At 35.6% G+C, this 60,948-nt stretch overlaps 1 protein-coding gene across 1 annotated transcript; it reads left to right on the forward strand.

Moving 5' to 3' along the window:
* Nucleotides 1-3,365: 3,365 nt before the first annotated feature.
* LOC149563061 (brefeldin A-inhibited guanine nucleotide-exchange protein 2-like) lies at nt 3,366-60,487 on the forward strand. Its single transcript, XM_089826476.1, has 11 exons — nt 3,366-4,700; nt 15,047-15,364; nt 15,597-15,942; nt 16,075-16,497; nt 16,618-16,910; nt 16,993-17,266; nt 56,041-56,555; nt 56,651-56,972; nt 57,225-57,603; nt 57,762-58,456; nt 59,303-60,487. Exons 1-11 carry the CDS (start codon nt 3,508-3,510, stop codon nt 59,912-59,914), a joined length of 5,370 nt encoding a protein of 1,789 aa, XP_089682602.1. The 5' UTR covers nt 3,366-3,507; the 3' UTR covers nt 59,915-60,487.
* Nucleotides 60,488-60,948: the final 461 nt, after the last annotated feature.

A 60,948-nucleotide genomic window follows, 5' to 3' on the forward strand; every position in this document is an offset into this window, starting at 1 on the left:
CTACTAAGGTAACCCATTGTAAGTAGTTAATAAGTGAAAATACTGCACTAAATGAGAGTAAAATGAACCTAATAAGAGTCTTTGTCTTTCCTTGCCCATGTCTCAAGTGCTAGTCCAAACTAGGATGAGAGTAAAAAGGATGCTTGGTTGCGACCATGCATTGTTAGTATGCCTTGTCAATACGAAAGGATACTAGTGTCACAGAGAGTCACTAGGGGGTCAGAGGATTAAAAGACTAGTTGGGTAACCCTAGCATTGGTTTGTGCAATGACACTTGCCCACTAACAATATAGATTTCTGTGTCTGTGTTTGCCTTTGAGTCTAGATGTCAATTTATCTTGGAACCTTTGAGTTAGATTACTTTTAGGGATTTCCTTGACATAGATATTACTTTTGATAGTAAAATTAAACCTTTGTGTTTTCAAAACGTAATGTATTGAGAAAGCTACATTGTGTGTTTTGTATGCGATGTATATCTTATGATTTGGATTTTAGGGTTTGACTTAGCTTTCACCAGTCTAGGATGTTACTAGAGGCTCGTGAGTTCTGTGTTTGTGTTATCATGATGATGATTTGATCTTTGATCTTTTTAACTCAACCATGGTAATGTGTCTGGTATGCTTTATGGTGAGATTGGATTTATTGTTCATTATTGCTTTTCAGTGTTCTTGTGTGAAACTGAGATGAATGTTATGACCTTTTTGACTTGACCTTTGAGTCTTCGATCAGTTTTTTGGGGATGTTTTCCAGTTGCTTGTAAAGAACTGAAGTGTTATCATGGATTATCTTTTGATGCTTTCCAGTCACTTGTATAGGGCTGAGGTGAAAATTGTGATTCTTTGATTTGTACTTTTATGAGCCTAGGGTAGGTAATTTGTATGTTAAGTTGGGAAGTGGCTTGCAATGGAGGCCAAGGCCCAAAGTGGCTGCCAAGGTAACCCATTGTAAGTAGTTAATAAGTGAAAATACTACACTAAATGAGAGTAAAATGAACCTAATAAGAGTCTTTGTCTTTCCTTGCCCATGCCTCGAGTGCTAGTCCAAACTAGGATGAGAGTAGAAAGGATGCTTGGTTGTGACCATGCATTGTTAGTATGCCTTGTCAATACGAAAGGATACTAGTGCCACAGAGAGTCACTAGGGGGTCAGAGGATTAAAAGACTAGTTGGGTAACCCTAGCATTGGTTTGTGCAATGACACTTGCCCACTAACAGTATAGATTTCTGTGTTTGTGTTTGCCTTTGAGTCTAGATGTCGATTTATCTTGGAACCTTTGAGTTAGATTACTTTTAGGGATTTCCTTGACATAGATATTACTTTTGATTTTGGGATTGATATCCTGTTTGGGACTTGAGACTATCTCCTCAGCACGATGGGAGTGGACCTTTTTGGGTAACCACGAGGTCGGGTGGTAGGACTTTTTACATTCACCATTGAGATTCGTCCGTTGATGTCGTGGTTGGAGTTCCTTGTCTGCATTTCCTTTCATTCTATCTTTGTGTATTATGATGGATGGTTATATCTATTTGATGGATGATTTTACTTATTGTATTGTATTTTGTTTCATGGATCTAAAAGGGATGATGCAACTTATTTTATAAATGTATATTCTTTCAGCCTTTCATACCCTGTGACATGTACAATGGATGATTGTGCATTTCAAATTTATTGCCAAGCGACATTTAGAACAAATGTATATTATTTAAATGGACTGGACTTGTAGTTATTCTTTCATGTGGATGTGTTATTTATTTAACTTAGTATTATTTAAATTTAAATGTAAATCAACGTCTTGGGGTCCTTATGGAATGTAATCTATTATGTTTGCTTATGTATGATTATATATGTTATTGCTTACACTACTTTATGATTGTTGTTTTATGTTATCTTAAAAAAAATGTTTGGCAAACTTAGTAAAACTTTAGGCTAGTTCTTTTGGATCTCTTTGGTGGGGCGTTACAATGAAATATTAAAAATCTATGAAATTCTTTCATAAAAGTATATTCTAGCAAGATATAACTTTCTTCTTGATAGATTGTGGAAAGTACTTATATAGAAATAAATGAAACTAAAAAAATATGTCAATTATATATCAACATATAAATTTGGTTTCATTAATATGATCTTCTAAAGACTAACAATGGATCTTAGCTAAAAGCATAATGTGCAGGATTTAATTAATAAGCTCATATTTATGCATTAGGGATTTAGAAAGACAGAAAGATGATTTCAATGTACTAAAACTATTAGACATAGAGTAGTAATTAGTAAATCACTTTTATAAGAGAGATGTATTAAACTAATGGTATAAGAGAAGGAATGCCCTCTCAAAGTCCCTTATTGACAAAGGGGCAATTGTATTTAGTGGACAAGACATTTATGTCTCAAAGAGACGCTGCCATTTTCTTGATGGTTTGAAAAGGAAAATAAGCATGATGTAAAAAAATTAGAAATTAATAAAATACAAACATTTATAGGTAAAATAAAAATAAAAATAATAATAATTTTTTTATCGGTAAACGACTGAAGCCTATATTAATTATCGTTATTTATTTTTATGTGTTAAGTGGATTTGAACCCAAGACCTCCTACATGAAAGGCTCACAAATTACCGTTGTGTTGTAGGCTCTTGCATATCAATAAATTATTTCTCAGATTTAACAGGAAGTGCTTTTAAAAAAGATTACAAATCTAATTTATATATTTTTTCCTTGTGCTTATTTTTCATTGGTCTATGTGATAAATTTTGAATTTTAAAATTAACAAAAAATAATTGATATTTAATAAACTACTAATTAAAATAAAGGAAAAAATCACCACAATAGATTTGTTGCTACACATCCGAAGACTAATAAAATAATAATAAAAAATAGGACAGTTTTGTATCATCATTTATAACATGAGTTCGAAGTGACACATCAACAGCCTCTGGTTGGTGCCCAACTTGAAAACTAAGATACCGGCAGAATGCCTAACGCTAAAATCTAAATCTTCAATGAAAAATAAACTATAAATTGCCAATTGTTTTCTCATTTTTCAAATGTAGAAAAATAATAATAAGTGGAGTCAGGCATTGCTGGTAAGCCTGCCAATAAAAAAACATACAACTCTTGCACCCCCGATTACTTCGGAAAAAATTAGAAATCTTTTGGATCTGCATGTGATTTTCGAAGATAGAAATTTTTTCGCTTATAATTTCTAAACAAAAAACGGAGGAGCTCTTCAAATCAACGTGCTTCAGCTAACTGAAAGTTAATTTTCAGGGAGAAAATATAGAGAATTGTCATAGATATTTAGTCTGAATTGCTGTAGACTGACGCAGACATAGTTTTCCCGAAATATGGGGAATTGGCATAGGTGTTTTAGTCTAAATTGCCGAAGAAGAATGCAATTAAGAGTTTCCAGCCAGAAGGAACTGAGGACTTGCGAGGTGTAGTGCAAATAAGGGTTTGCCGCGAGGAAAAAAGTGAGAGATTCATGAAGTTGAGATCTTGCGCGTAGGGAACAATGGCGTCTTCCCAAGCCCTTGGAGGCAGTACCCGGCTGGGTCGTCTTCTGGGAACTTCGCTTGACAAAATAATTAAGAATGCTGCATGGCGAAAGCACAACAAGCTGGTTACCCACTGCAAAGCCGTGCTGGATAAGCTTCCAGAAATAATATCAGATTCTTCTGAAATTTCGGAAAAGGATCCGCTCAGTTGTTGTCTGTTCAATAATAATTTGGCCTGTTTTAGCGTTTCCGATGAAGAATTCATACTGGATCCTTTGCTTATGGCCTGTGACACCGGATCTGTCAAGGTCATTGAGCCTGCCGTGAATTGTATTCAGAAATTAATCATTTATTCACATCTATGTGGTGAGGTTGACAGTAGGGAGAGGGGAAACCCTAACCTGTATCAGATTTTTGAGTCGGTATGTAAATGCCATGATTTGGGAGATGAGAATATGGAGCTTCTAGTGCTCAAGACTTTACTTTCTGCGGTGACATCAGTATCACTGCATATTCATGGGGATACCCTGCTTCAGATTGTGAGGACTTGCTATAATATTTACTTGGGGAGTAAGAATGTTGTCAATCAAGTCACAGCTAAGGCTTCGCTGGTACAGATGCTTGTTATTGTATTTCGTAGAATGGAGGCTGATTCTTCCACTGTTCCAGTGCAGCCCATTGTTGTTGCAGATCTCTTCGAAACGAGTGAAAAATCATCTCCAGCTGACTATAGCAATGTGCTTCATTTTGTGCAGAACTTTATTAGCAAAGTAATTGAGGATATTGAAGGGGTGTTGAATCCCAGTACATCTTTGAAGTCAATGGGGCATGATGACGACGACGCATTTAAGGCCAATGCTTCTGCTGATGGTGGCAGTGCAGATCCAGCATATTTGTCTGATCAACTATCTGACAAGGATATGCTAGATGCTAAATATTGGGAGATTGGCATATTTGAGAGTGCAAGGAATGGTGAATTAGTAGATGGAGACGCCGAGAAAGATGGCGGAGATCTTGAAGTTCAGATTAGTAATAAACTACGACGCGATGCATTTTTAGTATTCAGGGCTTTGTGTAAGCTTTCAATGAAGACAGCCTCAGAAGAAGGCGGTTCTGTGGAACAGGTGCTGATGAGAGGGAAAGTTCTTTCACTGGAGTTGCTGAAGATATTGCTTGAGAATGCTGGATCAGTTTTCCAAACAAGCAAGAGGTAAATTAGAGTACTGGTGATTGTATTGATATTATATGATAGATTTTAATGACACCCACGAGGCTAATTTCAACTTAATTTTTCCCGTTTTACAAGCTTTTCTTATTATAGATGCTATTCTTTGGTTATACTTTGTTCTTTTTCTGTGAAATTTATTTTTTTGGTGGACTTCACGATTCTTTTCTTTAATTTCCCCAAATTACAAGTTCCTAAATTTTGCTCTAGGTTACAAGTTTTAAATCAAAACAAGTAGGGTAGAGAGATACCTTTCACTTTGATTGAGACCTTGCAACACAGCTAGACATTATAATCATAATTCATAGCTAGGTTTTTTTTAAACATAGAAGTAAACACATATGAGGAATGTAGAACAAATAAATAAATTGCCATAATTAATTTTAAGATGACTTAACCATGGAAGTGTTAAGGTAGGAGTGCTTGATTAGGTACCCTATAGTTTAGACTCCCTATCCTAGGCTCAAGAGCGGATATGCCTTCCCTCTTAGCCTCATGTGGCCCATGCCACACATATGAGGTCGCATACCTAGTGGGGTGTCCTATCATCTTTTTCGTCAATCTTGCCACTTCTATCCTACTGCCCATGACTGAACATCCTTAATGCACTTTGCTTGTCATGGTAGAGAGTATGAGGGGTATTCACAATAGGTTGCCCACAAAGTCCATCCTCCCTAAAGCCCATAGGCAGCCCCCTTGCCCCCCTTTGATCTCATGGGACTCCCTGGTCATATACCATGAGGTTGCATGCGTAGAAGGTGGACCTCATCACAATTCCCCTACTTGTAATTCTTCCAATCTCTTTACCACAGCTGAACACATCAGACAGACAGTATAAATATGCATAACATCTCTAATATGTTTGCTACATCAAATTATTTCTGTATCCATTTATGTACTAGCCTATGTCTATTATGTTTTAAACAAATAAATAATCAGATCATTATATACAATGATCTGGAAAGTATACAGATGCAGATCAAATTATCTCTCAGCAATTCAGAAACAAGCAGATGTATGCAGATCAGATAATTTCTTCCTAAGAGATGCTATGCTCTCTGTGCACTTCAGTGCGCACCTGGGAGCATGCACGGGCACTCGTGCACAGGGCCAGCCAAAAAAAACGAAACTTTATAGAGTAACACCAATTTCAGTTAAAACATGTGTGAAATTAAATACCATAGTTTGTTATTATTTTTACATTTAATCCCCAAAACAGCCCTAATAGAGGCCATCCGTTGTTTTTGCCTCTCATTTTGTTTGTTGATTTTCTCTCATCTTTTAGTCTCCATTTTTTTTTTGATCGGTAAACGACCGAAGCCTTATATATTATATTAATAAAGATAAGTTACAAATGTCTCCATTCAAACGGGCACTGGTAGGAAAGAACGGAGAAGAAAACCTCCAGTCTTGCCCAGGACCTTAGTCCTTTACAATGTACATATATAAAAGGGGCATTCCCCAGTTTTAGATTTTGATTATCAAATTATATCGTTCTCTGCTAATTTGCTCCTTAGTCTATTTTATTATGACTGATTTCTAATATATGATGATTTGGAGGCAACATCTTCCTTTTCATTTTTATGAAGCACTTCTAAGAAGTTTGTCGGAATCTCTGATCTCATCTAAGATCATCCTCTTTGATCCTATTTATTATTTGAGCTATGCTGATGGTGTATTTATACTGCTGCTCTGCAATCACAATGCCACTTCAAACTTGTTTTTTATGTTAGTGCTATCTGTCAATGAAAATTAATATAAAATTCTTTTAGAAATTTGTTTAAATATCTTTAGACTCTGATCTGTTTCTTAAATTCCTAAAACAACAGGAGGTTGAGTTGACAAGCCTTAATAATTTATCCTTTACTTAGTTCTTCACTTGTGGCTAAATTATAAAATATGCTAACTGGCTTAATTCTTACTACTAAATTCAAAGTGTAAGTTTTTAAAAGTTTCCATGCTGAAATTAGTGACTTAATTTTCAGATCTACCTACTGATTTTTATTGATTTTATCGTGATTCATGTTTGTTTAATTTTCGAGAAATGTATTATGATTCATGTTCCTTTAATTTCAGTTTTCCTTAATAGTATAATTTTATAGTCTCCCACTCTGCTTATCTATAAATTGCTAGCGATCTTGATAACATGTTTTCCACTGATGATAGATAATAGGGTATCCTAATAAATTAAGATTTCATATGTAATCGTCCTCATACTGTCATAATGACGAATACCCTTGTTTTTGAATCGGTAATCTGTCTGCCCTAATTTCGATGGCACATTTTTCAGATTCTTGAAGATACTGCTGCCTACAATTGAACTATACTGATTATCATTTATCATTAATTATTAAATTTGCTACGTGCAAAAACTTAAAATTCAGATTTACTCAAGCCTTGTGCGAGTGTATATTATGTCGATAACTGTCTACTGTATTTATCGGTTAATAATGCCTGATCTGAAGAGGGTAAAAGAACAGAGACCCTTGATTAAATTCTAAGAAGATAACATGTCCAAAAATGGAAAAATGATAAAAAGATTGCATAATAGCAGATAGCCGCCCATTTAAAGTAATAATGGAAATATACCTTTAAGATTGATCAGGTGTTTACTTACAGAAATAGATTTGTTTTCTGCAACTTTATGATTAATCCATATATTGGACGATAGCAGATACAACCTTTGATGAATGCTAGAAGAGCAGGGGCCCAGATGAAGAATTAGAAACATATATAGGGGACAGATATTTCAACTGCGGAACTTTAATATATATTAATTAATTGAGATCAAAATTACTCCAATGCTAGATTATAATGGCCGATCCCTTGGGCAGCAAAACCAAAACCAGCACCATGGTACTTACAACAGGAAATACTACCAAAGTACAAAACCTACAAACTGAAAAATCCACCAATCTAAACAGGGAACAAAGAATACGACTGACCAACTACATCGATATTGGGCCATATTTTCTTCCGATAGGAGCTAACCTAGGAAATAACAAGCCTAGATAAACCTACAGAGAACTTTGAGAGGAGACCAGAGAAGCAAAAAACCATGAAACCAGAGAAGAACAGACGACCAACGCACAAAACCATAAGAAGACGACGAAAATCTCCAAGTTAGTAGCCTTGGCGCGCAGAACCAAAAGCCCTTACTAGTAACCCAAAAACCGCCATTTCAAGAGAGCTCCAGAATTAGTTTCCTTCTTCCCTCTTCCAATATACCATTATAATTTCCACAGTTTCCTTCAAGTCTTTAGCCTTGGAGCCTGGAGGGAACTCATAAGTATTCCTTTTCGTGCTGGATTTGTCTAAATTTGGGAGACAAAACTCCAAGGCTTTAAGGTCTTCGAATTCAAACCCTAGTTGAATGTATGCGTTGAAGATTTGAAGGTAATGTAGGAGCTAGTCCTTGTTGAGGTCGACCACGATTCCTCTCTATTGAAGCAAGAAGTGTATACTGGCCTCCATTTTCAGCCATTCTTGGAAAAAAGGGATGTTTTCCCGAATGGCAATGTCTATACAGCCACGAAAATGCACTTCCATACGAAGGAGAGGACTTAGTTAATTTTTTAAAAAGTTAGAAAAAGCAATGTAAAGGAAGTGCATTTTCGTGGCTGTATAGCCACGGGCTTCCCGAATGACCAAAGATGGACACCTAGGCACAACTGCAAGATCAAAGCTCCTGGGAGGATGGGACATATAAAATTCTGGCAGGGGGATCTTAAGCTTATCCTCTATGCTGAAGAACACCTGCTCTAAGCTCATCAACTAGACTAGGTCAAATAAATTGTAGTAGAGCCGAATGATCTCCTATTTTCCAATTTTAGCCCTAGCTAAACACCCAACAAATGCTCCTACAGTATTGCTATTAGTTCTCCAAGTGTAGTCGTAGTTGAAAACTCCTTCACCTAGCACCCTGCTAATGGCTACCCTGGTCATATCGTCTACTGGATGGAGTAACCTATTCCATCTTTCCGGCTTAACATTTCCTCGAAAAGCTATAGTGCGGAGCTCTCAGGCATGAAATAGACAAATGTTTGTATCCATCCTCACACCCATGCTAGACTATACCTAAACTGTTTGAAGCAAAAGCAATAGTGGGAGATGTAGAGCCAAGTAATAAATACTCTTTTCAGGGCTCTGGAAAGATCTAAAAAAGTACAAGAGTTATTGTCATCTGATAATCATTATAGGTAGTGAGCAAAACAATACCTATGTTATATGATTACAAGGTATTGCCTAAATACTTGATACTATAAGTATTGTTTGAGATGTGTGTAAAAAAGTTATTAATCTTTTCATGAAATCATGATATCGCTACAATAAAAGGGGGAGGATATGATGGAGGGTTGAATCGATTTAGGATACTTTGAAATTAACTATTTTAGATGCAAATTGAATAATATTTTCTCCATTTGTTCCTTTGTTAGCCAATTGATCTACTTTTGAGTTGCCTTCCCTGTAAATGTGGTTAATTCTTACTTCTTCAAACTTATCCACGAGGTTGAGGATTTTCTCAAGTTTAGAGTTCAAGATCCAAGTAGGGGTTTTAATTTTTCTAATTGCATTTATTATGATTTGAGAATCTCCTTCTATTATGATTTTATTGATTTTTAATCTGAGACTTAGTTTTAATCCTTCATGGAGGGCTTCTAAATCTGCGATGTTGTTAGAGGCTATCCCCAGAGGTTTAGCTCTTTTCATAATCCAATATTCGGAATCTTCCTTGATTATAGAATCGATTCTTGCTTTCGCTGGGTTTCCTCTTGAGGCTCCATCGAAATTAAGTTTCAGCCATCCTATAGGTGGGGGTTCCCACCGACATTTGCTTCTAGCTTTACTGTTCTTATTTTTATATGTGGGGGGGGGGGGGTGGGGTTAATTAAGTGTTGCCAATTCTTTTTAATTTCTGCATCCCATTCTGAGAAAGAGCCTTCTTCTTTTGTTGTCTTACTTAGATCACTATTCATTACTTCTATGATACTTGCTTCTATTTTGTTGGAGAGAGAAGAAGCACTAAGTTCTAAATTGTTGAAGATTTGTTTATTTCTTTTTTTCTAGATCTCCCATACTAGAATAGCGGGGGTGATCTTCCAAGTTTTCCATACACTTTGTGGTTGGGTTCTTTGGGCCACCCAGCTAAGTGCTCTTGCTCTTGCTAATCCCAACACTCCTTGGCATACTTGCATTGGTAAAATAGATGCTCCATTGATTTAGAGTTTTCTTTACATAGTATAGATCTTGAGGGGCCTTCTAATCCCATTTTCCTAAATCTATCTGTTGTTAGGATATGATTTTGTAAGACCGTCCATAGGAATAAGCCTGCCTTTGGAAGTCCCATTGGATCCCAATAGAGATTCAGGGGCATATTTATAGATTTCCATCTTTGTGAATTGATTATTAGATTGTATCCTTCCTTTACCTTGTATATTCCATCATTAGAGGTTGCCCAGATAAGTTTATCTTCCCTATCATAGTGATGGATTGGGTGATTTCTTAGAATAGCCTCAAGTTTCTCCTGTTCTTCTGATTGAAGTCCTAGATTGTCTAGGGGTTTCCATCTTCTTGTTGTTTCTTCACTAGATTACTTTGGATATAATCAGCTACCTTAGTCCCCCATACTGAAGTTCGTATATTTTTAGTATTGATTGATAAATTCGATTTATCTAGGAGGGATGTCCATCCCAAGAGTCTTCCCAAAATAAGGCTTTATCACCTCTTTGTATATCCCAAGTTACATAATTAGAGGTCATTGGGCGAAATTTTAGCATAAAATTCTAGGCCATTGATCCTTTGGGAGGGTTCCTAGTCTCTCAGTAGAGATGAGCTATCTGCTACATTTAGGTATTTGTTATACAGTATTTTGGCCCATTTGCTATCTCTTTCTTGATACATCCGCCAGACTTGTTTGGCTCCTAGTGCTTCATTTTGCCAATCAAGGTTTTTGATACCTAATTCCCCCTACTTCTTTTGGTATGCAAATCTTTTCCCATCGGATTAAGGCTGCTTTCTTTTTATCTTCTGCTCCTTTCCTAAAGAAGTCCCTCAAATTTAGTCTCCATTTTGTTATTTTGAAGAGCAGGTGATTATTTTTGAAGATGATCTTTCATGGTGTGCCAAATAGCTTCCACAAAGGAGATCTATGCATTTAAGGTAAGCATTTGATCCTACTCTTGAGTCTTTTAATAAGTTGTTTCGAGATTTTGATGTTATTTCCCAAGTTTGGGAAGAAAATTTTCAAGTTTTTTTCCCCAATTTTTGTTTTTAAGAAATAAAGAAACAAGTTGAGCTCTTCGGTTTAAAGTTTTTGTATATTTTTTTACACTTGTATGGTTGACTCTTATTTCTTTTTAATTTCTTATAATAGCAAGAAATCAGATTTTTCATCATGCAAGAATGATTGGTATTGAAAGTTCAATGGGAGGGAAAGAAGCCAATAAATTCAAAATTGATGTAGGATTTCCTTTATGGAAACATGCCACAAGAATATTATAGTTTGTAGGAGGTGGACCATATATTTGGAAGTGTAATTATTGTGATAGTAAACCATTTAATAGCTTGTATTCTTAAGTTAAACTTCACTATATGTGTCATTTTGGTAAAGGGGTGGGAATGTGCAAAGGCAAAGAGAGGAAGCAGATGTTTGCTGCATAAATATAAGGATTTGTAAAAGAACAAGAAGAGGTTGATAGATTGGTTAAAAGACCAAAACAATCTTCATATGTTGGTCCATCTGGAAAGGAAAAAGGCAATTACCCACTTAAACAGTTTTATCCTCCAAACTCCCATTCTTGCGTGTATTGGAAGTGGAAGAGGAAGAAGTAGAAATTACCGCCTGCAAAAGAGGTCTAGTGGACTCAACATTTAAAATGGAGGTAAGAGAGCTTGCTAATCAAGCCATTGGGCACTGCCTCTATGCTAATGGTCATTCTTTCAACTTGATGAGATCACCATATTGAAAGGAGATGGTGGCAGCCATCAATAGTGCATTGGCTGGTTACACAAGTCCTGGGTATGAAATGGTGTGTACCACCATATTGAGAAAAGAGAGGACTTCTATAGAGATATCTCTTTAACCGATTAGAGTTTCTTGGAAAACTTTGGTTGTTTCTATTGTTTTCGATGGATGGAGAGATACCAAAAACTATCCATTGATTATTGTGATTATAGTGTACCCCAAAGGGGCAATGTTTTTGAAGGTAGTTGATTGTGAAGAGAAAGTTTAAGATGCACAATTCATTCCTAGAATCCTCATTGAGGCCATATGGATGGTGGGTAGTGAGAATGTGGTCTAGGTAATCATGGACAATGCAAAAAATTGTTAGGGTGTAGGTGCTTTTGTGAGGGTCGATATGATCACATTTTTTAGACATTATACACCATACACTCCCTCAACTTGGTGATGCAACAAATCAACACTCAAATTGATTGGGTGAAACAAATATATCAAGATAGGGAGGGGATCCAGATGTTTGTGATGAACCACCAAATTTCTCAATTGATAGTCAGATCTTTCTCCTAATTATAATTGTTGAAGGTAAATTGTAATTACTAAATTTAATTAATTTATTTGATTTTAATAAATTATATGTCATGCTCAATTATCAAATTGTATATAAATTTGTTTAATATTTATTGACATATTGTTATTAGCTTAGGTTGCTAAGACCCGATTTGCATCTCATACTATTGTTATGAGACAACTTGTCAAGGTGCAAGAGGCATTGAGCCAAATGGTTATTTCCAACTAGTGTGTTGTTTGGAAGGCTTTATATTGAGAGAGGGCCAAAAGGTCAAGACATTGGTCTTGGATGATTGTGGGCCTGCATGCAATATGTTTTGGATTTCACCAAGCCTCTCATGACTATGCTCTGATTTGCTGATACAAATACACCTTGTTTGGGGGATTTCCATGATGGCATGTACACAGTGGTGGAGAATGTAAAAATCGTAATACGAACAAATGAGAATGGCCCCATAGAATGCGAAACCTTATGCAATAAGGTGGAAACAACCATGTATCATCGTTGGGAAAAGATGATCATCCCATTGCACCTCTTTGCATATGCCGTATCCTTAAGGTAATATAGTGCTGAAGTTACTGCTATGCTAGATAGAGTAGCACCGTATGCAGATGAAGAAGTTGCAAATGGGTGCACGAAAGATTTTGAAAGACTCTTCCAAAAAGTTAGGACATAATTTGGTGTTTTTGTCTCAAGAATAAAACATAGTTCAGTTGCAATAAGGGACCAAAATGATATGGAAGCTATCACATGGTGGTACCTCTATGGTCAACCATTTAAGTATCTACAACCTCTGGAAATCAAGATCCTCTCACAAGTAAGTTCTTTTGTTTTTTTTACCAGTCGTATTCTACAATTTGGTAAATAACATTCTTTAATTTTATGTTTATTTTTGTGAATACTCTCCAGGTTGCAACTTCTTTTGCGGTTGAACGAAATTGGAGAACATACTCCTTTATGCACTCAATGAAGTGTAATCGTTTGGATTCAAAAAAAGCTTAAGACTTGGTTTACATTTTACGCCTTTTGTCATGTAAGGAGGAACAATACAAGGATGGGGCAACAAAGGTTTGATATGTAGCCCTTGAGAGTGCAACATGGCCATAATCGTTAAGGATCTTACTAGACTTTCTACAAATTATGATGATGATGATTTCATTCCGGCATATGGTGCATCTGGGACAAGCGGAACTGCTTTGGGTTCAAATGGTCTTGAACTTGCAGCAACTGGGGTTGAAGAGAATATTTTTTAGAATCCCTATGATTCTGATTTGTGTATCTTGATTGATGAACATTGACCCATGAACTACATTTTTATTTTGCAATTGTAATGATTCTCTGTTTTGCGTTGGAATTGTGAACATAGACATATATGAAATGACTTATTTGAATATTTGTGAACTATCAATTGACATACAATATTTTTCTTGATGAAGTATCATACTATCAAATGATTTAGTTCCTTAATATTTCTTTCTTTTCTTTGCACACACACTCACACATATGTATATACACCCAAACACATCCAAAATACCCATTTTTTTTCCTGAGCACCTGATTATTGTACCTGCATGTACACTGGCTCCCGAATCAACAACATAGCTTTGAAACACATAGACCAACTACAATCCTTCTCAAGTAGCCACAAAGTGGTTCAACAAAACAATTAATTTGTTGAAAAATAAAATATTTAGAACTTACATATTGCAATATACTTTGATGTTAGATCAGCTTGTAATGGATAATACTAAATATCTTCTTATGGAGATATTTCCAAGATCACTTGGCTTAGTTGAATACTTGTGAACTATCAATTGACATATGATATATCTTGATCAAGTGTCATACTATCAAATGGATTAATTCTGTGTATTTCTTGCATTTCTGTGCACACACACAGATATGTATATACCCCCAAACGCATCCCAAATACCCAGTTATTTTTCATGCATCCGATTCTAGTACTTGCATCCACATCCACACCCGAATTGACAACTTAGCTTTGAAACACAGACCAATTATAATATTTCTCAAGTAGCCACAAAGTGGCTCAACAAAACAATTGATTTGTTGTTAAAATATTTAGAAAGTACATGTTGCAATATTCTTTGATGTTAGATCAGCTTGTAATGGATAATACTAAATATTTCCTTATGGAGATATTACCAAGATCATTTGGTTTATTTGAATATTTGTGAACTATCAATTGACATATAATATTTATCTTGATGAAGTATCATACTGTAAAATGATTTCATTCTGTATATTTCTTGCATTTCTTTGTGTGTGCCCACACACACACACATACACCCAAATGCATCCAAAATACCCAAGCTTTTAATTTTTTCACACACCTGCATCCACATCTGCACCTGAATTGATAATTTAGCTTTGAAACACATAGACCGATTAGAATCCCTCTCAAGTAGCACAAAGTGGCTCAACAAAACAATTGATTTCTTGAAAATTAAAACATTTAGAAAGTACATGTTGCAATGTACTTTGATGTTAGATCAGCTTGTAAAGGATAATACTAAATATTTTCTTATGGAAATATTGCCAATTACAGAGGAAAACATTGAAACAACAATTAGCTGTTTATGCCTGTATGTGAATCAGAGGAAGTGGTAGCCTAATATTTTTATGTCCTTTTCTATAACTTCATGTTGAATTCATGAATGATTTTTCTTTGACCTCCCTGATCAATAATATGCTAATGAGAAAATTGTTCAAACTGGTCACTCAAATATCATGATCATTACTTTTTTGTTTGCTGATGCATGTTTGTTGGCATTTGAACAGGTTTCTTGGTGCAATCAAACAGTATCTCTGTCTGTCACTTCTGAAGAACAGTACATTGTCACTGACAAACATTTTTCAACTTAACTGTTCCATCTTTATGAGTTTGGTATCAAGATTCAGGGCTGGATTGAAAGCTGAGATTGGAGTCTTTTTTCCAATGCTGATTCTCCGTGTCTTAGAAAATGTTGCTCAGCCAAACTTTCACCATAAGATGATAGCTCTTCGTTTCTTGGATAAACTTTGCACAGATTCACAAATTCTGGTTGACATTTTTGTTAACTATGACTGTGATGTTGAATCTCCAAATATTTTTGAAAGGTGCATTTCTTTTCACTTTATTTATGCCTTTTCGGTATTTCTCATACAGATAAGTAAGAATCTTTAATGCAAATTCTTGAATTTAATGGTTAAAATGTCTTGTTTCAATGTGTTTATTTGTGGGGTTGTTTATCTATATTCATATTTCTTACTAGCATTTGGATTTTTCTCTGTGTACTCTGGAATAAATTGCAACATATTTCATATAGTCTAAATGCCACTAGAAATGCAGGATGGTCAATGGACTCTTGAAAACTGCTCAAGGCGTGCATCCAGGAGCTGCTACTATACTGTCTCCTGTGCAGGATGCTACATTTAAACTGGAAGCCATTAAATGCTTGGTTGGAATCTGTAGATCTATGGGAGTTTGGATGAATAGGCAGTTGCATGTGCCAGATTCTCAGTTGCCAAGAACTTCTGTAGCAGATGATCAGAATCTGGATATGGCAAGTACAAGTCCAGCAAATGGAACTGTTGAGGATGCAGCGAATGGAATAAACTTGCATGGGGAAATCAACAGAGATATATCAGAAGCTGCTACATTTGAGCAGCGTCGTGCTTACAAATTGGAACTTCAGGTAAGTGATTTTATCTTTTTGCTTTATCCATTCACCTTATGGCTTTGTTATTTTGCTGTGTTAAATATCTCCTAATTACACAGAAATCTCATCAAATGGTACAGTAACATGCACTACTATATGACTAAGCAGGAAGGGATTTCACTGTTCAACAGAAAGCCAGGTAAGGGTATTGAATTCCTTGTCAATGCAAAAAAGATTGGCGACACACCTGAGGAGATAGCAACATTCTTGAAAAAAGCTTCTGGCTTGAATCAGACTATGATTGGGGATTATTTAGGAGAAAGGGAAGGTCTTCCTCTGAGAGTCATGCATGCATATTCTGACTCTTTTGATTTTGAAGGAATGAAATTTGATCAAGCAATTAGGTCCTTTTTACAAGGTTTCAGATTGCCTGGAGAAGCACAGAAAATTGATCGTATCATGGAGAAATTTTCAGAGCGCTATTGCAAATGCAATCCAAAGGCATTTTCTAGTGCAGATACTGCTTACGTGCTTGCTTATTCTGTGATCTTGCTCAACACAGATGCACACAATCCAATGGTCAAACACAAGGTTTGTATTTTAACTTCTTCTCTTTATATATGTTCTGGCAGAGAAATTCGATTTGCACACTCAGACTCATGCGGAGGACAGTTTTAGAGACTACTTGTTTTACAATATCTTGCATTGCAGATGTCAAAAGCGGATTTTTTAAGAAACAATCGAGGAATAGATGATGGAAAGGATTTACCGGAAGTTTATCTTGGTTCTTTGTATGATCGTATAGTAAAGTCAGAGATCAAAATGAAAGCAGATACCTTAACTCTTCCAAGTAAACAGCCTACCAATGAAAACAAGATTTTGGGTTTAGACAGTATCCTCAATCTAGTAATTCGTAAACGTGGGGATGAGAAAGTACTGCAGAAGAATGACGAGCTTATCAGACACATGCAAGAACAATTTAAAGCGAAGACTGGCAAATTTGAGTAAGTTGTATAATGATTTTTCTCAAACAGGTAGTTCTTGGTGGTGGTTTAGTAAATAAACTGATAAACGTGAAATCTGCAGATCAGTCTATTATGCTGCCACAGATATAGAAATCTTGAGGTTCATGTTGGAGGTTTGCTGGGCTCCAATGCTAGCAGCGTTTAGCGTGACTCTGGGCCAAACTGATGATGAAGTGTTAACATTTGAGTGTCTTCAAGGCTTCCGTTATGCAATTCAGACTACAGCTGTAATGGGTATGCAAACTCAGCGTGATGCTTTTGTTACTTCACTTGCAAAGTTCACCTCTCTCCACTCGGCGGCTGACATTAAGCAGAAGAATATTGGTGCCCTCAAGGTCAGTAAAGATTATTGGTATCTGAAAATTTCATCATTGCTAATCACTATTTGTTTTGTTTTTTGTTTGCTTGCTGTAAGAATATTGTGGAAAGAAACAGAATGCCAATGTCATAATGGTTGATTTGTTTGAAACAATATTCAGATCAAGGTTGCATTTATTATGGTGTATATTTTGCAGTTACAATGGTTTGGATGCCACCTTTTGATGGGTCTAGAGGAAAGAAAGTCAAAGGAATTAACAAATGGAACGCTGTTCCTCCTGGGGTGATTAGGTAGAATTTTGATGGTACATCCAAGGGGAACCCAGGTCTGTCATTGAGGGGTGTGCCTTCTTGGAGATGAGAGTAAAGTTTTCCAAGGATTGATATGATTTTATTCTTACTGGAACTAATAATAAAGTTGAGGCAATTGATTTGTCCAATTGATTTGTCTAGGGTTTCACTTATAAATCACTAGTTGTGTAACAAATGAATTTTCTTAACAAAAGAAAGAAAGAACTAATAACTGATTTCAAATAGAAATGAAATTAATAACTCAACTAACTTCCAAACATAAGATCCATTTCATGAGACATTAACAGAAATAACAATTAATTGAAATAACGATTTACTGAATAACGATTAATTGAAATAACCATTTCCTAATCATTCTTTGTAAACAAGTGAGTAGATTACTGTCATTTTACTATAATGTAAGAGGAAACAAATGCATAGCAGGGATATAGAAAGAACATACTAAAAGTAACTGGTGAGTCTATAACTGGTTGTGCAAGCCTCGGCTTTCGGGTAAGCGGAGAAGCATTGACTTAGGCTTAACCTCCCAACCGTGGACCATATCCATCCCCACACAATCTATTGAAAAGAAAGGCCCTCCCTACCCCGGGATCAACCTTGGGGTACTACTAGTCCAGCCACTCGAGCAATGCCGGTGTTTAGAATGTCTGCATAGTTTGGACGGACATGTCTAAATAACTGGCACTACTGACATCATGTGATCTTAAGAAGGCAAGCATGCCTTTAATGACCTTGACCAAGGTTTTTGGATGGGTTTCTATTACCCAATCACCACCGCTCGACTTGACAACAGGAAACAATATAAATGGACATGCATGAGCTATCATATGATTCCTTTTTAAAAATTATATAAAATTGTTATGTCATAGCTGATTCTGTTTTAATGTTATTGCAGATTTCTCTCTCATCTCTTCACCCTCTTCCTTGGCCATATAGCCAGGTGAGTCCCAGGTGTTTAAAATCTTAGAGTATCCAACTCTTTTGCTGAGCCCTAGCTGGGGTAAGAATTTTTGCAAATTTCAATATATCGAATATAAGAGAAATGATCTTAATGAGCTTGCAAGGAAATACATTTTGATATACTGCAGTAAAACAAAGATGTATGAACTTATCATGCACAAATGGTCTTGACTCAATACGAAAAGATTAGACTCATTGAGAATCTATTTGATAATGCAGTACAAAATTTCATGGACGTATTTTCTTTTGCTGTAATTTCGAATGCAGGATTAAAAAGGAAGAACATGTATCAATCGAAAAGGAAAAGATGACCTCATAACCTAGTTTGATTCGAAGAACGTGAGCCTTAGCTTGACGCTAAACGACTGGTTCCTTAATGGGAGTAATCTGAATGCAAATTCCAGAATAAATATGAATTACGACTTTTATCAAGGGGTAGAACATAAAAGAAATAATGTAGAAAAATGTAGAGGTAAATCGTGTGGAGGAAAATAATCATGTCTCTGGCTTCTCTTAGCTTCTAAAATATAAAGAGGCATTCAAAAATAGCAAAGACTTTTAAGAAGCCATAACTCATGAATGTTTAAAAGATTTGTCTTTTTGAATCATTGATATCATATGCCAAGTGTACATTTCGGCCTCTTATAAGGAAATAAATACATATGAAAAAGAACTTGAGGTTATAAATCAAAAGGATAATTTATAAGCATATTTATTTACTTGCATGTAAATATATTTTATCAAGATGACACCATATTAAATGTTTATCCAAGGTCATACCTTTTAAATATGTATATCTAAATACATGTTTCATTTGAAAGATTATTTTATCTTCTTGTACATGTATTAAATAGATATAATCTTGTATAAAAATAATATTATGGTGTCACCTTTATTTTTATATTTATGTGCATGTACATAAATATGTATAATAATGAAGTGATGGAAAGGTCAACTATAATCTAATAAAAGTATGCATTTTAATTAAGTTAAGATCATTAATGTTTTTAATATTTATCTAATAGCTCATGTGTGTCCAATGATTGTATCTTGCTAACCAAGTCGCTAGGTCCTTACCAAGATATTTAGAGGTCATACCTGTCGATCAGATAAATGGACCAAGGTAGTACCCCATTCCGTAGATCCCGTTAAGCAATGCTTCTCCCCTTCGTTTGCTCCTGCAATCACTCGTGCAACAATTTTCTACAATATTACCAAGTCCCATGATAAATCCATAATAACATTTAACATTGATATTTAACAAGGAATTTAGTTAATAACCATAATTTCGAAATCAAGCAATTGCTAACTACTATCATCATCATATGACAAATAACCAATAACGACCATCATCATTAAAAGTTAAACAATTTCATGGGATACAATGGTTCTATTTAACTACCCTTTTCACATGAATAGGAAAGAAAAACCCATTCAACTCAATGGCTATAAAAATTTAAATTAGGTCAAAATTTGGGATGTAACAAGTTGTAGAAGTAAATTCACAAATAAGCATCAATGTGATGCTATAGGAGACAACCCTCATCTGGATGTTGAACAGGATCCTTCAACGAGATTGAAACCTTTCTTTTAAATATACCACTGCCACTATTAGATTCGAGCCTTACAGAGGCAAATAAACCTGTGGACTTGTTGGCAAATGTTAAGGTTTCTCAATCACCTATTTCTTTAATTACCAGCACAAGACCATAGAAGTTGGAGAGGGTTGTACTCATCCAGGGAAGGAAACCCTTGCCTTTTATTAAGGAGAATCCATTAAGAATGGCCTTTGATTTTATTATGCATTAAAAAAGAAATTACTATCAGAACATATCAAGGGTTTATCCTACCTATATTTAAATTATTTTTGAAAGTATAAGTCAGAAGCTATCACGAGTTTAAGGTGGTTGTTTGGCCGTATACCCGATGTTTACTTGGGGTATATCCTCACTAATTTGGGGTTTCACCATTGTAAAGATTTATAAATGAATAGAAAGCACATGACTTCCTTGACAATGTGACTAATCAAATTGATAAAATTTAAATCCAATTTTTTTTTGTTGACCCAAGTATCAAGGGCAGCACTCATTCTTTCATTTCTTGGTAAATTTCATGGTTGTTTATCCACTTCTACACCAGAGTGCCATTGCAATCGGCCTAAACAAATGAAGAGAAATTAAATCTAACTCCTTTACGTTATTCCAAGTATCAGTTGTAATACTTCGTCCATTTTGTCATAAATTTAATGGTGGGTTGGCCGCTATTACACTATAGTGCCAAGAAATTAAATCAAACTCCCTTATATTATTCCAAGTATCAGTTGTAATACTTACCTCTTCCATTTCTTTATATTTTTGATGGTTGTTTGGCCACTATTACACTATAGTGCCATTGTGTTTATATTTGGATTCCAATAAACACATTAATGAAAGCATAATTTCAATGGGGGTACTAACAATAACTTTACTATTGGTGTCAAAAATCTTCTCTTTAACAATGGAGTAGGGTTTTGGCACCTCTTGACCTAGGTTTGATCATGGAATGTTGGCCTTACCACTCGCCTTGTGGAGCTATAACTTGTGAATCTCCTTCACATGATGAATTTCCCCAGTTTGGTCTTGGTCTTTTAAGTCTTCATTTGTGTAATATTTCTAAATAATGTGAAAGAACTTAAAAAACAAGTCTTTTAAGTTCCCTTTGTCAAATTACCATGCCCCTATGCTATGTTGGATGAGATTTCTTTTAGCAGCCATCTCTTTTTATTAGAACTTTCCAATGTGTAATGTACTCTTTTGTAAATGTCCTTGTTTTTGCCCTAAATTACAAATTTTAAGCTAGGAAAGAAGTAGATAAGATAAGATAAGATAAATTTATTACCACTGAAGGGTCTACGGAACTAAAAGCTTACAACCAAGAAGATAGCCAAGAACAAGACACCGAACGATGTCCAGGAAAGAGGAAGCAAGAAAGCAAAAGAAAGAAGAAGAGAGGACCGCACAGGCAAGGACTAGGCATCCTTCCTCAGCGAGAGAAGTCCAACATTGATAGATTTTGTACTTGGTTGAGAACTTGAGATCTTGCAACATGTTAGGGAATCATTGAAACATAATCCACAAAATAGATCTTCCTTATAAGAGACATTGAAAGCAAATAGATTGGGAACATTAAATTAATGATATGATTATTTAATTTATTGGTGGAGTTCAATGGTAGGAGAGCTAGGATAAGTGGTGTTTTAGGGTCCTTTAATAAATCGTCTACCTTAGGCCCAAGAGTGGGTGCCATGACACTTGGCCCCATGTGGCCCTTTCCATCCATATGAGTGGGTGTGTCTAGTGAGGAATCCATAGTCCTTTGATTATCTACCCTAGGGCCAAGAGTGGATACGATCTGTGGCCTCATGTGGCTCTTGCTATCCATATGAGGGGTGTAACTATTGAGGAGTCTGTCCATAATCCATCAATCCTCTTCCTTGGGCCCAAGAGTGGATACCATCCGTCTTGGCCTCGTGTGGCCCTTGATATCCATATGAGGGGGTGTACCTAGTAAGGACTCCATGGCCAATCAATCCTATACCCTAGCCCTAAGAGTAGTTATTGTCTTTTTTGGTCTCGTGGGGTCCTTGCCATCCATACGAGGAGTTGTATTTGCCGAGGAACCCATTGATGTGAGTTTTGTTACACTATTACATGCAGAATCAAATACCTAATGTTTCAAGGAGAAACATCAAACATTTAATCCTTTCTTGATATAAGGCCATCTCTCATGCTAAGCTTGCAAATCCTTTCTTGATATAAGGCTATCTCTCATGCTAAGCTTGTAAAGTAAGATTGTGAAATGACTTCAAGGTTCCTTTTTAATCGCAGATCATTTTTATGATATGATATGCTAGTTATCATAAATGGACTTACGCTATTCATTCAACGAATATCAACTCTTGCACTTCTAAAGTTTTGGCTCTATAATGTGCAATGAGAATATAAGTTCTAACTTCTCAATTCTTCACTTCAACTCCAACTCCAACTTACTACTACTTCTACCTCTAACTAGGAACGAAAGGAATCATGAATGACTTGGACTCTACTAGATGTAATCTCACTAGCGGCTCCATCCACCTAGTGCAAGCTGCTAAGGAATACACAAATGGTTTTCACATCAATATCCTCTCTCCAATCCCATCATTTGGATGCAAACCAAACATCGAATATCAATTGAAGTTAAGTGCTTTCATTGGCTTAACACACAAGGCACCTTGACCATTGGCGATAGGCTAGTGACCTAGATTTTTTTGAGTCAAACAAGTAAACATCCACAACAACTTACATTCAACTAAACTACTTCAACATGAAAAAAAATCTAGTCCAAGTGAAAGAGTGAGGGAACCATGCAACACTCCAAAGCAATAACAAGTAATCCACCATGAAGAACCAACAATGAATTATCCATTACTTTGGAAGCATCATAGCAACAATTTGATCAAGTCTCTCCCTCGACTATCCTACTCTAATGTCCTAGCTCTGTACTATCTCCAATCTCTAAGCTAATCCAAAAGTTCCTCCCCTAAAACTAATGATTTACAAATGAGAAGGCCTTGGTCTTTTATAGTTGATCAATTACGATGAACAACCGAGATTTCTTCCCACAAAACCTAATTAGGGTTGCCAAATTTGCAACCAATTACATGAAGGCACCAATTCATGGGCCAGTAAGAAAATCACAATAATTCTAATAGCCAATGAGAAAATAAGATAGTTGGCATGATTTGATTGATTGTGCTTGAAAGTGAAACTTTCTAATTGGAGGAGGCGAACGATTGCCACCTCATCATCCTTATCATGTGCTTAGAGTCTTCATGAACCCATGAACTTGATCTCTCTTGATTTTCCTTGAACGTGTCCTCATGTAGCTGGATCCTCTGTGCTTTCTTGAATTTCCTCTTGATTTTGATTTGAGTTTGTGGGTCAATAGCTTGACCATGATTCCTTCCTTCTCACTTGAATCCTTGTGCTTGAGTCATATTCTTGTAGTATCCACTTGAAGTTTTGAGGCGTTGATCATCACCTTGCCCTCTAGCTTCTCCTTCTTGAATTCACCTTGCAAAAAAAGGAGAAAAGCATTATGTTTGTGAAAAAAATTGGAAATAAAATCAAATCATAATAAAGAAACTTCATCCCAATCTATGACTAACCATTTTGCTAAGTTGAGATAAATTTTAATCTCATCGCATTCCAAAACCACTTGTTTTTTATTTTTTATTTTTCATTTCTAATTTTCATCACTTTCTTTCTCCTCAATATATATATGTTTTAAGAAGAGGCAGGATGGTTTTGGCGATTAACAAAGGATGATAGTTGGCTAGGGAAATTTCAGAAGATGTGAAATTTCCACTGAGTGGAGTTGCAAAATTTCCACCAAACATGGTGTTCTTAAAATTTCCTTGCTCCAACGTTCTTTGGCAACTTCTTGCTCTACTCTTGATTATGATGTTGCCTTCATGCCATAAATTGATCTTACTAATGCCTTAAGAGGATGACAAAACTTGGGAGACCCAATGTGGGAAAATTTTAGAAGATGCGAAATTTCCACTGGTGGAAAATTGCAAGGTTGCGAAATTTCCATTGGAGTGTAAAATCCTTTGGAAAATTGTCAATTTCCTCCTTTTATCGATAAAAAATTGTAATGCTTTAGTTGCCACCAAATAAAAGGCCCAAGTTCTGAGATCTTTTTGAGAAATGAGGGGGGAGATTTCAGAAGATCCGAAATTTCCATCAAAGGGGAGATTTCAGAAGATCCGAAATTTCCACAAAAGGGGAGATTTTTGAAGACCCAAAATTTCCACTAAAGGGGAGATTTCGGAAGATCCAAAATTTCCACAAAATGGGAGATTTCGGAAGATTCAAAAATTTTGACCAAAGGGGAGATTTCGGAAGATCTGACCAAGACTTGGTTCTCTCGCAAACTTTGTCCCCTTTTCCAAAATAGAAACCCATCTCTCCCAAACCAAAAAAATTTCACTTTCCTCTTGGACTTGGACCACGAAAATTCCCTTAAGTGGCATCAAAATGCCCGCACAAAATCCGGGCAAAAATTGCATCCTAGTGGGCCAAACTTGCTCAAACTCACCCCAGACTTGGAGACTTGAAAAAAAAAACTGCCAACAAAAACCACTCCTACTTGCTAAAGCAAGCAAAAGAGGGGGTCCCCAATTGAAATGGGGCGATGGTTTCAAAACCACACAACAGAACCCATAGCTGATCAACTCTCTATCCTAGGCATAGTGGTGGATACCATCCCTTGGCCTCATGTGGCCCTTGACATCCATATGAGCAGCTGTACCTAGCAAGGTATTCTTATGAGAATAAATGGACAAATTAAGAATCTAGAAAGGTTAGCAATTCACTTAAGAAATAATATGTTAGATAACATCTTCATCATGGATATCACTGTTGAAGAGGAACACAATAGCCTGCAATAAATAGTAATCTCTGATCTGAGACACCCATGTTCTTGATTGCTGATGTCTGAGACTCTGATGAACTGATCTGCTCATACCTGTTGATGCTTGTGATCATTGGTTCAAACTTTAAGCCCTCCCTCCAAGAAAGTCTTTTCTTGTATATATCTTCACCTCTCTTTGAAGGATGACATCTCTTTGAATAGGAATAACTCTTTGAATGGATATATCCTTAGTTAATAACCCCTTTCATTATAATTTATAATAATTGCTTTTCTATTATCGCTGCATATTAAGCAAATTAATTATTTCCCTTGATCACTGTCTTTGCTTAGTTACTTTGCCCGCTGCCTCCTTTTTATCTCTGCTCATCACTGTATCACCACTGTCTAAAAACTTATCCCGGCTCATTAAATTTTCATCATTGCTTTTATTGCTACTTATATCTACTCTTATCTGTGCTGCTGATTGGGATGATCTGCTCTTATATTTGCTGCTGTTTGATTGATCTATTCATTTTTTTATATGATTAATTCTCTTCCTATATCCCGTTACTGTTTGATGGCATTTTTCCCTCCCTTGATTTCATAGCGGTCCTTTTCCTTTTATATCTGCACGTCTCTTTGAAGAGAAACATCTTTTGGAGGCTTCTGTCCTTAAAGAACTGACACAACCATTCATGAAAAATACCTCTTTAAGGACAATATCTTTTCAAGACCAACAATGCCCATGTTTATTCACCAATTGCTGTTCTATTATTTAAATTGCTGGGTTTTGTATCAAGTATTAATTAGACAAATCGATGCTTTACTCTACAGCTTGTTATTAACATTGATCTCTAACATTAATATGTTTGCCATAGGATAGATGAATTGGGTCATTGCTACTACCTTTGATTGGGTTTGAAAATTGTGATGTCTTTAAATAAGACAATTTTCTGATTTATGCTTTAATATTATTACTTAGACAGGGGCATGACACATGATATGGATACTCGAAGAAAACACATAAGTTTCATACAGCGATTCCTTTGCTCTCAATGGTTCCTTCACTTTCCTATTACAAGTGTTTATGATACCAGCTTGCAGGGAAATGGTGAAAATGTCATTGATATCAAGCATTAGAACTGCCATTTGTATGTTTTTGCAGTAAAGTTTTAACATAAAACCGCATCGTATTAAATTTTGAAATACATTAAAGATAGATGATGTAAATTTGACTGGTGATATACTAATTATCTAGACAATTGTCATGGCTTGTAAGAATTTCAAATATCCCACTGGAGCCAAAGACATCACTCCCTGCACCTTGCTCCCAAAAAGGTAGCTTTCTTGTGTACGAACCATCAGAAGGAGGTTTTTGCATTTTCCTTCGAAGTCCCACTATTTACAGATAAGATAATTTATTAATGTCCAACTAGAGACAATTTAACAGAAGGGAGTGACAATTTAAAAGAAATGAGATGCATACTACATCTTGTATTTCCACAATTTCCAAAAGATGTGATGCTAAAGGAAATGGGTATGGTAAATTGTGTGATGTTTTAAACAACTCACAACCTGTGAAAGACATGAGTCACTGCATCCTTGCACCTACATATGACAATAGTCTAGAGATAACATTGAAATGGTTTTAGACGCATTATAGAAAAAGGAAGATTGGGGGTGAAGTCCTAAATGTAAATGAAGTTCCTACACCCATATAATCTCAGGGAAACAATTGCTGGAAAATAAAACTACAGGGAGTGGGTTATTCCAAATTTTTTTTAACAAAGGAGGTGTTATGTTCTACATACTTGGTGTAGGGGCACCTAGGCAAGCACATGGAAACTTGAAGGAGTAAAGCATCAATGAGGACTTGAGGACATCATGGAAGATCAATTGGGATAATATTAAAGTCCATTATGCCATTTTGTAATGATAAGATCAATGTATTGGTTTATAGTCCTAAACGTCCTAATAAGGTTAGGACCTAAAAGATGTAAAAATGTCCAATAAGTGCCCAATAGATTAAATTGGAGTATATGAGTCAATAATAATGCAATTTGGTCCTTAAAAGGGATCAAAATGAATAAGTTTGAAGTCTAGAAGTTCATAGGAGTTAGGAAATTTGAGGTTCATAATTTGAATTTTAAACTCCAACGGCTAGTGCCATTTTGGAAAGAAATCTTATTTGAGGGCCTTAATGCATTTGTAATTACTTGAAACCGACTTGGATCAGTTGGGACAGCTGATTTACACCTTATAAAGCCTGGTCAAGGCCTGAGGAGGCAGGATAATATGGCTGTGACAGCATTTGTACAGACTGGCATTTGAAGGCAATAAAATAACCAAGTTTTGCAAGTTTCCTTATGGTAGTTTGATTGTCTATGCTTTTATGAACTTCCAATGGTTTGAGTAACATTAATAAGCATCTGTAAAAGCATTGTGAATGATTTAAGAGGTCATTATATTCTGATTTTTCATTATATCTGCTTACAGGTTCAGGGATTTAAGTTACTTATAACAATTTTGATTGTTCCAAGGGGTCTGGTCATTCCATGAATGCCAATTGTCTGATTCTCATAGAATGACCTTAATCTAATATCTATGATAGATGTCTAACCTTCTGATGTGCAGACAAAGTGGAAATTGCTGATGGTCACCGTGTTTGTTTGGTGGGAGGAACACCAAAATTGAGGCCAGGGTATTGCAGTAGAAAATCTACCTTAATAAGGACAACTCTTTATGATGGAATCTAGTAGTATGTGTTGAGGAGAAGGTGGATCAACCTTTGTTTGGTTTTGGAAGGCCTACATTGATCATGCCCTAGTTTTTAAGGGTTTTTAGAAGGCAATTTGGGGCTTTTGTACTTGTAGAGACCATAGAGTGAAATTGATTGCATAAACTTATAATTGGAGTCAAAATAACATTCTGTACAAAGTTACAAAGTTGGGTGTCAAGTTTGGGGAGGGTTTCCTTTGTAAAAGTGGGGTAAATTAGCCATTTTAACCTAGTTACCTAGTTCTCCCCTTGGCCCTTCAAACCAGGCAAATTTCAAACTGGTTCTTGGTCCTAATCTTGGCCCCGGTTTCCTTTTGGGTTCCACTTGGGTTTGAACCCAAGTAGGTGTTGGAAACATTTTATTAATTGTGTATTGTCTGTGATGTTACACAATATGTCATATCATCACCAGTAACTATATGCCAAGCTCACTCGGGCATTGAAGACAGTTTCCTGTGTTTGCCAACCATTCTAGAGTTTGCCTAGTTCAGAAGACAGTGTCTACCGAGTTCACTCAGTTGACAAAGGAAAGTTTGCGGAAGCTGAGTGTTAACCGAGCTCACTCGGTTAATGAAGGAAATGTTGGATGGAACGAATGTTAATCGAGCTCACTTGGTTACCAAAGGAACTTTGTGAATATGCAGTGTTAACCAAGTTCACTTGGTTAACACAAGAAATCGTTGCTGTGTTAGTGTCTACCGAGCAGGGTCGGCTAACGAAGGATTTTCTTGTTTTGGCATATTGAGTTCAATTAATTTGTTTGTTGGTTCTAGCCAACTAAGGAGATGAATATTAAGTATTCTAAGTTGTATTCAAGCCGACTTGACATTGTGTAAGATATAAATATGAGGTCAAGTTGAGGATTGAATGTGTGGAACATAATAGAAGATTTGATGATGCTTTAGAGGAAGCGAATTAGAACAATAAGCAGAATATCCTTGTTGAGTTTCAAAGATACATTTGATTAGGAAGGATTAAGTATACAAGCCAGATTGAGATTTGTAATCAGCAATTCAGTTGCATCAGAAATCAGGTCATCTTATTGTTACTTTTTAACCATTGTAGCAATGATCTAAATCTCTTAACCGAGTTGGCTTAACAACTATTTGTAAATCCTCTAACAAGGTGACATTTCGAGATTGAATTGTCTAAAGACCTCTAACAAGGCCACTCCTAATAGGGTGATTAAATCCTTTAACAGTATCACACCTAACAGTTTGTTTTGTAACCTTTAACAGGGTTGGCTCTTAACAAGGCTCACTTTAGAAGAGTGAAAATCAGTAACTAGTTGCAACTGGTGGTTTTTCCGAAATTGGGTTTACATGTTAAATCTTGGTGTCAATTGTGTTCAAGCTATTTCCTTTATGTGTATGCAACTAAGTTAAAGTAAGATTAATCATAGATAATATCTTAAGATTTTCATGTTAAGCAGTATCCGTGTTATTTCAGTGTTTATCGAGTTACAACATTTTCTAGTGTAAACCGAGTGCATGTGTGTTTGCCGAGTTACAACAAAAAACAAATTAATCAGAGTTTTGATTTGTTTTGACATCTAAGGGATCTGAGATTTATTTTGTAGTAACTGATTCACCCCTCCCCTCTTAGTTACTTTTATATTTCCAACAACTGGTATCAGAGCTTTTGGTGCTTGCAGAAAAGGTTTCAAGGACCTAAACTAAAGCTTAGGATGTCTTACAGAAGGGAGATCCCAAAGCTGAATAGAGATAACTTCAAGGCACGATAAGAACTAATGAGGCTACTCTTGGCAATCATTGGAGATTCAGGGTTGAAGTATCTAGATGCCAAATACAAGGCTCCTATTGGAACTATGACTGTTGAAGAAATTGCTGAGAAAAAGAATCATAATATCATGATGATTGATAGTGCTTCATCTCTCAACTATGTTGAATTTGATGAGGTCAAAGATTGTGGAACTGCTTATGAAATGTGGATCAAGCTAAAAGCCATTTGTGGAGATGACAATGTAAGGAGAGCCAAAGCTGAAAGTCTTAGAGAACAATTTGATCAGATGAGAATGTGAGAGGATGAAAATATTGCAAAATATGTTAATAGAATCAAAGTCAGTGTTAGTGCAATCAAAGCCTCTGGAGGAACAATTGAAGATGTGACAATGGTAAGCAAGGTACTCATAACCATTCTTCCTATCTATGCAATTAGAGTGTCTGCTATTCAAGAGATGAGATGTGCTCCAAATAATGAGATAACTTTGGATGCACTAGTTGGAAGGTTGACAACATTTGAACTAGATAGCTATGATAACTATATTCTTAGTTCTAGCAATCTTGAGTCAGCATTTGAAGCCAAGGTATCATTCAAGAAGAAAGCCAAAAAGTCGAAAAGAAAACAATTTGAAAGTGAAGAGGAAGATAGTTTTGACAGTGATCTTGAAGCCATTGAAGCTTTGCTTGCAAGAAGGTATCCCAAAGGCAAAGTAAAATATAAAGGCAAAATTCTTTTAATCCGTTTCTCTCGTGAAGAAGTTGGACACATTGTTGCAAGGTGCCCAAATAGAGAAAACAGAGGTGAAAAGAAGTACATCAAATACAAAGGCAAGAAGAATTTTAAGAATTTCAAGGACTACAAGGACAAAGGTAAGAAATCTTGTTTTATAGCTAAAGATTCAGATAGTAGTGAAGATGATGAAATGGTATATATTGCTGTAAAAGATGAATCTGACGATGAAGGAGATAAAATGGTCCTTATCTCTCATGCTAGCAAAAATGATACGTGGATTATTCAGAGTGGCTGCTCACATCATATGACTGGTGATAAAACAAAGTTTGAACACATGGAACATTATGATGGTAGTAATGTGAGATTTGGACACAATGAACCTTATTGCATAAAGGAAAAATGTTGTATCTCACTAACCAATGAACTTAGATGTGATAATGCTTATTCGATTGAAGGACTAAAGCATAATCTACTGAGTGTGGCATATTTGAATAACATTGGATTCAAGGTAGAATTCATGAATGGGAAGGCCAAACTGCTGGAAAGAAAAGGAAATCTGGTTGGGTCTGGCAAACAAACAAAAGGTAATATATTCTACCTAGATCTCAATGAAAGTTCATGTTTTATTGCTCAAGTAGAAGAAAGCTGGTTATGGCAAAAAAAATTATGTCATGTAAACTTTGATAATCTAATCAAGATAAGCAAGAAGAAAAGGGTAAGAGGTATTCCTAGCCTAAGGAAACTTGATATGGGTTTATGCAAAAATTGTCAAATTGGTAAGATGGGAAAGACAAGTTTCAGAAGCAAGTACTATCATTCAGAAGAAGTCTTGGAGCTAGTTCATATAGACTTATGTGGACCTATTGGAATAGAGAGTTACAGTGGAGATAAGTATATTATTCTATTTGTTGATGATTATTCTAGAATGATGACTGTAATGTATTTAAAAGAAAAATCTGAAGCTTTTTAAAAATTTAAGTGGTATCTAGCAAGAGTAGAGAAAGAAATTGGAAATAAGCTAAAATGTTTGAGATTAGACAGAGGTGGTGATTTCATCTCCAATGAATTCAATGAATTCTGCATTGAAAAAGGAATTAAGAGACATGTATCAGCCCCCGGTACACCTCAGCAAAATGGTAGAGCAAAAAGAAGGAACAAATCCATCATGGATTGTGCAAGAGCCTTGATGATAGAAAAGAACGTTGCAATCAAATATTGGAAGGAAGCAATTAGTATTACAGTGCATACCTTGAATAGAGTATGGTTTTTTGAAAGACTCAAATCAAACTCATTATGAACTATGGTATGACTGCAAACCTAATGTAAGTTACTTGAAAGTATTTGGTAGCAAATGTTATATCTTGAAGGAATCTAGGAAAGGTGATGAAGGCATATTCCTAGGATACTCCTGCGGAAGTAAAGCATACAAATGTTTGAATTTATCTACTCATAAAATCATAGAAAGTGCACATGTAAGAATTGATGAGTTTGCAGAAAAGAGTGAAGAAGAGAGCAACAAAGAATCTGAGGATTACAAAAGATTTGTTTATTATGAACTTGATACATTGTCAAATCTATTTGGAAGTCAGGAGGCCTCACCTCCCGAGTTCCCAAAATCTCCAAAAGCTACTGAATTGCAACCAGTGCAACTTGAGTCACAGTTTGAAGGACTCAAGTCACAGTCAGAAGTTACCGAGCTAGTGCTAGAGCAAATCAAGTCCGATGGACCTGAGTCATAGACAGTGGGACTTGAGCTTGATATAGAAGATCATGAAGAGGTTAGTGGAACAAACTCCAAATCCAAAGTATCTGTGTTAGCAAGATATGTTAGAAGACATCATGCATAAGATCAGATCATTGGAGACAAGTCAAATGGAACAATGAAAAGAAACAATTTGAAAGGTACATGTTTGCATGCTGAATTTGAACCTAGAAATGTTAAAGATGCTATGAATAATGAAAGTTGGATTGAAGCTATGAATGAAGAAATAAAACAGATAGAGAAGAATAAGAGTTGGACTCTTGTTCCTAGGCCTAAGGATAAAAATATAATTAGCACAAAGTGGGTTTTCAGAAATACGTTAAATGAAGATGGAGAAGTTTCTAGAAATAGAGCAAGGTTAGTTTGTAAAGGTTATTCTTAAGAAGGTATTGATTATGGTGAAACTTTTACTCCTATTGCAAGATTAGAAGGTGTGAGAACTTTACTAGGATATGTAGCTCATGAAGGATTTAAAGTTTATCAAATGGATGTAAAATTTGCTTTCTTGAATGGAATCCTTGATGAGGAAGTCTACATAGAACAACTTGAAGGTTTTGTAGATCCGAGCAAAAGAGATATGGTTTGCAAATTACTCAAAGCATTGTATGGTCTTAAGCAAGTGCCCAGAGCTTGGTATGAAAGGCTTCATAACTACTTGATAAAGATTGGTTTTCAAAAAACAAATGATAACAATAGTTTGCACATCAAAGGAGGACTAGACAAGAAGATTGTGTTGGCATAAATATTTGTGGATGACACTTTATTTACAGAAAATGATGACTTATACAAGGCATTCTCAGAAGAGATGAGTAAAGAATTTGAGATGTCTATGTTTGGAGAGATAAAATTCTTTGTTGGATTGCAGATCCAATAGAAGAAAGATGGTATCTACATTACTCATCCAAATATATCAAGGAGATACTAAAGAAATTTGGAATGGAAGATTCAAGATCAGTTGGAACACCTATGTTTACTCGACATAAGCTTTTCAAAAATGATGACTCGAAAGAGGTAGATTAGACCACATACAGATCAATGATTGAAAAATTGCAATATGTAGTGTACACAAGGCCTGATATTGCATTAGCTCCTGATATTGCATTAGCTGTTGGTATGGTGGAAAGATTCTAAACAAATCCTAAAAAAAATCACATGATGGCAATCAAGAGGATCATGAGGTATCTGAAAGGTACTGAAGAATATGGATTATGGTACAAAAAGGGAGGCAATTTCGATTTGAAAGCATTCACAGATGTTGATTAGGCAGGAAGTGTTGATGACAGAAAGAGCACCAGTGGTGGAACATTCTTTCTTGGTAAAAGACTAGTGTCTTGGACAAGCAAGAAGTAGAATTGTATTTCTCAGTCCACAACAGAGGCATAATATGTGTTAGCAATAGTTAATTGTTCAAATGTTGTTTGGTTCAAGCAACTGTTGGCAGTTATGAGGATAGAGATCAAGGATCTAGTGGTTATCTTTTGTGATAACACCAGTACAATTAATATATCAAAGAATCCTGTGATGTATACCAAAACCAAGCACATTGCTATAAAATATCATTTTTTGAGAGAATTGGTACAAGATAAAGAGGTAAAATTGGAATATGCGAAATACTAAAGAGCAAATTGCAAATATATTCACTAAGCCATTACCTAAGGATGCATTTTTGTATCTAAGAGGTAAGTGAGGGGTCATTCCCCTATCTGAAGCTCACTAAAAGAAGTATAGTGACGCATCAACTAGAGCATGTTGCAGATCAGTCAGTTGATGCAGTATTGACAAAGACACATTGCAAATGAATCAATACATGAGGTACAATGATATTCATTGAATATTGTCTTTGCCATGAGATGTTAAAGAGGGAGAAGTTTACTGTCATACCTCGCAAAAAATTTGTTAAGAGGAAGAGTATATATTTCTAGAGATGTCATAGAGAAAGAGCTTGGCTTGATATCAAAGAAGGGAAGTTTGCTATTAGAAGAAGATACTGAAAATAGAGTTTTGCTGATAGAGGGAGAAACTGAAGGCAGAGAGAGTTCACACTGATAGAGGGAGTTCTCATGGATGAGAATCATAATGAAACTAAGGATATGTTCCTTACTTTATTCTTGCTCTAAAAATTTCATTGTATTATGACATGTTGTGTTGCCATCAATGCTAAAGAGGGAGATTGTTGGAAACAATTTATTAATTGTGTATTGTCTTTGATGTTACACAAAATGTCATATCATTGCCAATCAGTGTATGTCAAGCTCATTTGAGCATTGAAGACAATTTCCTGTGTCTGTCGAGCATTCCAAAGTTTGCCTAGTTCAGAAGACAGTGTCTACCGAGTTCACTCAGGCGACAAAGGAAATTTTGTAGAAGTTGAGTGTTAATCGAGCTCACTCGGTTAATGAAAGAAATGTTGGATGGAACCAATGTTAACCAAGCTCACTTGGTTACCAAAGGAACATTGTGAATATGCAGTGTCAATCGAGTTCACTTGGTTAACACAGGAAAATCGTTGCTGTGTTAGTGTCTATCGAGCAAGGTTGACTAACAAAGGATTTTCTTGTTTTGGCATATTGAGTTCAATTAATTTGTTTGTTGGTTCTAGCTGACTAAGGAGATGAATATTAAGTATTCCAGGTTGTATTCGAGCCGACTTGACATTATGTAAGATATAAATATAAGGTCAAGTTAAGGATTGAATGTGTGGAACATAATAGAAGATTTGATGATGCTTAGAGGATGTGCATTAGAAGGATAAGCAGAATATCCTAGTTGAGCTGCAAAGATACATTCGATCAGGAAGGATCAAGTACACAAGCCAAAATTGAGATCTGTAATCAGCAATTCAGTTGCATTAGAAATTAGGTCATCTCATTGTTACTTTCTAACCATTGTAGCAGTGATCTAAATCTCTTAATTGAGTTGGCTTAACAACTATTTGTAAATCCTCTAACAAGGTGACATTTCGAGATTGAATTGTCCAAAGACCTCTAACAAGGCCACTCCTTACTGGGTGATTAAATCCTCTAACAGGGTCACACCTAATAGTGCGTTCTATAACCTTTAACAAGGTTGGCTCCTAACAAGGCTCATTTCATAAGAGTGAAAATCAGTAACTAGTTGCAATTGGTGGTTTTTCCCAAATTGGGTTTCCACGTTAAATCTTGGTGTCAATTGTGTTCAAGCTATATCCTTTATGTGTATGCAACTAAGTTAAAGTAAGATTAATCATAGATAATATCTTAAGATTTTCGTGTTAAACAGTTACTGTGTTATTTCAGTGTTTACCGAGTTACAACATTTGCTAGTGTAAACCGAGTGCATGTGTGTTTGCCGAGTTATAGTAGAATACAATTTAATCAGAGTTTTGATTTGTTTTGACATCTAAGTGATCTGGGATTTTGTAACAACCGGTTTTCCCGGGTCTAATTTATCATTCAACATACTCAAAGAATATAGTTATTACTTCGTTTCATAGGAAGACCGTTATATCGTTCAGGTTCATGTGAATAAGATTTACCGTTAAAAACAGTAATACAAAAATTCTTAACTAAAAACTTGATTTACCATCAAATGTAATTACTACAGAAATTGGAAACTACATACCTCGGAAAAATGAGTTTGAATCAATCTAGGGATGCTTTTGCAACCACCTGGGTTAGTCCACGAATACTCTAAAACAATTTCATATGACAACTATCATCTAAAAACCGCTATCTTAAAATCAATTTAAATACTTCTATTATTTTAAATTAGGGCATCACTTACCACTGTATCAATTAGGACATTGTTTACTTTCGGTTCAATTAGGGCTTCTAATACTGCTATCTTAGGGCTTCCAATACCACGGATTCGACTTAGGGCTTCCGCGACCACAGATTCAATTTAAGGGCTTCCACAACCACGGATTCAACTAGGGCTTCCAATACCACTGTATCATTTAAGGTTGCTTCAAATTTCTTTTCCTTCCAATTACTTATGTGACTCACTGCTTTGCAGTCGAATTTTCTATAACTTGGACTCAAACGCCTCCTTCAGATCTCCACGAGAAAGCAGTTGATTATTTAAAATGCAAAAATGTATAAATTCGGGTGCTTAGGGCACTGTAAGAGAGCAAGGGAAATTGAAAGATAAGTGGTAGAAATAAGAACAAGTTGGATATCTGTGTGCTGAAACATGACAAGGCCATCATATAATACTTTGGGAATGACCTTATGGGTTTTTGTCGTTACAAGATTCATACTCGATCAGAATTAAAGAAAGGAATGCCAAAGCTAGGTGGTAATTAAGATACGACAAGGTTGCATAAATAATATTGAGCCGACTATTCGGCTACCCAGCAATTACAAGAAAACCATCCGAATACCAATCAAATCAAATTATAAAAAGAAGGGAAAATAATTAAAAGATTGGAAAAGTTGAACGATTATACAATCCAAATCTCCAAATATTAAATTGATTTGCTATGCCAAGTGTTATCATTTAAGAGCAAAGAATATTAAATTGAAAGGGAATAAGTTATAATAATTCTAAAGTTATTATAATTCAAATACTATTAAAATCTTACACGCACTTATAAACATCACTTAATTGATTATTAAATTATAATGGTGCTAAATGATTTTATATTCAAATATACGTTTATAAATATTTATTAAAAACAATATAACGAAAGATAAATTAAAATCTTTTTAAAAATTAAAGTCCTTAAGATACATTTTATTTTAACTCAATTATTTTATTATTTAAATAACTCATGCAATTCCACAGATGTATCCTGTTTCAAATCGCTAGGTCCTTTACCCGTCTGCTAGTGGTGGTGATGCCCTTCCTAATTCTTTACTGACAATGTTTCCACCTCTTCGACATGCTCCTTGCAAGGAATCTCTTTGTAATTAAATTATAAATTATAAATAATCATATCAGTTAACTTTTCATCTTAATTCCATGAATTCATGATTAATGATCAACTAACATGTCATTTCACTTGAAATCATAATGACTATCTTACCATTTCGCCAAATTATATCAAATTAAATTGCCAATTGACTTCATGTGAACCTCAACGGCTATATTTCAAGCCAGGTTAAAATTTGGGATGTAACATACCATTCCCCTTGTGGTTCATCATCCTCGATGAACTGGAAATTGCAACAAACATTATAAAGGATTATTTTAAAATTGGAATGTAACATGCCATTCCCCTTGTGGTTCATCGTCCTCGCTGACCTCTGCAATTTAGACACTAAAAGAATATTCCACATACACGATATATATATATATATATATATATATATATATATATATATATATATATATCTATATATATATATATATATATATATATATATATAACATTGTGATATCATTTCTTTTCTCAATTGGGTCCGAATGAAAATCATAATCAAAACTCAAGATCCATTTTTACTTTAAAGTTTCCAGAAAGATACTAGCATGGTAACATAAAATTTAAACACTTACTCACCTGAGTTCACTTTACCATAATGGTGGTCATCTCAGCATCGGCCGAGTTGATTCTATTTCATTTTCCTGTCATACTCATGTAGACACTCGCCATATCATTAGTTTGATTCCATATTGATATGTTCATTTAAGAGGATTTTCAGGGTTCAATTGCTGAAATTAAGATAAGTATTCAAAAATTGAAATTCTTCAACAAGCAAGTTCTAGATCATAACTTGATCATATTTTAAATCACTTGTACGTACCATCTGGCATATGGCCCTCATTGATGGATAGTTCATCCTTGCAAACTTACAGATTACCTGTAATAGGTCAGTGAATCCATGTTTTTCTATTGTAACCTTGGCCTTCAAGCCCAATATTTCATTAGAATAATCATTTCATGATTCTCCAAAACAATGTACAACATCTCAATATGTAAAATCAACATAACATGTGTATTATATAATAATGTGTCAAAGGGTAAAAAATGATATACTATGCAAGATCATCAAATCAAGATCATAAGCATCTAAAACAATTCATAAGATTCTCATCGAGTGGTTCATCATTCATTTATAAATACTTGGAAATTCGTCTTTTCCTTTTCTATGATTTAGGCTTCCAAGCTCATCTTGTCATAGTTTACAACTGTAAACAAACATTGATAGTTCCAATTATGCAAGTGTGTTTACTCCTTACTGGAGCACATAATGATCTTGTTTGTTTAATCAACACCAGAAAGGATCATGATTCACAGTTTTGTTTTCATTCAGTTCAAGTTCAAATAGGTAACAATTTATGTCTATCATTAATTTGGGTCAACACACTCACTCATGATAGATCTAAATAACATTTATCAAGATTATATAAACTGTGTCTGGATTGTGCAAGTCTAGGCATCGGGACCCTTTTTAATCTTCTCATTCTTGACAAAGAATGGCCCTCCCACCAGGGATAAGGCATATGTAACATTCTGGTCTTGCCATCTGAGTAATTAGGTGGGTTGAAGTCCCAACAGTTATTCGATAAAATAACTGAAGCGTCTGGACAATCAACAAGATCAATTGTTCCGACAAATCTGCCTAATTAAAGTCCTAATAGTTATTCAACGAAATAACTGAAGCATCTGGACAATCCACCTTGGCCAAGGATTTCAAAATTTGGGTCGTCAAACTCGATCTCCACCACTCAGCTTGCCAATCCTTTTATCTTTTTAATTAGGTTTTGACTCTATGCTATCATAGTTTATACATTTGTCCATTTCATATCATTTCAGCCTTCCTGGCTATTCTAAATGATTTTCCATTGTGTTTTTCCAATTTTGATTGCAATGTCTAGATATGCAAAAATAAATCCTTTTTCAACATTGTAGCTTCTGTTTAAGAAAAAAAACAGTGCTGGACCCAAGGTTTTAGTGTTGAACCCAACGCTTTGATACCATATGTACAATCGGTTTTTTCAGGTCTAATTTATCATTCAACATACTCAAAGAATACAGTTATTACTTCGTTTCACAGGAAGACCGTTATATCGTTCAGGTTCATGTGAACCTCAACAGCTATATTTCAAGCTAGGTCAAAATTTGGGATGTAACAAATTTATTTTGTAGTAACTGATTCACCCCTCCTCTCTCAGTTACTCTTATATTTCCAATAGTAGGTTGGTTCCTTTGGGTCAAACCTAGGTCAAATTAGAGAAGATCTAGGTAGTTTGAGTGCGAACCAGGTACAATTCCATTGGGAAAATTCAATAATATAGGGCAGAAAACAATTATTAGAGAATTTGAATAAAGATTTTTAGCATTACAAACAAAATTTTCTGAAGTTCAAATATTTATGACATCAAATTAAACTAGGCCTCAAGATTTCTTCTGGTGAAATTTTTATATCCAATTGTTGATAATGACCCCTGTCCGAATAATTGGAAGCTTTGTATAATGATAAATCATATTTGAAACATTAAATAACATTTTCAATAGGTGAAGGGAGTTGCAAGCTACTTATATAACATTTTTCAAGTAGGATGTTAATTACAAACAAATAAGCGCTTTGTACAATGAAAAAGTAATGTGTTGGACAACTTGGAAAGTGCAAATGTTATTAGTGCAATTGATCCCAGTAACATTGACAATGTTTGTGAACCAACTAATGTCTTTGATGAAGAAGACAAATATGAAGATTTAGATAATCCATTCGATGGTTGAAACTTAGCATAAAGTTATAATTGTTGAAAGTCTAAACGCTGATACTTAACTCAATACTATTTTAATATTGTGGTGTTGCTAATAGATATGATGCTAAGATTACAATTTTATAGTGTTTTTGTTGTTTTTATGATACTATGTGGCATTCTAATCCTATTTGATTTTTCAAGGCTGCATATATATATATATATATATATATATATATATATATATATATATATATATATATATATATATATATATATATATATATATATATATATATATATATATATGTGTGTGTGTGTATGCAGCCTAGAAAAATATATATTTCATGTTTTTGTACTAATGAACCCAAACCCCATTTCATGATTTTGACGTACCAGTGAACCGGTTCTTCGAACCCGAACTTGAACCCAAACTTGAATTGGTAAGTTAGCTTAAAACAGTGACAGTTGGCCAAATGGATGAATTGATCAAAAACAACTTAAAGTGAGTTTTTGATATGTTATAGATAAGCCAAATTTGTGTCAGAATCCCTAATTTGTTTTGAGTCATTCTGAATTTTTTTGAGAAAAGTGTGAAAAACAGTCTACAGACCTAATAGGGAATTAGGCCTATTGGGATGGCATTTTGGGTTTGGCTATAAGTTGGGCACTTGGAACTTTGAAATTTGATTTTGTTGGTTGGATTGGGTAAGTAGAAGCCCTTACAACCATTGTGGGCTATTGGGAAGGTTATGTTCCTAGTTTGGCTCTTTTGAGCCATTTGTTGCATTGTGAAATAACACAATATTGAAGCATTTTGTCAAGTTTGGTTTGAAATTAAAACATCCCAGATTGCTTTGCATCATAGTGGTATCAGAGCACATAGTAAGAGTCCTTTGGGAGAAGGATAGGAGTATATGGCTGAAGAAGCGTTTGAAATATTTGGAGAAGAGGATCAAGGAATGCCTCCAAGAATGACCAATGCTTAACTTGCTGAGATTGTGGCACAACAAGTAGAAGATAATAGGAACTTGAAAGTAGAGTTGGAAAAGACGAAGAGGCAAATGAATAAGAAGGGAGACAATGAACAAGAAGATCCTGATGAAGAAGAAGAAGAAAGAGCACCAAGGGAAGAGTTAGACCCTGAGGATGCAAGGATGGCTAAGTTTGTCAAAGCCATTCAGGCAAGTGATTACAAAGGGAAGTCAGATATGTGTATGATGGTAGGATGAATGATGAAGAATTAATTGATTAGTTCAGTGTTGTTGAGAATTTCTTTGATTGTGAAGATGATCAGAAGGTTACAATTGCCAAGTCTAGATTGAAAGGGCATGCATTGCTAATGTGGGATTGCTTACAAGCAAATAGGTGGAAGAAGAAATTGCCTAGGATCACTTCATGGCCAAGAATGATGGACAAGATGAGGGAGAAATTCCTTCCTAAAGACTACAACGTGCAGTTATACATGAATTTCCAAAGTTTGAGGCAAAAGGACATGGATGTCCAAAGGTACATCGAGGAGTTCCACAAGCTAGACATCAGGGTTGCACACGATGAAGAGGAGAAAGTGACAAGTACCTAGGTGGGCTGATATTCAATATTCAAGATGAAGTTAGTTTTAATGCACCTAGTAATGTGGAAGAATGTTACAAGTTAGCCATTAGGGATGAGGACTAGTTGAAGAAGAAACAAGAGAGGCAAGGAAGTCGAAGAAGTTATGCAAACAGGGGTAGAGGCAACAAGAATAATCAAAGTCAGGGGTAGAGCAATAAAGATAAAGACAAGGAGCCTATGTGTGAACAAAGTAGTGGACATAGGTGGTGGAAGATTTGATGGAGGTAGAGGAACAAGCTCATTCATTAGAAAGTGTTATAGCTATGGGGGAAGAAGGGCATCCCTTTCCACAAATGTCCTGAAAGAGATACCAAGAAGTTTGATAAGAGTGACGTTGACACAAGGTGTAGGAGAGGAAGAAAGCAATGAGGGGCAAATTTGTTGAGTTGGATCCATACATTGAAGAAGACTTTCTCATGGTGAGAAAGGGATCCGTTCTATCATAGCCAAAGAAACCAGAGGTTTCAATCTCTAGGACTCATTGTTTGAGTCAAGGTAAGATATGCAAGATGATGATAAATTCAGCTTCTTTTGACAGCGGAATTTCCTATGAAATGGTTAAGAGATTGCATTTGAAGAGGTTTGCACTAGTGTTACGGGACTTGGCCTCACCTCTGACTCGGAAAGTCAAAATTGGGCTCGAACTTAGACTCGGTGATCGAACTCGGCCAGGACTCGGCAAGGACTTGGAAAATCGAAAAACCCATGAAATTCAAAGATTTTTTAAGGATCTAGAGATTTTTTCATGCATCATTTAGTCAATTAACATCAAACACAAAATAATTGAGATAAATAGAAGCTACTTAACACTCATACACAATTTTGCATAGATCACATAAGTATAAAAGCGAATTTCTGAAGGAAAATAACATAATATAAAGTTAACCATAGTGTCACTGTCAAATGTCTACAATATATAAAATCCATGGAATCAAAAGTTCAAAACACATATCAAAATGTCAGCTAGAGTGTAGAAGACTAAGGCTCATAGTAGCCTATGCCCTCCAACGAACACGCCTAAGATATGTCATGGAAGACTTTAGAGCTATCTTCTCTCCCTGTGTTCGAGGCTGAACCTCGGGGGCATTGTCATCCTCATCCACACCCATATAATCCTCATTATCAAACTCGGGTCCATCACTCCTAGCCTCAGGGTCCTGTACTCAATCTCCTTGTGCTGTAGCCTCGTCCACTGCCTCTGCCTCCCAATCCACCTAATCAACTCACTCCACGTATTCATCATTGAAGATAGGATCAACAATCTTTGTGTTCCACTCTGCATGTGGATTAGAAATCTCTAATACAATCGGTGATATATCGGTGCCTTGGATCTGTCTATGGAGAAGGCGAAGGTTGTAGTGAACAAACTACAAAGACAAGATCATTCAATTTATTGGACAAACAATGGAAGCCTCCTCCAATGCTTCCTTTAACTCCTCTCAATACTTAAGTACAAGGTACAAAGTTGCACAAACAATCAACAATCGAAATGGGAGAGCCAACCAGTTTGCTAATTTCTCTCTCAAAACCCCTATACTCTTCTCTAACTCTTTTCTCTCTATCACAAGCATTAGAAAAGGATGGAATGACCTTTATAGGTAAAATAGATGTTATACAAAGCATAAACTATTCACTTAACCCTTTATTTTATTATTTTTTGCACTTTATGAGTCTTGTTGCTAGAGAGTCTTGAGCTCGAGACTCTGCGAGTCTGGAGAGTCCATGCCGAGACATGGCTAGGATATGCTGAGTCCGAGTCCAGAGGCCATTTTTCTCGGATATGTAGATTGTGGCTTGGACTTGTAGAGCTTTGCTTGGACTCACAGAGTCCGTAACTATGGTTTGCGCACCCTAGACCCTATAGAGCCTCTTGGGTGAGTGATGAACAAAGCCTTGTGATTAGGGAGCATGCTTATGTAGAGTTTTCTATTGCAGAGTATAAGGAACAGGTGTTGTGTGATGTGGTGCCAATGACATGTCATATCCTATTAGGGAGACCTTGATAGTTCATGAGAAGGACAATGCATGATGGGTACAAGAACACATATCTAGTGTATAAAGATGGTAAAGAATTCATCCTTAAGCCCTCGGAGGTAGTTCCTCATCTGAGTCAACAATTATTTGTTTTGGCAAGGAGTGTATGAATTTGTAAGGTCAAACAGAAGTTTAGGGCTGTGAAAGAGGATTAGAAGATCAAAGCATCATTGTTGGAACACTTGTGGTAATTGGATGTAAGTTATCTAGTAAAGATGAATCCCCTAGTGCGGAACAAAAGAAGTACATATCTATAATTGACGGATTGCAATATTTAACACATACTGAACCTCATATAGCTAATGCAGTTGGAATTGTGGCAAGATTTTAGGCAGATCCTAAAGAGAAACCTTGCAGCAGGAAAAAGAAATTTTCAGATATTTGAAAGGCACACCTGATTATGGTTTATGGTATGACAGATCACAAGATTTCACATTATGTGCATACACAGATGCTGATTGGGCGGGCAGTATATGATGAAAAGAGCACCAATAGTGGAGCATTCTTCTTGGGAGGAAGATTAGTTTTCTGGCTGAGCAAGAAACATGATTGCACTTCACATAGTACAGCAAAAGCAAACTTTATAGCAACAACAAATAATTTTAATCATATTATTTGGATGAAGTGGATGTTGAAAGACATTGGAATTGAGTTTACTAAACCTATTAGCATACATTGTGATAATATAAGTACAATATGTCAAAGAATCTAGTTGTACATTCAAAGACAAAACATATATCTATTAAGTATCACTTTTTGAGAGAGAAAGTTCAAGAGAAAGAAATCAGTTTGGAATATGTTAGCACAAAGGAGCAAATAGAAGACATATTTACTAAATCTTTGGCCAAGGACACATTTGAGTACTTGAGATGCTTGGGGTTATGCCTCAACCTACTACAGAATAGTTGATGCAGAGAATGCATCAGTCCAATTAGTAGTAGAGGACTGTTTCTTTATCTGGACTAGATGCTTTATGCTTCTCCTATAGGGGAGTATCTATGGTTGAGCTGAGTCTTGAGGACTCTTGGTATTGGTATTTAATAGTGTCTTTGGATACTTTAGCTTGAACAGATTGTTTGGGAAAGGATTGAACTTAAATAATTGACATAATGATACCTTTGCCATTGATGTCAATGGGGGAGAGAAGAATATCACATGAAAAACATACTTTGGGAGAAATGAGAAAGCATCATTTGAGGAGAGAATAATGTATTGATTGATGTATGGGGGAGATTAACACCTTCCTTATGCTGTTTACTGTATGGTTGTGACTTGAACATGAATAACTCTTTACAACCTATTTGAGATTGAGATGTACGTTTACATTCATGGGCAGCATGAATGGGGGAGCAAAGGAAAATGAGAAAGAAATATATTTGGTATTCATGGAATTTAGATGTATTTCATTTATGTTGCCATCAATGCCAAAGGGGAGATTGTTAGCATGAATGCTGATGGTATTGCTATGGGGGAGTATGTTAGCAATGTTGGAGACATGATTTAGATGCTTATGTGTTGCATTTATGACCGAGTTTGTCATTGATGTCAACATACACCTTATTTTGTGAAGAATTCCACAATTATAGAGGAAGAATTGTTTTGTGTTGTCAATGGTCAATGACGTATGTTATGCGCACTTGAGGGTAGCTTTAGGAGTCCGTTTTGATGCTATGTCTATGTTTGCAAAAAGAGATTTGCAGTTTTGGCAGAGTTATGTGAAGTTTTCTAGAGGTTGCTTTCAGAGACAGTTTTTTGAAAGCAGTTGTTGGTAAATGAACTGATGGAATTTGGTTAAGCAAACTTGGAAAAATGTTAGAGAGATGTTGAGCATGCTATGGTTGAGATAGAAAAATCAGATATGTAGTTTAAGCCAATGTATTGAAGACTGTCTAGAGTACTATTTCCTATGAACTGACTATTGTAAAAATCATTGTGGAAAGAGTATAATTGTAATATAATATTTTAAAGACATCTATCTTATTATTGTAAATATGGAAATCCTCAAGGCCAACTCAATACTTGTTATTAGGACTTGGTGTAAAGGAAAGATTGTTGCCTTGGTTGTAATCATAAGTGCGATCATATGTGGTCATATGTATTGTGATGTTTGGTTGAGCGAACTTGAATGCGCATATCTTTCGATCAGAGTAGAGATTGATGTGGATTGATATATTGTGAGCTTCAAAGGAACTGTATTGGCAAATGAGTTGCTGTTTAGTCAGTTCAGAGATCTTGGATATGCTTATCCGAAAGATTGTCTAGCGAAGATTGTTTCTAAGGCTATTTGGACAGTGGGTTCGACTATCCTCCTTTCAACTCCTAATAGGGTTGAAATCTCCTAACAGGGACTCCATGTACGGGTTGTATTTCGTTGACTCCCAATAGGGTCTAACCTTTCATAAGGAACTTTTATATTAGTACATCATCTTATGGGCATCATACCCACGAGGGCTTTCCTGTTGATCAAGGTTTTCTCTTGTTAACATATCTGGTGTTCTTGTGCATGGTTATCTTTCTATGGTTGTTGCATCTACTATTTACATATTTTAGAATTAATAAAGGCGATGAGAGTTGTTTGAAGCATATAACTGATTTACCCCCCTCCCAGTTATCTTGGTGGACTTTACTTTCTAACAATTGTTATCAGAGCATCAAGTCCTTGAAAGAGAAGTTTAATAACTTGAGGAGATCCATGGCTTTTTATGTTAGAAAAGAAAGTTCGAAAGGAAAGTTCGAAGTTTGATGGAATTGATTATAACAGCTAGAAGGAAAAGATGAAGTCACATGTTGTGCATGGGTTCAGAATATTGGCTAGTTACATCAAATGTAAAGGAGGTGATAAAAGAAGACAAGCTTACCAAGTGTGAAGAATATGAAATAAAACCTGTTCATGCAGAATATGCTTGCTAGAGAAGCACACTTATCAGCTCTTCTTGAAACAAAATATGGAGAGATAAAATCTTTAAGACTTGCTAATGAGATTTGGAATGCTTTATAGAAAATATTTGAAGGTGATGAACATGCTAAGAAGGCTAGATTACAGAGTTGGATATGTATGTTTCAAGATACAAAGATGCATGAAGATGAAGAGTACAAGAGGTTAGTTTGCTAGAATATCACAGATTATTGGAATCAGAAGTTGTGGTGGATCTAAAACAAAAGATGAGATTGTGTGGAAAATTTTGAAGATCTTGACACCTGCTTATCATTAGAGAGTACAAATGATTGAACAAGTTATTCCCTGCACACCGAACTTTACAAAGAAAACTCTTCTTGTAAGATTTGAGTCATATGAATTATGGATGAGACAAAATGAAGAACTGCGTAGAGTGGAGACAACTTTTGGTGTACAAAAGGTCAAATCGATATTCATAGGGAGTGGAGCTTAAGTGAAGATTATGCCAGTACTAGTCAAGCGAAAGAGGTTGAAGATAAGAAGATTGAAGAACTTGCCCTGCTTACGAAGAGAGAACCTAAAGGTAACAAAATTCTTGTTTGTTGTACATGTAAAGAACTTGGTCATTATTCTTCTAAATGTCCTAAAAGAGAAAAGAATTTTAAGCCTAGAAAACCCTATAAGTCAAGAATACCTAAGGATTTTTTCTATGTTGATGAGGATGGTGAAGTTGATTCTAAGATGGTAAATTTCTTGGATGATAGTGATAAAGAGGATGATGAAATAGGATATGTTGCTATCACAAAAGAAAGCCTTGAAAAAAAAGAAATAAGAGAAAAAAGGCACTAGTGTCACAAATTGAAAAGAAAAAGGTTGATTGGATTATAGATAGTGGTTGTTCCCATCATATGACTGGAGATTTGAAGAAGTTTGTTGAATTCAATAGTTATGACAAATGAGTAGTCACAGTTGGAAATAATGCAACGTGTCACATAAAAATAAAATGATCTATTATACTTGATGGAAATACTAATACCGATGATGTCTATTTTGTGCATGGTTTGAAACATAATCTATTCTGTGTTGGACAACTTGTTGACAAGGGATATCAATTGCAGTTTATAGAGAAGACTTGCATTATCAAGGGTAAAGATGACAAATTGATTGGTACTGGTACGAGGACAAGAGGTAATGTATTTCAGTTGAACCCTATTGAAATGACATGTTTAGTTGCTAAAGTGGATGATAGTTGGTTATGGCATAAGAGATTTTGTCATAACAACTTTGATAATATTGTGAAGGTCACTATTACATCTGCAGTTAGAGATTTGCCTAAGATTGTGAAACCTACTAACATGTTGGGCAAAGTGTGTATAATGGCAAAGCAGAAAAAAAGTTCATTTTCAAGTAAGACATTTACTACTTCAACAAAGTTGGAGATTGTATGCATAGATCTGAGTGGTCCTACAAGAACCAGAGCATTTTATGGTGAAAGGTATTTCATGCTTCTTATTGATGATTTCACTAGAATGATGTGGGTTGCATTTCTTAGAGATAAATCTGAAGCTTTTGAGAAATTCAAGGTATTTAAAAGTAGAGTTGAAAATGAATTTGGTTTGAAGACCAAATGTTGGAGATCTGATAGAGGAGAATTTATTTCAAATGAGAGAAAGAAAGAACAAATCAATGATAGAAGCAGCTAGAGCAATGATGTTTGAGAATAGTGTATCACATATCTTTTGGAGAGAAGCAGTGAATATAACAATATACACTATGAATAGAGTGTAGATTAGACACACAATGGTAAGACACCTTATGAACTTTGGTTTGGACATGCACCTACTGTGAAATACTTTGGAATCTTTGGAAGCAAATGTTATATTAAAAGAGATGATGACATTGGAAAGTTTGATGCTAGAAGTGATAAAGGAATGTTCCTTGGATATTCATTGTAAAGTAGAGCATACAAATGTTTTAATCAAAGATTGAAGTCTATTGTTGAAAGTGCTAATGTGAAAGTTGATGAAAAGTTCAAAATACAAGAAAAGATACTTGATTATGATTCTGATGGAGAGAATAATCAAAGGACTAACAATAAGAATATTGAGTAGGAATTGTTTTATGAAACCAAAACCGATTTGCAGACTGTACTACAAGGAGAAATACAAAGAGAAGAACCTTGTCTGAACCAAGCGCAAAAATTAGAGTTGAACAAGTGACACCTAACAGAAATGTGGCAAAGAATCACCTTGCTGAATAGAGCATTGGAAGTGTGAACAAAGGAGTTATGACAAGAAACAAGGTAAGAAGACTTGTGTTTGATTTCTCAAGTTGAGCCTAATAATGTTTATGAAGCTTGTAAAGATGATTATTGGATTAAAGCTTTGAAAAAAGCATTAGAGCAAATTGAAAAGAACAAGAAATGAGAATTGGTTCCTAGACCTAAAGATAAGAATATTATTGGAACTAAATGGGTATTTAGAAACAATATGAATGAACAAGCTGAAGTTGTGAGAAACAAAGCAAGATTGGTACATAAAGGATATTCACAATAAGGAATTGATTTTGAAGAAATATTTGTACTTGTTGCTAGATTAGAAGCAATGAGAATGTTTTTGGCAGATGTAGCTAACAAGAACTTTAAAGTTCATCAAATAGATGCCAAGTCAACTTTTTTGCATGAAGAACTTGAAGAAGTATACATTGAACAACTTGATGGTTTTCCTTTGACAGATGAGAAGGATATGGTTAGCAAATTAAAGAAGGCATTATATGGACTAAACCAACCACCTAGAGCTTGGTATGCAAGGTTGGATAAATATTTGACAAATTTGGGATTTGTGAAATGTAATGCTGATAGTAACTTGTATTTGAGAAAGAATGATGATGGTTTGTTGATAGTTGTAGTATTTGTGGATGGCGTTATCTTTGAAGGTAATGATGAAGCTAGTAAGACACATTCAAAAGAAATGAAGAAGGAATTTGAGATGAGAATGATTGGATAGATGAAATACTTCTTGGGGTTGCAAATTGTACAGAACAAAGATGGAATCTTCATATCACTAGTGAAGTATCTTAGAGATTTGTTGAAAAGATTTGGTTTGGAAAGTTGTAAACCTATTGAAATGCTTATCGTAACTGGATGTAAGTTATCTAGTAAAGATGAATCCCCTAGTACAGAGCAAAAGAAGTACATATCTATAATTGGCGAATTGCAATATTTGACACATACTAGACCTCATATAGCCAATGTAGTTGGAATTGTGGCAAGATTTTAGGCAGATCCTAAAGAGACACATCTTGCAGTAGTAAAAAGAATTTTTAGATATTTGAAAGGCACACCTGATTATGGTTTATGGTATGATAGATCACAAGATTTTACATTATGTGTGCACACAGATGCTGATAGGTTAGGCAGTGTAGATGACAAAAAGAGCACTAGTGGTGTAGCATTCTTTTTGAAAGGAAGATTAGTTTCTTGGTTGAGTAAGAAACATGATTGCATTTCACATGGTACAACATAAGCAAAGTATATAGTAGCAACAAATAGTTGTAATCAGATTATTTGGATGAAGCAGATGCTGAAAGACATTGGAATTGAGTTTACTAAACCTATTATCGGACATTATGATAATACAAGTATAGTGAATATGTCAAAGAATCTAGTTTTACATTCAAAGACAAAACACATATCTATTAATTATTCATTTTTGAGAGAGTAAGTTGCAGAGAAAGAAATCAGAATGGAATATGTTAGCACAGAGGAGCAAATAACAGGCATATTTGCTAACCTTTGGCTAAGGACACATTTGAGTACTTGAGAGACATGCTTGGGGTTATGCCCCAACCTATTGCAGGGAGATGCAAAGAATGCATTAGTCCAATTGATAGCAGAGCACTATTTCTTTATTTGGATTGGATGCTTGATGCTTCACCTATGGGGGAGTATCTATGTTTGAGATGAGTCATTGAGGATTCTTGGTATTGGTATTTAACAGTGTCTTTGGATACTTTAGCTTGAACAAATTGTTTAGGAAAGGATTGAACTTAGAGAATTGACATAATTATACCTTTGTCATTGATGTCAATGGGGGAGAGAAGAATATCACATGAGAAACATACTTTGGGAGAAATGAGAAAGCATCATTTGAGGAGAGAATAATGTATTGATTGATGTATGGGGGAGATTAACACCTTCCTTACGTTGTTTACTGTATGGTTGTGACTTGAACATGAATAACTCTTTACAACCTGTTTGAGATTGAGATGTATGTTTATATTCATGGGCAACATGAATGGGGGAGCAAAGGCAGATGTAGAAGAAATATATTTGGTATTCATAGAACTTAGATGTATTCCATCTATGTTGCTATCAATGCCAAAGGGGAGATTGTTAGCATGAATGCTGATGGTATAATTATGGGGGAGCATGTCAGCAATGTTGGAGACATGATTTAGATGCTTATGTGTTGCATTCATGACCGAGTTTGTCATTGATGTCAACATACACCTTATTTTGTGAAGAATTCCACAGTTACAGAGGAAGAATTGTTTTGGGTTGTCAACGGTCAATGATGTATGTTATGCGCACTTGAGGGTAGCTTCAAGAGCCTATTTTGATGCTGTCTATGTTCGTGAAAAGAGATTTGCAGTTTTGGCAGAGTTATGCGAAGTTTTCTGGAGGTTGCTTTCAGAGACAGTTTCTGGAAAGTAGTTGCTGGTAAATCAGTTGATGGAATCTGGTTAAGTGAACTTGGAACGAGGTCAGAGACATGTTGAGCATGCTATGGTTGAGATAGCGAAATCAGATATGAGTTTAAGCCAATGTATTAAAGACTGTCTAGAGTACTATTTCCTATGACCATAAATGTTTTTCATCTATGTTGCCATCAATGCTAAAGGGGGAGATTGTTAGCATGAACGCTGATGGTATTCCTATGGGGGAGTATGTTAGCAATGTTGGAGACATGATTCAGAGATTGTGTTGCATTTATGACAAAGTATCATTAATGTCAACATACACCTTATTCAGTGAAGAATTCTAGAGTTACAAAGGAATAATTATTTGGCGCTGTCAACGGCAAATGACGTATGTTATGCACACTTGAGGGTAGCTTCAGGAGCTTGTTTTGATCCTATGTCGATGTTTGCGAAAAGAGACTTGCAGTTTTCGTAGAGTTATGCAAACTTTTGTGGAGGTTGTTTTTAGAGACAGTTTTTCGAAAGTAGTTGCTAGTAAATCAATTGTATCTTTTGAAAGAGATGGAATTTGGTTAAGCAAGCTTGGAGGAAGGAAGGTCAGAGACATGTTAAGGATGCTATGGTTTAGAAAGCGAAATGAGATATGCAGTTTAAGTCGACTTATTGAAGATTGTTTAGAGTTCTATTTCTTGTGAGCCGACTATTGTAAAAATCATTGTGGAAAGAGTATAATTGTAATGTAACGTGTAATATAATATCTTAAAGACATCCTATATTCTTATTGTAAATTGGGAAAGCCTCAAGGCCGACTCAATACTTGTTATTAGGACTTGGTATAAAGGAAAGATCATTTCCTTGGTTGTAGTCATAAGTGTGATTATATGCGGTCATATGCAATGCAATGTTTGGTTGAGCAAACTTGAATGCAAATATCTTTTGATCAGAGTAAAGATTGATGTGTATTGATGTATTGTGAGCTTCAAAGGAACTGTATTGGCAAAGGAGTTTCTATTTAGTTAGTTCAGAGATCTTGGATATGCTTATCCAGAAGATTGTCTAGTGAAGACTGTTTCCGAGGCTATTTGGATAGTGGGTTCAGTTGTCCTTCTTTCATCTCCTAGCAAGGTTGGCCCAACTCCTAACAGGGTTGGTATTTCCTAATATGGATTCAAAGTCTCCAAAAAGGGACTCTATGTACTGATTGTATTTCATTGACTCCTAACAGGGTCTATCCTTTCACAAGGAACTTTTATATTAGTACATCATCTCGTGGGCATCATTTCCAATGGGGTTTTCCCTCTGATCAAGGATTTCCCTAGTTAACATATTTGGTGTTATTGTACATGGTTATCTTTCTATGGTTGTTGCATCTACTATTTACATGTTTAAGAATTAATAAAGACATCAAGAGTTGTTTTAAGCGCATAACTAATCACCCCCCTTCTCAGTTATCTTGGTGGACTTTACTTTCTAACAAAACCTTCATGTTGGGTTCATGGATCTCAGAGCCTACCTACATTGCTTTTGGAAAGAGTGAAATTGTTCTGTAAGGGACTTGTAGTGACTATTTTTTTTGTTCCCTTCCAAGATCCATCTTTTATATGGCTGAAGTAGAGGTTGTAGTGATATTCCTGGAGGGTAGGAGGAAGACTAAGCAGGAAGCAAATATTGGAAAAAAAAAACTCTAGTAACCATGAAGTATATGTACCAAAGGCAGCTCATGGCCTCTAAAAGATAGAGAGCACGGTTAACTATATAATAGACACAAAGATAGGACAGAAATTTGAAAGCAATTTGGATAAATGCCAACAATCTTCCTAGCTCCGAATTCTATAACCAAGTGAGGTAATCAGGATGAGTGGAGGTCACTATTTTTTTCTCAGGTGGTCCAATCCCTTGAGCTGATCCTCACAATTGCTACCCACCATAACCAATCTACTAGATGGTGCGCAAATGAGAAATGGAATTTAGTGGTGGACCTATACCTAAGGGCAGTGTCACACATTCAAAATTTCTCAATATATGGCGGTAGTGTAATTACACTAGAAGGTGAAGCACCTTGCCAATACAAATAGAAGGAAGTAAGAAAATCATTATTTGTTGAGTTGGCCTAGGAGATTTGTTAATAAGGTAAGTGACCACATTCATAGGAGTGAGCTTAAAGAGCTCGTACAAGATATGGTCATTATGTTGAACAAGGTATTTGGCAAGGAAGAGTCTATACACTCTAACCCCTAGATGAACTATTACATTATTGCCATTATTAAAGGGGCAGTAATACATTTCAGGAAAACTCCATGAACAAATATGCTAGGTGAGGGAGACAAAGAAATTCCACATGACTTATGTTATATGGTTCATTACATGAGTCACAATACATCACCTTAGACTAGATATGAAGGGAAGAATGGGGAAAACATAGATGATGAGAGGTCATGGGGTCATTGCTATCAACTAAAAGTTACACAAATAGATACCTACTTTAGGAGGGTAATTAATGCATTTGTATGCAATCATTAACCAATTGTTAGGTGACACATGGCTACAAATTGACAAAGGATGCAGTGGTACTTGTGGAACCTTGGGGAACATGGTCCATTTAGAACCAAAAATCAATGTATATTTGACTAAATAATTTACATAACAAACCCTATCTTCTTCGTAGGCATTGTAGTGATAGGATCATCTTGTTAGAATTCTATGACATATTGTAGAGGCACAAGCCTTGACGACGACAATGCATAAGGCTGAAGTTGATAGCCCTTGATAAATATACAAAGTAACATGCAACCTGGGAAGCTACTTATGAGTTACAAGCATTTAACATAATAGATTTTGATTATACTCGTGAACCTGATGATCCTAAAGGTAAAATCAAGACCATAATTGCAAAGTCTTATCCTAGCCATTAGCTCGATTAATAGACAATTTTTAGGCTACAAAGAGAAGATATTGCTAGCTGACTGTATTTTAGATAAGATCCTATGGTATTAGGGTTGTTATTCCCAAGAGATGCTTAGATTATGGGGAGATATTAGATCCTCTATATGAGGTGCACAAGGCTGCTTAGAGGCCTCTTTCCCCAATAAGGTGGTCATAGAAGGAAGAAGTGGACATTAAATCCTTGATAGTTGAGGTTGTCAAATGAAGTCTCAAGGTTGGATCTCCATCTACCCAAGTTTGCTAGACACCGAAGGGTTAAGCAGAAAGGTACAAACAATCCTTAGGCCAAGTCCACTAAGGAGTATCAAAGGAAAAAGGATAAGGGTGGCAAGAAGGGAGGCTACAATAGGAAACAAATTCTTTAAGAGGATATGCCAACTCAAGTCTCGGTGCAAGAGGTGAAGGAGAAAATGAAGGAGTGCCAAATTTTGAAAATAGTCGTAGAATAGGGAGTCATATATGGATTATCAATAGTGCCCCAACCAGTAATTAGTTCTTCAAAACTGGAATTTGGGATGGCTTTAGGGGAAGGAACATTAAGCCAAGAGAAGGTAATACTTGGGTACTATAAATAAGCCACTCCTTCACAACTAGCACGAGAAGAATCCATAATAGGGGGTAATCAGTGACGACACCAAGAAAATGGTGTCAGATGGTGATATCTTGACCCATATTAAGATTAGCAGACCTCATCTTTGGAGTGCAACAATACCATCTCCCCAAGATGTTCTATTGATGGGACCAAGCATGTTGACCTTCATTGTCATTTCTTCCATAAGCTTGTTGAAGATGGATCAATGATGTTGTAGTATGTCCCCATTGAGGACCAGCCTGAATATATTCACCAAGTTGCTTAGTCTAGAAAGTTTGCCAAGTTTAGGAGGCAACTTGGTGTAGCTCATAGAACGACCATTAAGGGAGGGTATTAGAATATTTTAGATTCATACAATATTTTAGTGCCTTTTGCTATTTTTAGCTAGCTTTTTAGAATATTATATTAATTGGTCACATAGGAGTTTTATTTATTATTCTATTTTAGTCTTCTTTTTTTTAGAAGACTTTTGCTTCAGTTTGAAGCATTTGTAATGGTCTATGAATTTGTTGTATATTTTTCAATATTACATCGATTTTTCTACACACTTCCTTCTCTGCCTAGGTGTTCTTTGGAGATGGCTATTATTTGTTTAGTGTAATGTTTCTTTCCTGGATTGCCTGGCAATCTTCCTTCACTGTGCCCCTGCCTTGCAGTTCCTTTCCCTAACATGGTTGATTATTGTAGGTGTGTGATATTGTCAATTGTATTACATGAATATACATTTACTTGCATATGTTTATTATAAGCATATATATATGTTGGAGATAAAGTCTGCAAAAATATGTTGACATTAACATCCATTCAAATATGCACAAAGGAGTAGAATTATTCCTTTTTCTCTAATGAAATTTCTGTTTGTAATGCTTAATATGTTTTTCTGTTGTATCTCTTCTCTGCAACTGCTCCTAAACGAATTGATATTTCCTTTCATTTTGCCTTGTAACCTTCCAGTTTAGCATTTGTAAGTACTGTTTCACTTTTCAACGGACACAGCTCTTGAAGGAAGGTGATTTTTCAAGAGGGTCGGGCCTATAAAGGATTTTATTATATTTTTTATTCTAGGGCTTTTATTAAACATTGTTGCCCTAGGTTGGTTCCCTCTAACTTAGTATAGCAGGGTTATGACATTAAGCTAGGAAATGACTACCATTGATTATTGTAATTGTGTAAAAACTACTCAGACGTGTGTGCATACTGCATACATCTAATTTCTCAAAAAAAGAATTAAGTATCAAATGTTGCTAGATTTATATTGTAAATTTCTAATGAACCTTAACATAGCTATGACAAGGATCTGGTTTATGACATATCTCATGATACTGGTTCTGTTTAACTGTTGGATGCTTTGTTGTACAAAGGTCTGGGCCTTTCAAAAATTTGTTTCTATCAATTTAAAAAGCAACATAGCTCTGAAAAATTTCTTACCACAAATGCAAGTAATGATTATGTAAAAATACATTTTTCTGATGCATAAATCTCATTTACTCTGATGCTTTAATACTCTCAAAGGTGAGATCTCAGTTCTTTTATTGTCAGAAGGCATTTAGGTTCAGATTAAAGAAAGAATTTAATAGTTGTTCCATTGTATATATTTCCTGTTTTGCAATTAAATGCTGATTATTATTGATAAGATTTCTTTTAAAATGTTCTGCAGGCCATTATCACTATTGCTGATGAAGATGGTAACTATCTCCAAGGGGCCTGGGAACACATTTTAACATGTCTCTCTCGATTTGAGCAGCTGCATCTTTTGGGAGAGGGTGCTCCTCCAGATGCCACATTTTTTACAGTGCCACAAAATGAATTAGAAAAGATCAAGCATCCATTGTCACCTGTTTACCATGCACAAAAAAGAAAGGGAACGGGTCAGCTCCAATATGCAGTAGCAGCAGGTAGAATTGCTCGACGGGGATCATATGACAGTGTTGGTGTTGGGGGGAATGCTTCAGGAATAGTAACCCCAGAGCAGATGAACAATTTAGTTTCCAACTTGAACATGCTTGAACAGATTGGCAATTTTGAGATGAACTGCATTTTTGTTCATAGTGAGAGGTTGAACAGTGAGGCAATAGTTGATTTTGTGAAAGCCCTCTGCAAGGTCTCAATAGAAGAGCTGCGCTCTCCTAGTAATCCTCGAGTTTTCAGCCTCACCAAGATTGTGGAAATTGCGTAAGTATATAGATATGGAACATGGGAAATAGTTTCAATGCATGCAAGATTTTTTTTGGCCCAACATTGATTAAACAATTTTTTTGCCCATGCAGGCATTATAATATGAACCGTATCAGGCTAGTTTGGTCTCGTATTTGGAACGTGCTTTCAAGTTTCTTTGTCACCGTTGGATGCTCAGAAAATCTCTCTATTGCTATTTTTGTGATGGATTCTCTACGGCAGCTAGCAATGAAATTTTTAGAACGCGAGGAACTTGCAAATTATAATTTTCAGAATGAATTCATGAAACCTTTTGTGATTGTTATTCAACAGAGCAGCTCCATAGAAATCAGGGAATTAGTTATCCGGTGTGTTTCTCAAATGGTTTTAGCACGTGTCAACAATATTAAATCAGGATGGAAAAGCATGTTCATGGTATTTTAAACTATTTATTTGGCTTTCATACTTTAATATCTGAAGTTGTTTATCATTTTCTATAAACAGTCCTTCACTGCATTCTTTATTTTTCTTGCTGCAAAACATTTTCTAGCAATTAGTGAACTGTGCATTGTTAACTTTGTTGATGCTATAAGGTATACACTTCTCTCTCATAAATCTTATGAATATAATATTGCTTCCATATTGGTTTTGGTTTCTTTGGTTTTGCTAATCTTGATTCCTCTCCAGGTATTCACAATAGCAGCAGCAGATAATCACAAGAATATTGTGCTCTTGGCATTTGAGACCATTGAAAAAATAGTGCGAGATTACTTCCCTTACATAATTGAAACAGAGACTACCACTTTCACTGATTGTGTCAACTGTCTGATAGCATTTATGAACAACAGATTCAACAAGGATATTAGTCTCAATGCAATAGCATTTCTCCGCTTTTGTGCTCTAAAACTGGCTGAGGGGCGGCTTATATCTTCTTTTAAAAACAAGGACAAGGAAAAATTTGTAAAACCTGGCATTCCTCTTGTTTCTGGATGCAACGGAAACACAGACAGCCCAAAATTCACTGACAAAGATGACCATTTGTCCTTCTGGTTCCCTTTATTAGCAGGTAATGGTGGTTTTTTCTGTGTACTAATTTAGTGAGTTGCAATTGATAATTCCTCTAGCAATGTTTCTATTTCCTTTTAAATGAGTTTCCTTGGGAACTTATACTAATTATGAATTCTTAGTCTTATTACCTACTTGTTTTAATGGCATTGGTTACAGGATTTTCTAAGCTTACATTTGATCCCCGACCAGAAATTAGGAAAAGTGCATTGCAAACTCTTTTTGACACGCTTCAACATCATGGGCATCTATTCTCACTTGCTCTTTGGGAACGGGTGTTTGAATCAGTGCTTTTCCCCTTATTTTCCTATGTTCCACATGGCTCTGGCCCTGTATCAAGTAGCTTAGGATCAAATGATATACAAAATAAATATATTGATCTTAGTGAGGATGCTTGGATTTCTGACACATTTACATTGGCACTGCAACTTGTTGTGGACCTCTTTGTCAAGTTCTACTCTCTGGTGAATCTTTTACTTGGGAGCATGTTGAAGAATCTAACTGATATTATAAAGCGACCCATTCAAAACTTGGCTGGCATTGGTGTATCCGCTTTTATTCGTTTGATGAATAATGCTGGTAGTCTCTTTTCCGATGATGAATGGCAACAGGTTTTGTCATTTTTGAAAACAACAGCTGAAGAAACAGTTCCAGAATTCACTCAGATTGTTTACATCATGGCTGATATAGAGACATCAGAAAGTGCAGAAGATGATCTTACAATGTCTAACAATCCTGCATTTGTCAATGGTCTAGTTTCTACTCAAGACGCTGAAGATAGGGATGAAGACAGATTAAGACTTGCCGTCTCTGATGCAAAATGTCGTACAGCAGTACAACTCCTCCTAATCCAGGTATACTTTTCTTTATTCTGGTTGAAAACATGGAGTATGCAACAATTAGTCTTTCCTTTCTTTTTGTTTCTAACTTTCATTTCATGTCTTATATTTATCATACTTTCTTTATAGCTTCTTGTAATTTTTAGAAAACAACTGAAATAGAGCACCTTCCTGTCAATAAAAGTGGGATCTGTTTTCGGTGTATCATTTTAAAAAGCACTTTCTTAACCACTTTTGGAACTTATATATATATATATATATATATATATATATATATATATATATATATATATGATTTTTACAAACTTATTTGTTTCCAGGATATACACAACATATTTCTGTATGAATGTTTTGCAAAAATAGCTTAGAGACGATTTGATATAGGCACTCTTATTTGAATGTGTCCTTTGTAAAGACATTTTTAGGTTAGTATATATTTTATTTTGCTTTCTTATGGTTCTTTTGGACATCATGGTTTTTGCTGGCAAAGCTAAAGTTGATGTATACTTGTCCCTTGAGTATGCTTCCCTTGAAGACCCTTAAATTTTGCTAGCAACTCCCAGGTATTGATCTTGTTAAAAGTATAATACTCTGTCTATGGGCAATGAAAATCAGCGGAGCCAGTGGTTTTCATAAACCTTGATGCAGTTGGGAATGGTTTGAATTTTAGGCTACTCTTTTGATAATTCATAATAGTACACCACATGTACTGCTAAAGATCATCATGGTTGCTGCTAAAGATCCAGGATTATGATCTGTGTGCTTGACATAGTAATTTCATATATTTACTTTGGCCTTGGTCGAAGATATAGATCTAATTTTTGTAGATTTTTAAAGCATATTCTTTTACCTTGTTCTTAGGTTATTATGGAGATACATAATAGGCATGGAGAACAGCTCTCAGCAGCAAGCATTATGATGCTTCTAGACATACCCTATTCCATTGCAATTCATGCACATAATGTGAACAGTGACTACTCTCTACGTTTGAAGCTTCAGGAACTTAACTCAATCACCCAGATGCCAGATCCTCCATTACTTAGCCTGGAGAGTGAATCCTACCAAGCGTTCCTTAAACTGTTGCAGCATGTGGCACACAATAAACCTACTCTTGCGAAAGAAATTGAAGTAGAATCCCGTCTTGTACAATTGTGTGAAGATGTCTTGCAGGTTTACATAAATATAGCAACACCTGAACCCTTTTCTGGATCATATGATGATTGTGCAAAACCACTCAGGATTATTCCTCTGCATTCTGCAAGGAGGAGTGAATTGGCTTCTCGGGCTCCATTGGTTGTGGCAACTTTGCAAGCTGTTAGACGATTGAAGATTGCTACATTCAAGAGATATCTGTCTCGACTTTTTCCACTCCTGTCAAGCCTAATCAGTTGTGAACATGGTACAGGGGAAGTGCAGCTGGCACTATATGACATATTCAGTTCATGCATAGGTCAAATTTTGTTGCAGGCATAAGGAATGTCCATAGTTGTAGTACCCAAGTGTTGGCACTGTTATATTGACAGGTTGAAAGAGGCATGTTTTGATGCTTTGACACAATGTTACCGCCTTACATGTACAAGCTTTACTCAAGTATTGCAGTTGGCATTGTTATGGGTGTTTCATCCTTAATGGCTGCAGTTAAACTGTTGAGCATTGAGTTGAGGCTCCTGGCACTCATATTCAGACAAATCAGAGGCAGAGGTTATTATTGGTTCTGCTCCCTATAATCATTTGAATGTTTTTGCATACAATGTCCCTGAAGCAGAGAAATCATATTTAATAAGTAGCAGGCACTGGTGATTTGGTGCAGATAATTTCTCTCTTGGCTGGTTACGGATGTAGTCAGATAGCCCAGGTGGATTATCAAGATTGGAGCAAGCAGTCTATAAATTTTGTATGCAGCCCCTGCTTTCAGTTTAGCCGATTCATTCTTAATTCAAGTTTTAAATGTCCATGCTACTATGGACTGTGTAGATGGAGAAAATAATTCTCTATACGTTTTTTGAAGAAATTAATAAAATTATAGCAGGAGGGTACATTGATTCACATGGTGCAACTCTATTAAGAAACAAGCTTACATGTGTCATATGCACACGTCTTCTTGAATCTGGCAGTCATCATTCACAATACTTTTAAACTTCTTGAAAGTCATCTTAATTGTTAATTTTAGTTCATAATTTAATATAATAGATTTGGGAGAACTAAAGTACTACATGAGTTTTAGGTCCGAACCATGAGTGAAAGAAGTGTGCTTAGAGGAAAGTTTGTTTTTGATGCAACCATTTATGGAGTCAGTAATGCTCGGATCTTTTTCTGAATTCTGTATTATACTTTTCTGTTTCCTGGATAATACATACTTATTACAAAGTTCTGTAATGAATAGTTTCTAGATTGACAGAGTCTTGTTACTTGGTGGTTTGTTCTTAAAAGACCCACTAATCTTGCATCAGCAGTTTCTATTATGACCTTGACTAATAGTACTGCAAATTTTGATGTGTTTGGAATAG

This window comes from Cupressus sempervirens, chromosome 4 (assembly GCF_028749045.1).
Source record: "Cupressus sempervirens isolate cs-2001-9-10 chromosome 4, ASM2874904v1, whole genome shotgun sequence".
NCBI lineage: Eukaryota > Viridiplantae > Streptophyta > Pinopsida > Cupressales > Cupressaceae > Cupressus > Cupressus sempervirens.

Bases quoted from the DNA above. Each gene is read 5' to 3' on its own strand.
- LOC149563061 (XM_089826476.1), top strand. From the start codon at position 3,508: ATGGCGTCTTCCCAAGCCCTTGGAGGCAGTACCCGGCTGGGTCGTCTT. The intron at 15,365-15,596 runs GTGCATTTCTTT...CTAGAAATGCAG, and splicing joins TCTCCAAATATTTTTGAAAG to GATGGTCAATGGACTCTTGA. The intron at 56,556-56,650 runs GTAAGTATATAG...TTGCCCATGCAG, and splicing joins ACCAAGATTGTGGAAATTGC to GCATTATAATATGAACCGTA.